Raw genomic sequence first — 60948 nt, forward strand, 5'->3', positions numbered from 1 at the left:
ATTTGTAGTAAAAATATCGAAATATCGATATTTTTTATTCAGTATATATCGATACTTTTTAAAAATATCGATACGATATATATCGATATATTTTTTTCATTTGCCCATCCCTAATTTATGACGTTCTAAGGACCAACCACAGAGACCAACCTTTTTACAAAAGTCCCTAAATTAAAAACAAAACCCCCAAACCTAAAATTTAAATTATATAAAAATCAGTCAGATTATTTTTTATTAGTTTCTATTTTTTATAGAATTTTAAAATCGAAAATAAATTATTTTGTGTACCTTGCTTTAATATATTCATTGAACATGTTCTTTTAAAAATTGATAATTGTGGAATTATTTTTTATTCGTCTTTTATATTAAAATATATTACGTTCTGTTGAATTAAAAATGCCCAAAAAATACCCTTAAAAAATTGTCTCTTAAAACTTTCTCGCTAATTGCAAAATATCCTGAAATTCAGGGGAAAATCCACCAAGCTGGCAACACTGCAGGGACTACGCCAGTTCCTTTTGAATCTCCTGTTCTCAGATTAATAAATAAATTAACCTTTTGTTTATTAATCTGAGCTCCTGTTACTACGGGCAAATAAACTATCACCGGTAAATTTTTAGTTGAGAGAAAATCATTGAAAAAAATTATTTTTATGTTCAAGCAGCCAGCTGACATATAATTCACCATGTTATGGTCCGCTGATATTATTTTTTCTTCAAGATAGTAGGTAAACTATAATCCGACAAATTTTAAGGTGGAGGAAACGACAAAAAAAATTTTTTTTCTCCATGCGTGGGAGGCTGCCACTGCCCACCACGGACACACGGTCGCAGCTGACAGTCACGAATATTCATAATAAAATCCCATAAGCATTTTACGAAGTTTGCATTGGGAGGAATTGATTGACCGAATTTGTACCTGGCTCCCAGACCATTAGGAAAAAAGGAAGGAAACTTAAAAATGGAGAACTTGATTAACCATACTTATATGGCTTCGTTTGCGGTAAAGGGTTTGGGCGGCGTTCTTAACGAAAGCTCCTAGACATATTTATTAACATTTTTAACAACTAATTTCATACCAATTATGTATTAATTCTTAACAAATTATACACCTACAATAAATCTACCTTATGTATTACTCCGTGGCACAAGTCCTGAGTATGAAAAAGTATATAAGTATAAGTGCTGAGTATATAATAATGTAATGTTATAAGCATTTTGTAGTTCTTTCAAAATAATTGCGTGCGTACTCAGTACACATGTCAGAAGTAAAACTTCTTTGGCAAACTAATTAAAAAAAAAAACGAATTGAAAAAAAGCCAACGTCACGCGGAGTTCCCAGGCGGTCACCCATCCAAGTACTGACCGCGCCCCACGTTGCCTAACTTCGATGATTGGACGAAAACCGGTGTATTCAACGTGGTCTGGACTAGTGATGTTCCGGATATCCGCAAGAAAAATGAGATCCGTATCCGTATCCGTCACTATTGTTGCGGATCCTTTATTAATTTTCAAACTCAATTGACAGGATAAAATGTTGCATAATAACTTAGGTTATGTGATTAAGTAGTATAATTAAAAAATATTTGGCACCTTCAATTACTATTATAAATAACTATGGGGAATTAAGAAGTTCTGATAATAATTATTTTAATAAGGTTGATTTTAGCTGAAATTTGTGATTTTTGTTCATCAAGTAGCTTCTTAGGGCCCATTTTTTTAACCGACTTCCAAAAAAGGAGGAGGTTCTCAATTCGACTGTATTTTTTTTATGTATGTTACTTCAGAACTTTTGATTGGGTGGAGCGATTTCAACAAATTTTCTTTTGATCGAAAGGTGGTGTGTGTCATTTGGTCCCATTTAAATTTATTTGAGATCTAACAACTACTTTTTGAGTTATATCTAATAATGCGTTTTTACTTGACGCTTTTTTCGTCGACCTACGTTGTATTATACAGCATAACTTTCTACTGGATGTACCGATTTTGATAATTCTTTTTTTGTTGGAAAGGGGATATCCCTAGTTTGGTACCATGATAAGGAAACCAGGATCTGATGATAGGATCCCAGAGAAATCGAGGGAAACTCTTGAAAATCTGCAATAACTTTTTACTGGGTATACCGATTTTGATAATTTTTAATTTAATCGAAAGCTGATGTTTATCATGTAGTCACATATTAATTTTATCGAGATCTGATAACTACTTTTTGAGTAATCTTTGATAACGCGTAGATACTTGACTATTTTTTCGTCGATCTACGTTGTTTTACTCGTCGATGTAATTGAAGTCGGTTTTTTCGTTTGCTAGCAAACACAATTATTACGTACATATATCAGCTAATTATAATACGTTTATTGTATATACTAATACTATTTTATTGTATATGTTTTCTCCTTCCGTTCCTATACGTCACATAGCCAATGTGCGTCGGAGACAACGCTCTTCGAAGTTCAAATTAGCCGATTGTGTCCGATGTAGTCGGTTTTTTTTTTCGTTTGCGAGTAAACACAATTATTAGAGATATTATGAGAGTTTACACGGAACATAACGTCGCAACTCAAACATACGACTTTATTCACGAAGTCAATAACAACCTGATCGAAAGCATAAGCATAAGGTCGTAACAACAAGATACGACGTTCTGCAATAAGTACAAAGTCGTAAGTAACTAAAATGGGTTATTTTTATTTCATTTAGAGTCTGGCATTATATTTTTAAGCGAATTATTGATCACATAAAGTAAAAACATTGATTATAGATGTATCTCAAACGAACTTTAACAGTAACGGTAATAAAAATGGCTCTCCTGAAAAAACCATTTTTATGTCTTACATTCTTATTCGTAGGACCCGTCGAAATAACTTTTTTATTGAAACAACTTTTTCGGATTTTATCGCGGTTTATTAAGTTTTTTTAGATGCCCGACGTTTTCTGGACCTGGTTGTTAAACAAAAGTAAAACGCGCGCAATGCAAGTCGCAATCTTTCCTGCCTAAGGTTGCCAGATGGTTGGGATTTGGCGCGATTCTCCCAAATTTTTGTATACCTACCCGACTCCCGACAAAGAAAAAAATCTCCCGAAAAACATCTTCAGTTTAGAAAACAATAATTTTAAGTTCCGAATTTTCGTCCACCAATACGTTGCCACTCGACGCTCCGGCAGTATTGGCATGTTGTTATGCAACTGAAGTGGAGCTCAGCACGAAATATCCTGCTCAAAATCTGGGGCAGCCCGACTGGGAAAGTACCTCGACCTTAATAATACTGACCACAGCTAAATAATACTGATTTCAAGCAGTGTTGTTTTATGGTCAATAAGATGTCCTGGAGATTGATTGTAGGGTAGGGAACGCGCTTGCGATGCAAGCATCTATAAGTGACGGTAATTGCTTACCATGAGATGAGCCTTACGCTTGTTTGCTTAGTTGTATAAAAAAAATGCTCGAATGAGAAAGCTATTAGCCAGATCAAAAGCCGAATGCAAAATAAATTCTATGGCAGTAAGAACAGATCCATATCAATTAGAGTATCCGATGCTGAATAGGAAAATTTTTATAAAGAAGCAGAGTCGTTTTTCAACCGAGCTAAGCACTTAAAAGATCGATTTTATATCTGTTTTCTCCTTATATAAAAGACTCCTAATTTTCACAAAAAAGGAGACTTTTTTCTCATGGAATGAGCTCTTGGATCTAGTAGAAAATTTGAACATTTCTAATGACATCAATAATAATGAATTGCATAATGATTATTGTTCTTTAAGAGAAATATTTAATTTGTCACCTCCCAGAATGAAAAAAAGAATATGTTCAATGACAAAATATGGGCCTATTTTATTTGTAGGTGCAATAAGGATAAAAAAAATGGTTTAGTGTTGCCTATTCCATTACGCAATGCTTGTTATGGAAGAGCGTTTAGTTTACTGAACATTCTATGGATTTAATAAAAACAGAGGTAGTAATTTCACTCAACATTGAGGTAAATTGTTTGGATTACAAGTTAAATAGTGAAAAATCACAGAAATGGTAAAATCTGTGAAAAGTTACACAAAATACACGTGGAAAGCTAAAAAATAAATGACATTGTTCAATATCGGTGATTATTGATAATATAATAATGTAAGTAGTGAGAAAGCCATTTTCTATTTTATTTTATTTTAAACATTTGTATCGGCAGCGGATGATGTATAACAATGACGTTAAATGTTGTTTTAAAAATTAATTTTTGTTTCTTCCGACCAAAGACCCAATATCCCGAAAAACTGTTTTATTCTCCCGATAATAGGGTTATTCGATCTGGCAGCGCAAGTCCTGCTCGTTGTTGCGGCGGGCGTGACATTAACTATTGTTACAAGGTCACCTGCCGACACCGATTGAGTGAGTAAATAAAGATCCGTATCCGCGGATCTTGACACAAAATAATCGTATCCGGATCCAGATCCGTATCCTTATCCGCGGATATACACGATTTTGACGATCCGGCACATCACTAGAATGGACGTTTAAAAATTCGTGACGCGTGACGCGTTTGATCTGTAAAATTTTTAACCCTCATGCACCTAAAAAAGTTCCACTTCAAAAATGGTAAATGCTGTTTTATACAACTAGGTACAGTTCACCTGATGGTAAGCGATTACCGTAACTTATAGACGCTTACAACCCAGAAGCATCGCAAGCGCATTGCTAACCCTATCCTCCAATAACCGCAGGAACTCTGGTCACCTTACTCACCAACAGCAACACAACAAGGCTTGAAAGCAGTATTATTTATCTTTAATCTTCTGTAAGGTCGAGGTACTACCCAAGTCGAGCTGCTCTTCAGTTTTATCTGCTATCTCAGTTAAACCTCATCACTCATAATCAATGATCCATAGTATATACCTTATATCAGAGGTTGTGAAACTCTAACCAAAAGCCCATAACAAAAATCTGTGTGGCATTTACAAACATAAGAAAGAATGGAATCCTAGTACTAGAAAAAATACCAGTTGGTGTTGCCAATGCACTTGTTTTATATAACACTTCAACATATCTGATGGCGGGGCTTAAAAGCAAAGCAAGTTTAATAAAACCAACACAAAAAATAGATTCAAAATTAAACCTCTTTTTAAATTTAATGAACATTTAATTGCCATTTTAAAAATGAATTACACAAAGTAAACTGGAATGAAGTGCCAAAAAAAATTTATTTGTTACATTTGTTTAGACTTATCTAGTTGAATTAAGTAAAAAAACTTCACATGTTACTTGTCTCTTACTTTGATAAGATCATTAAGATCTAATGCTACACATATTTCCTTTGAGTCTGTACGTGGATTTCTGTCCAAAATTTCAGTAATTGGGTAATAGTTGTCACGGTTGTCAACATTCCATCCTGAGTACTAAAAAAAATATATGTTTACTATTTAATTTGCTATTTCATACTATTATTCATAGAAGAAATGAGTAAAATTTAATGATACCTACCACACATGTACATTTATGTAATATCTTTCCATTTGATTCCATTGGAATGAATTTTTGTAATAAAGCTTTTCCATCAATTTTCCACAGATTTAATTCATCCAATTTTGAAATAACTGTATCACCGTCCCATTTCACGTCAGATTTTAACAGAACAAAGTTACCAGACTAAAAAAGAAAACAAAGATATTAACACACCAAATCACATATGATTACTATTAAGATAAAATAAATTGTAATAACATTTTAAACATCCTGAAAATTATGACGCGGCGCGGACAACTAAAAAAATTGCGATGTTTCCGATTTTAGTAATTTTCGAATATATTATACCTACCTATATATGCCCTCAATATATGTGTAATATAATTATAGTATATTGTTTAATTAACAATTCTTGCAACTCTTAATGCCTTTTGACAGGACTGCGGTGGCTGCGTGGGTTGTCGCAATACACTCGCATTGGAAGATAGAGCTGTGTTGGCCCAGCGTTAGTGATAATTTGATATTAAGGTCTTGTGAGTACACTCCGGCATCGGTGCCAGACCCCATTTTGGAGCCATCTGTATAAATGCGGACTTCCCGTATTGGCCGGACTGGTCTCTTTCAGTCTCAAATAGTCGTATGTGGTATTTCCTTTCGAAAATATGTTGTTTGGGAATCCTATCACATGGAACAGCAAGTGGTGGTTCATAGCTCACTAGGCTGTTCCAGAGTTTATTATGTGGACCCTCCTGGTTACACCACAGGCCCAAGTGTTTCAGCCTGCTAGCTGACATAACCGCTTCCTGTTGTTTGAACAGATCAAGAGGTGCCAGGTCAAGCGTAACCTCAAGAGCTGCCGTGGGGGCGGTACGCATGCAGCCAGTGATTGCAAAGCATGCTATCGTCTGAAACCGCTGGAGCTTTTTTTAACGGTGGTAAGTTCTGTTCTCTGCCACTAGATTACCGCACCGTAGGCGATTATAGGCCTGACGATGGTTTTGTAAAGCCATAGAGTAATTTTAGGTGATATGCCCCAGCTTTTGCCGAGGAGCCGTTTGCATTGGCAGAGGATTATGCTGGCTTTGTTGATTTTTGAGTCTAAATACCTGCTCCAAAGAAGTTTGCTATCTAGGATTACTCCAAGATATTTAAACCTCCTTGGTTAGGGCAAGACTGGTACCAAATAATTTAGGGAGTTCAAGGTTCCTTAAATTCCGTTTATTTTTGAGCATCACAAGTTCCGTCTTTGCAAGTGCGGCTTTCACTGTTATTTCATGGTCCGTACACCACTGTTCGACGACTTTAAATGCGGCCCTCATTTGGTCGCAAACTGTTCCATCAGAAGGACCACTGATGAGTATAGTTAAGTCGTCTGCATAGCCCACTGTGAGAAATCTGCGGTCGTTGAGCAAGGTGATCAGTTCATCGATCACTATATTACACAGAAGTGGGGATAAACCCCCCTGTGGACATCCTCTCGCTACAACGCCTTTAGTTGTTCCATTCACAGTGAATTGGATGGCCCTGTACTTTAGCATGCTGCCAATCCACCCGGCAATTGTGTTATTGACTCCATGCTTAGGCAGGGCCCGGCTTATGCTGGTAAACTTAGTTTTGTCAAAGTCCCCTTTGTGGCGAGGGCGGCGGAGACGACGGATAAGAAAATACTCGAGCACAGTCTCAAGATGGCGATTCATCATAGAGATGCCGCCGTCATTGAGAGTGTGCTCGATATATTGAAAAGTGTTGGGGTGTGAAGACATCTTTACATTAATTGCATAAATAACTAGTGTGTAAATAAATTTAAATTGTAATGATTAGGGTTTTACATGTGTACTAAATTAATTAGGATTAATTATATATTATAAAAAAATATAATGATAATTATATATTTAAAATACATATAAATATATATACAGGGTTACTTGTAAAACACCAGCATCCTTGCAGGACAAGATATCTAACATCATAAATAACAACTTTTGTTCTACGACTTTTCATAATTTGTTAGATTTTACTTTTATACAAAAAAAAATATATATATATTAATTTAATTTTCCGTTTGAATGTTATAAACTCTACGCGCATCACAAAGATTAGGTAAACAGAGTGCCTAGTGCGAGTTTTATTCACAGAAACATGACAGAAACACGTTTATCGTGAAGATTATTTTGTATGGGATTTTAAACAGTGCAGCCTAGACGATAAAGAATAGTATACGATACAATCGATACGGAGTCATCTAGCGACAAACGCGAGAACTAAGTTGAAATCCCAAATCTCCCATACAAAATGAAGTTAAAATTTACGCCCGTTATTGCGAGACGGATTAAACAAAACTCGCACTAGGCACTCAGTTACTACTTGCGGGTGTGAATGTGAGGGGGAAGGAAGGGCCGGAGCGGCTAGCGCCCTTGAACTTGAACTATTTAGCTAGCCGCGGCCCGCGGCAGTAGGCGCGGCGACTTTGATGCGCCCGCGTTGTACGATTTTGTGTGCCACTCGTATTTATTTTAACTCGTATCGATCGATGTATTGTATCTCTACTAAAGTAATTTTATAACCATGGTGTACCGGTATTCTAATGTCAAGTACACGGAAATGGTGAGGATGCTGGCTAGGTGTGATGACAATGTGTCGGAAGTCTGTCGGCAATATGCAGCTAGGTATCCAAACTTACCTACACCGAGTCGTGAAACTATGTTACCGGTCGATGGATTGGACGCGGGGATCTCGTGCATGGCCCCCAAGGTCACCAACGTCAATGAACTTTTATTTATGGGGACACATTAAAACAATGGTGTACATTGGTCGCGAAATTACAAGCCGTGAAATGCTCATTGATAAAATAATTTGTGCGTTCAATCAAATTAAAACTAATTCGGAAGTGTTAGCACGTGTTAGTGAACAGCTGATTTTTAGGTATGGTCTGTGTGTTGGTTGTGATGGTGATTATTTTGAACGCTATATGCGCGATAGGCACCGACATGCAAGAGACTTTAACCTTAGAGGTAATAGGAATTTAGATTGTAAATATTATTTTATTGTCAATTATTTTTTATTTTTTAATTAAATTAGCTGTAAATACGCTGATTCCACTTTTTAAATACGCCTGCTTATTAAACAATGAAAAGTGAATAATACTTAGTTACCAATATTTGATATTAAATTGGTTTAAGTAATTAAACTTTAGTAAACGTTACAGAATAATAGTTAGCTACGTTAATAATTTTCACATATTTTGGATGTTTAGAATTCAGATAGCTAATCTACATACACATTTACTTAAGTCACTGCGACATACATACTATGATACTGTCTACAAACCCACCAAGCAATTTATATTATTAACTAGAGTTATTAACTAGAATTATCGGGCAGAGTAAGTGTTATTTATTACTATTATTGGCAGTGCAAGCGCGCGCGTCCTTTCGATAATGAATGAAACATACAGTTACAAATGTCACGACAGTACAATAAAAGTTTAAAAAATCATTTTTAATTAATATATTAAGTTATGTCAAAAATCGTAGAACAAATGTTGTTACTTATGATGTTAGCTATCTTGTCCTGCAAGGATGCTGGTGTTTTACAAGTAGGTTAAGTGTATATTATAAGTAGGCCTACTTACTGTGCACTTATGGTCTACTGGCCAGTAGACCATAAGTGCACAGTATGTTCAAAATCTAAAGATATGTATACAGTTTCTACCCCGATCATTGCAAGGTAAAAAAAAATGATAGTAATAAAAAAGAAAAAAAAAAAATATATATATATATATATATATATATATATATATATATATATATATATATATATATATATAAATTTAGTTAGCGTAACTCTTAATTTTTGGTCGGTGGACTCACGTCTGATTTAGAGATACTAAGCTTAGTTTAGTAAGCCAATTAGTTTTCTTAATGTAAAGTTGCAGCTGTAAGTACCAATGTATTGATTAGTAACAAACATAAATAAATGGAATAACAAAAGCACGGGCACTATAAGCCCGTGGATATACATCTTTATAAAAAAAGGCCCCTTCGATATCGATAAAGGCACCTAGGGTTGATGTTTTGTGCTGGAGATTGCCATCTATGTAGGATATAGCCTTATGTAGGGCAGAGTCTGTTAATTTACCCATTAAGTGGGCGGAATGCCCCTATTCTTTGAAACATAATATAATTTCTTACATGAAAATGCTTTGGTATATCTTTAGATTGACTTGAATCGGACTTGTTTCCATCAGAGCCGTTCTTCTCATCGTCAGAGCCTTCATCTTCATCTAATTCTCCTTCATCGTCTTCTCCTTCTTCATCTTCCTCTCCTTCTCCTTCACTCTCCTCAGATGATGAATTTTTACGTTTCTTTTTAGAATTATTTAAAGAACCCCTTGATGTGCGTTTTCTACCTCCCCGAGCAGGCTGTTCATTCTAGAAATAAAATTTATACAGCAAATATAATATTACTATATACATAATACATATGAATTTAGAAGTAATATAAATAAAAACAAAATTTTTTACTTTCATTTCAATTACATGTGTATAATCATGTAGATATTAATGTATGAAGAAAAAAATTTGTACCCCTTTTTATGAAGATTGTACAAACGGAGTATGAAAGAAGATGGGGACTTTTGGGCCAAAATGTAATAATGAGTAGAGATATTGTTTAAAAAATTGGTCATATTTTTTATTTTAAAATATAAAATATCAGCTCAATTCTGAATCTAGAAGCGGAGAAAATTGAGAAAGATAGTTTTCATCAAATTATTTGGGTATCGATTCAACTATAATCGATTACAGAATTCAAAAAGAAAATGTTTGCACTAGTTAATTGACTCAAGATATTTAGATGCACAATAAAACTGTAAACAATAAAGAAGATTTAAATAAAGTTACATTAATATCGAAAATATCAATTAATATCTGATACCCCAAAATGATTATCGATTTCGTATCGATTTAAAATAAATCATATTATTAATGACAGCTGACTAACAGTAATACTGTGTCCGTCACTCGTTTCGTGTTTACTGTTTTCCGATGCATTCTGAGTCCATTCCTGATATTTATTTATGGTTTCAAGTGTATATCAATATTTGTAATGAGTTTTCAAACAGTCTCCACTAAATATAACAAACATTAATGCTACAAGAACTTAGTGATCGGGTTTTTTTATAGACATTGTAACATAACCTTTTACAAAAAGTCTAATAACTCCACTCTCAGATAGCCAAAATATAGATAATTTTCAGCGAGGAATCAATAAGCCTAAATGCATTAATTGATACCATTTTCATTTCATTACATTTTGGCCCAAGAATGTATGGAATCGTATCCATCTCCTTTGGTACACTTATAGTTTATATAGAGAAGGAGTGCAGAATGCTAATATTTTTTTAAAATTATGCATAAAACTATATTAAATCAATAAAAAAAGAAAACATTACACACACTACCATATATTTAACACACACACTTATACTCTTCTGTTGATTGTTAAAGTGTAATCAAATTAACAAATTTGAGAAAAGGGTCCTTATTACCACGCTTTTATTAGCTTGGGTTGTATGTATGTATGTATATGTATGTATGTATGTAATAGAATCTTTGAGCATAATTTTCACCAATTTCCAGAAGTTTGATTGATTTGAAACTTTGCACACGTTTCAAGGATAATAATTCAATTACAGTTTCCCAATATCCTTATTAGGTACGCCAGGATTAATAAATTCTTTCGTGGATCCTCTGTAAGGAAGTAAGAGAGATAAAGCTAGCGCGCGATCTGCGCATGCCTGCAGTTTACTCTTTAGCTCGGGCACTCGGCACAGCACAACAGAGGCAGATACTTTTTCAGGCTAGTTGCATTTTTTACCTTGTTACCTACTAGCTGTTTCCCGCCCGCTTCGCGTGGCGTAAGTTCGTGGCTTCGCTCCGCGCGGAATAGTTATTCTATTCGGATTGAAGAATATGATTGCTCTAAGTTAACAGGAAAAACCCCATGCAACAGCGAAGATTTAGACGAAATGACTAGATTACGAAATAGTTCATAAGGCATTTCAATACTATCACATGTCCGCAAATAATTACAAGCCCCGATGCAAAATAGTTCGTCTAGTGTGAAATTTTCTGTGAGATATTTTTTGTATATCTATATAAAATATTAAGCGGTTCTACTATCGCATGTCGCGTTACTTATACCATTTTTTATTCATGAACCAATAAACTATTTTAGCTTTTTAAATTTATACATATCCTGTTTTAAATTCGAAGAAGTTATAAGCAAAATAGTTCGTCTAATTGTTATTCGATGCAAGAGTCCGTCTATCGGTGATTATTCCTTCTTTGTACAATTATGTTGCATAATTTAAATTTGTAAAAGTAGTTATGTGTCATTCGTCAAGTGAGACAGTACAAATTCTGAAAATTTCAGTTTTTTTCAAATAACAATGGGTCGTGGCAAACCCGTGTGTGAAGAGCTTCGAAAGCGAATAGTTTGTGGGGTCAATGCTAGCAAATCAAGTTACCAAATATCTAAAGACTTGATACTTCCCAGGTCTACAGACCGATCTATCATTCAGCACTATAAAAAGAATAGAATGACTTCTTGTTTGAAAAAAACTGGTCGACAACGCATCACAAGTGCAGCAGAAAACAGAATCCTGAAGAAAATTATCAAAAATAATCGAAATAAAATAATTGAAGTTTGCTCGTGATTATTTAAATTAGACTTCCGATCAGTGGCGTGGTATCATTTGGAGTGACGAGTCCAAATTTGAAGTGACAGTCGGCGATAAAAGGAAAAATGTGATTCGGAACAAAAATGAGGCATTTCATACTGATTGTCTCAAACGTAAAGTGAAGTGTCCGACGTCTCTTATGATATGGGGCTGCATGTCTGCACAAGGTGTAGGTGGTATCCAGTTGGATGGTTCTATCAATTCTGCAAGGTATCAAAACCTTTTGGAAGAGAATTTACTGCCCTCTATTCCGGCACTCAAGCATCAAGATTCGTTCATTTTTCAACAGGATGGTGCTTCCTGCCATAATGCAAGGACAACAAAGACGTGGCTACTGGCGAAAAGCATCCCTATAATCGAATGGTCATCTTAGCATCTTCTAGCCCGGACTTGTTGCCGATCGAAACCATATGGTAAAAAATGAAAAAAATTCTCCGTAAAAATACATCAAGATCGAAGAACGACTTAAAGGCTAAACTCTTGGCTGTCTGGGAGTCAATTAGGCCTGAGGAGTGTGCAGCGTTGGTTGCAAATATGCCTCTTCGCATTAAAGCTGTCATTGAGAGCAAAGGCGACACAACTAAGTGGTAGACGAACTATTTTACGTGAGTGACAAGGGTAGACGAATACTTTTGCGTTATGATTTTTAGAATATTTTTTTAATTTTTTGTGTTATGTAAAGTCGTGAAAAAATTTCAGTTACGTTAAAATAAACTTTAAAATGTTCCTCAAATTGTGGTTTACTTTTTATTAAACGTTCTTAATTATTTTACCAATTTACTTTCTATATTTTACGCTTTGCACTACTTTCCATACTAGACGAACTATTATGCATCGGAGCTCGTATTACAGTAGTAGAAGATCAAACAATCAATCATAATTAATTACTTCAAAATAAAATTATAATAAAATTTAAGTTGTAAAGAGAATATATAATTCAATCCAGAGTGAAAAGCGTGGGGTGCTTGATATATTAAATGTAACAATTATTCTACTTGCAACTATCTATGTGCGGGTGTTATAAAATAGTAAAAAGCTATAGTTTTTTTAAACTATAATTTATTTTTATAATTATTTGGTGCTTTTTAATTTAAATTTTTAATTGTGGTTGAATTTCGACCTCTGGGCGACTACTAGTATATATTAATGCGCTAAGGTTAAGATGTTTGCCTCTCTTTTTAGAAAAAACCTCACAATTACTCCACATACATTATATATCATTTTATAGATAATTGCTTGCTCTACCGGCTTCCACGAGTAAAAAAAATTATTATTGCTTTAGATTTTGTAAATTAATTAATTATTAAAATTTTATATATGACGGCTTTAATTTTGAAACAATATCAACATAATTGACGGTCATCACATTATTCTATTTAGATTTCCATCAATTTAGTGCATTGATCCAATACCATAATCAGTCAAATAGTCTTACATATACAAGTAACTATCACCATGTTTCAATGTTTCAATCAATCAATCAATCATCAAATCATCAAAAAAAGGAAGAGGTTACTCAATTCGACCGTATATATATTATGTATGTTCGGGGTAACTCCGTCGTTTATGAACCGATTTTGATAATTCTTTTTTTGTTGGAAAGGAGATATACCTAGTTTGGTACCATGATAAGGAAACCAGGACCTGATGATGGGATCCCAGAGGAATCGAAGGAAACTCTCGAAAATCCGCATAACTTTTACATTGTTCAATATCGTTGATTATTGATAATATAATAATGTAAGTAGTGAGAAAGCCATTTTCTGTTTTTTTTTGTTGTTTTTTTTTTTATAAAGACATTTGTATCGGCAGCGGATGATGTAACAATGACGTTAAATGTTGTTTTAAAAATTAATTTTTGTTTCTTCCGACCAAAGACCCAATATCCCGAAAAATTGTTTTATTCTCCCGATAATAGGGTTATTCGATCTGGCAGCGCAAGTCCTGTTCGTTGTTGCGGCGGGCGTGACATCAACTATTGTTACAAGGTCCGACACCGGTTGAGTGGGTAAATAAAGATCCGTATCCACGGATCTTGATACAAAATAACCGTACCCGGATCCGTATCCGTGGATATACATTTTTGACGATCCGGCACATCATTAGAATGGACGTTAAAAATTCGTGACGCGTGATAAGTGTGTTGAAAGCTATAAAATAAATTGCTTTATTCAATTTCGTTGATTATTATTGATTATACGATAATATAAGTAATGACAAAACCATTTTCTATATATTTTTTGTTAATGTTTATTTCTATAGACATTTATATCAGCAGCGGACGATATAATAATAATGTTAAATGTTGTTGTTTTAAAAATAAATGTATTAACTTTAATTTGATTTATTTATTTTTTCTCCCGGCCAAAGACACCAATATCCCGAAAAATTGTTTTTTTCTCCCGATAATAGGGTCTTTCGATCTGACAACCTTAGTCATGCCCGTCGTTGTGGCGGACGTGATGTCAACTATCGTTTCAAGGCCACGCACCGACGCCAATTGAGTGAGTAAATAAAGATCCGTATCCGCGGATCTTGGATCTTGTGCTGTGTTGCTACGGCACTAAAGAATTTAGCCACCCCTCTCTCCCCGTGGGTGTCGTAAGAGGCGACTAAGGGATAACAAGGTTCCACAACCGCCTTGGAACTTAAGAAGCCGACCGATGGCGGGATAACCATCCAACTGCTGGCTTTGAAATACACAGGCCGAAGACGGGCAGCAGCGTCTTCGGTGCGACAAAGCCAGTACTGCGGTCACCAACCCACCTGCCCAGCGTGGTGACTATGGGCAAAACACATGAGTTCACGTTATTTTTGGCGTAAACTTGTGGAGGCCTATGTCCAGCAGTGGACTGTATAGACTGTAATGATGATGATGATGATCCGCGGATCTTGACACTAAATATCCGTATCCGCGGATCTTGACACTAAATATCCGTATCCGCGGATCTTGACACTACATATCCGTATCCGTATCCGCGGATATTCATTTTTGACGATACGGCACATCACTAATTTGGTCTGATTCAATCATTTTCATTCAAGTTAATATATCGTTTCATGAGGTTTCTCTATAGATTGCGTATCTGCTTTATATAATTCTCGACAAATAGTCAACTTACCTGCTGATGTACCTGTGTATATATCATTATCATTATTATATAATAAAACTAAGTTGATAAAGTGTGCGCGCTAATATAACTTAAAAAAGAGTCCCGGTACAATACGACGGCCGGGACTTATATAGTGTGATAGCCCTTTATCCCACCTCAAACAAGAAAGTTCCCGTTATAACCTAAAGGGCGTGTTTTTAAAGATATAAGGGCTTTTCTAACCCTTCAACTTGAAAATTAAGTGTAGTGGCGCCATCTGTTGTCGAGTATTTGAACTTTATTCAGAACAACGATTATTTGGGTTGCATTTCGAAAGGCACTGCGAGCAATTGCAGCATGTTTAGTAATAGCGCGAAATTCCAATTTCAACAAAGTCTTAAATTACATTTGTTACTATAATAAAGTTATTAAATTTTATGTATTTATACAGCAGTAGCTAACTTATATTTTGGAGTTAAAGCGACATAATTTTAGTTATTCAAATTAGTTCTGAAAACATTTTAAAATTTAAGTTTTTAAATTTCGCGCCATTACTACGTATGCTACAGCTGCAGAGCCTATTGTTACGGCGGATGATAATGTTGCGAACGTTCTAGAAGGTGTGGGAAAGAATGCAATTATATGAATGTATTTATACCTAGAATACCACTGATCTCTTCTGAATTGCCATTTCAATTTAAAAGATTGCAGTTTCCAATTAAATTAACCTTTAGTTTTACAATTAACAAAGCGCAAGGGCAAACTTTAAAATATTGTGGCATTAACCTCAAAGAATCCTGCTTCTCTCACGGTCAGCTAAAGTCCGGCCGCTGAATACGAAGAATTTCGTACACCGACCCCTCATCTTTTGTCTTATTTGTTCGCGTATAAACATATTGCAGTTGCGCTCACACAGGTGCAGTGACCGCCGTATTCACAGATTGTCAACCTTTTGTTCATAGACATCACAAATTAAAAGTTAAAAAAAAAATTTAAAAAAGGTGAATGCACTAAAAGGAAAAAATTCTTTTTACTTTAAAACTTTTATTTATTTATTTATTTATTTACACTTTTTGCACACCAACACAAAAGTAACAAGTTTAATGAGGTTAAAAAATAATAAATTTGCATTAGTTACAACAGGCGGCCTTATCGCTAAAGCAGCGATTTCTTCCAGGCAACCTTTGGGCAGAGGACTAGAGTTGATTGTTATTGGGGTAAACCTAAGTATATATTATATATATCCATACATACACATATTATACATACATATACATAAACATACATATACACATATGTATATGTATGTCACAAATACACACATATACACGTACACAAATACCTACATAAACACATAACAATTTGATAACAAAAGAAAAATACATACACAGAGAAAAAATTAAATTGATAAACGAATAAATAAGTAAAAAATAAAATAATATTATGATGACAAGTACATTGCCTTAGTTAACCTCTTGAATGATTCCAATGTTTGAGCTCGTCTTATAGTTAGCGGCAACGAATTCCAGAGACGACAGGCTTCGACAGTGAAAGATTTAGAGTATAATTGTGTTTGCTCGCAAACGAAAAAAAAAAAACCGACTTCAATTACATCGACAAGTAATACAACGTAGATCGACGAAAAAATAGTCAAGCAACTACGCGTTATCAAAGATTACTCAAAAAGTAGTTATCAGATCTCGATAAAATTTATATGTGACCACATGATAAACATCAGCTTTCGATTAAATTAAAAATTATCAAAATCGGTAGACCCAGTAAAAAGTTATTACGGATTTTCGAGAGTTTCCCTCGATTTCTCTGGGATCCCATCATCAAATGCTGATTTCTTATCACGGTACCAAACTAGGGATATCCCCTTTCCAACAAAAAAAGAATTATCAAAATCGGTACATCTAGCAGAAAGTTATGCGGTATAATACAACGTAGGTCGACGAAAAAAGCGTCAAGTAAAAACGCATTATTAGATATAACTCGAAAAGTAGTTGTTAGATCTCAAATAAATTTAAATGGAACCAAATGGCACACACCACCTTTCGATTAAAACAAAATTTGTCGAAATCGGTCCACTCGGTCAAAAGTTCTGATGTAACATACATATATATATATAAAAAAAAAAAAAAAAAAAACAGTCGAATTGAGAACCTCCTCCTTTTTTGGAAGTCGGTTAAAAAGGTTGAAGAATGATATTGAATTTTTAGGATGAGGTTATTATCAGAGCGGAGAGATCTTTCGTGAGTATCACTAAGAAATTCGAAACGATTTTTTAGATAGGAAGGTGTTAGAGGATTAAATAGGATTGAGTATAGGAGAGTCGGATAGGTACCGACTTGAGCTGTTTGCGAAATTCTGAAACATGGTCATATTTACGTAAACTATCATTCAGTATATTAATACATTTAGGCAGATCACTAAGAGAAGATTGCGAGTAGATTTGGAGGTCATCCACATACAAATGGTAGAGAGAGTTAATGTGCTTAGTGATAGAGGAAATAAAAAGAGAAAATAATACAGGGGACAACACGCCAAATTGCGGCACGCCAGCTTTAATCGTATAATAATTAGAGGAGTATCCCTCAACATGTATGCGTTGCTGACGACCACGCAAGTAAGATTGGAACCAGTCAGTCACCTCAGCAGACATGTTCAGAGAACGAAGTACGGCAAGTAGTATGTCAAAATCAACAGTATTAAAAGCATTACTAAAGTTTAGTAATGTTAACACCGTGACAAGTTGATTGTCCATACCAGCTCTGATATCGTCCATTATTTTTATTAAAATTTATTTTATTACCTACTTATAAAGTCATTACATGATATATATGATATAAAAGCTTGTCGCGAGATTTGAGTACTCGTATTACCTTAGTCCGAAAATTTTAATAGTCAAAATTCATGTTGGAGTTAGAATGACGTCATAAAGTGACATGGGTTAGACATGGTTACATGCATTGTCATCCATATTGAACTGTTGGGATGCGCTCGTGTTTAGTTTTTGTCGGCGACGAGATCCCGAGTCAAGTCGATGCATGTCTGAACGAGTAAAGGACACGTCAAGAGAATTCAAGCCATGGAAGGAAACTGATTAGCCGCTTTAATAAGTTTTCTCTCTTTCACCTTAGTCCGAAAATTTTAATAGTCAAAATCCATGTTGGAGTTAGAATGACGTCATAAAGTGACATGGGTTAGACATGGTTACATGCATTGTCATCCGTATTGAACTGTTGGGATGCGCTCATGTTTAGTTTTTGTCGGCGACAAGATCCCGAGTCAAGTCGATGCATGTCTGAACGAGTAAAGGACATGTCAAGAGAATTCAAGCCATGGAAGGAAACTGATTAGCCGCTTTAATAAGTTTTCTCTCTTTCATTTTGCAAACGAGTGAGAGACAAAAACATTGTAAGATTCTTGTAAATAATTACGTAACTTGAAAATGTAAATTTTTGTTTATAGGGATATCATTTTGAAATTAGTTTTTAAAGAAAGGTCTTGAGTCATAACTATTTTACAAAAAGATTCTCGTCAATAGGGCTTATAGTTTTTTAGATATTCACAGAAATGTATTAAATTAATGGAATGAGTGTAACACCTATAATTAAGATAATGCTTAGCTATTAAGATCTTTTGTTTATGATTATAACTGTCTATTGTCAGTATAATATCTTGTTGGTGTTAAATAAAAAAATAAATAAATATTAAATGCGAATGTGTGTTTATTGGTTTCTTTATATAAAAAATTTGACAACCACTGGCAGTAGGCAAAAAGGTCATTGTACGAAATTCTTTGTGCTCCGCATCCGTACTATATATGTAGCTTGCTCAAGAGTAGAAAATTCGAAAAATTTATATATATATACCCCGAACAATAAAATGAAAACTGTTGTTTCTAAGCAAGTAGTGTGTAAATAATAAGAAAAAGTTTTCAATAATTTTTTTTTACTTTTTACGTTATAGTTTATTTTTTATTTCAACTACCACATAATCTCATATCAACTCCCGAGCAAAGCTGGGTATCATAGCTAGTTATGTCATAAAAATATTACCACTTCTGAAGCTAAAGAAGTCTCACTAGATCTTAAATTGTTAATAATTTTTGTACTGTCGGCATCAGATATATTTTTGTATCTCCACCAATGTTAGTTGTTATAAAAAATTAAGGAATATATAATAATTTATAGTTAATACGAAATATTAGTTTCTGTGTTCTTATTTGATTGACTAAAAGTTCAATTCTCAACAACTATTCTCAACAATAATATGAAATGTTGATTTTTAACTTTTAAGTAATTCTCTAAATTAATTTCATATGTTTATTAAAATTAGAACTACCAAATGCTGTGATAATGTTTACATAAACTAATCAATACTAAACTATAGTTTTAAGTAATAGTAATTAGTAGTAGACGCCGCATTTGCGCAACAGTCACAGCCATGGACAGGTACACCTGTTGCGCTGGTGGTTGCGGGTTCGATCCCCACACATGACAAACATTTGTATTGGCCATACAGATGTTTGGTGTGGTGTGGATGTTTGTGCAGTCCTTGTAAGTCTCCCCACCGGGCCTCGGAGAGCATGTTAAGCCGTCAGTCCCGGTTGTTATCATGTAAACCTACCTGATACCGATCCTTACTTCTAGTATGGAATATATCCACCAACCCGCATTGGAGAGGTGTAGTGGATTAAGCTCTGATCCTTCTCTTACATGGGGAAAGACGCCTATGCCCAGTAGTGGGATATTACAGGCTGAAGCGTAATTAGTAATTATTGAAAAACTTATACCAAATGTGAATGTATATGAATAGTTTAAAAAATAATGGTAAATTGACTCAGTTTTGCACCTAACAGTACATTCGAGTAACTGTGATAAGAAATTTAAAACCTAATTAAACATTTTACTTTAGATGTTTAGAAGGGTGAATCAGTGTATTATAATTTCCCTTGAGTGGTTAAAAATACTTTGATTTAAAGAAGAATATGTTTATAACTAACTAACAAGAAATTCTTTAAGTAACAAGCTTATGTCAAACGAAGCAACCTAACCTAATGTTAATTGCGTTAGATTTATTTCCAAACCACGCGCCATTATCATTTTGACATCATACTAGAAATGTCTTAGTATTAATTAGAGTAATATGCTTGTATCAATAACAATATCTCTATCATTTTAATCGTACCGAATCGGCATCCGGCGTCCAGTCCTCTCCTGAATCTTGGAACTCTTCTGGTTCAGCCCCAGGCTCTGAGGCGTCGGATTCATCGTCCGCCTTCTTAAGTGACTTTCTTTTACGCATTTTATATTAAAGTATTAAATTACAAGTGAAGATAACAACACAAAAAATTCGAAAACGAGAAAGCGAAAACTACAATAATAAACGAATGAAACGCTTTTAATCGTATCAGTGAGCTAAAATGAAGCCAATCGAATGTTGCCATTTATAAGATAGCTTATAAAATAAAATAATAATTATGTTATCGTATATAATAACAATAATTAATACACTTTATTGTACAAAAAAAAAAAAAAAACAGAAATAATACATAGCAAAGAAAGAAAGATTTTAACAATATATTAATTGGGTACAAAGGGCGGCCTTATCGCAAAAAAAGCGATCTCTTCCAGGCAACCTTAGAGCAAAGGAAATAGTCTAGCGTCAGCATATATTTATAATAAATATTTAAATAATTATACAAAATTATACATACATACATACGTACATGTATAGATACAGACACAGACGTAATTACGTGCATACATTCATACACTCATGCATACATTTAAACTTTTTCATATTTATACTTTTTTTATTTTATTTTCATATTTAATACGCTAAGGTTGTTGTTAATGTTTGTCCCCTTTTTTAAAAAAAACCTCACGATAAATTATATAATTATCATTTTATAGATAACTGCATGCTCTACTGGCATCCACAACTAAAAAAATATTGTTGCTTTAGATTTTGTAAATTAATTATCAAAATAAATGACGGCTTTAATTTTGAAATAATGTCACAGTCGGTAAATTTTTTGTTCAATTTCAAATCAACTCTCGTTTGCAAAGAACAACGTATGAACACTTTTTATAATTTTGGAAAGTGAAAATTATTATACTTATGTAGTGCGAATTATTCGCACGGTTATAGCTAGTACAGCAATAATTGCATCTAATTTATTAATTACTGTATATTGAATAATAATTTTAAGGCTTTTTTCAAAATTTGTTTTATTTTCTATTAAAAAACCAATACTAAAAATCACTCAGAGCGAGTATTTCTGTTAGATAAATTTGTTCATGGGCTTCCAAATTTGTTTATTTAGTAACGAAATAAAATTTGATGTAGTATCCTTAAATTACCACTGTAGTCGATAAAAATCAAACCACTAATGATTTTATAGTTTTAATGACAAAGATTAATCTATGTATCATTCGACAATTGACCAGCTCCTTTTTTTAACCTACCCCACCCCAGCCTGCAAAATAATGATGATTGTAATAAAAAAAAATACTAATCGATAGATTTTCAATAGCTCAATTCAACTACGTTGTCCTTTTAAATTGCTCACCTTAAACTATTTCATTAAAAATCAAAAAAGTCGTTGAAAAATATTCATTTATCAATAATATCAAACTCCCTATATCTTTTGATGTATACAATATTTTAAATTGCTCAAAGTGTTAAAAAACTGCTCAGGTTGCATTCAGGTTGCTTTAACACTTTGAGCAATTTAAAATATTGTATACATCAAAAGATATAGGAGTTTGAAAATATTTGATTTTTTTTAAAAATTTTTGATTTTTAATTATATAATTTGAGGTGAGCAATTTAAAAGGATAACGTAGTTGCATTGAGCTATTGAAAATGTTTCGATTAGTATTTTTTTTACAAATATCATTATTTTATTTGTTCAAACTATTTATATTTATTTAAAAATTAAGGGAAGTGGATCTGTTCCAAACTATACTTGAGCAATTATAAATGCAACTTGAGCAGTTTTTTAACACTTTGAGCAATTTAAAATATTGTATACATCAAAAGATATAGGAGTTTGAAAATATTTGATTTTTAAAAAAAAAAATTTGATTTTTAATTATATAATTTGAGGCGAGCAATTTAAAAGTACAACGTAGTTGAATTGAGCTATTCAAAATCTATCAATTAGTATTTATTTTATTACAAATATCATTATTTTGCAGGCTGGGGTGGGGTAGGTCTTTTTTTAGATCCGATTTTTTTTTTAATAAATCAAAATTGACAGTTCATAGATAATCGCGGTAACGAGCCAGTAACCTCCGTGGTCTCTGGCGAGCTGTCGGTGGCACTCGTGTTGCCCGCATTACATCCTCCTCCTCCAAATCACGATTTCGCCCCGAAAGTGAGTTGGTGTAAGTGTGTTGAGGTGGAGTGAGTGTGGATTGATGAGAGTCTACACGAGGTGTTACGGGGGTGTCGGGTTGAACACGAGGTCGCTCACGTAATCGACGAGGCTGTACAGGAAGGTCTTGCCCCATCACGCATATAAGCGGAGTAAGGTCAGAGCTGTGGAAATGGCCTAAGGTGCTGCCCTGCACATCGGCTATTTCGTATCTGCATGGAGTAACCACACGTTGTACCTTATATGGTCCATCGCGCAGAGGCATGAACTTTTTTGTCTTGCCCTTCTGCACGTTGCTATGGGCATGCGTCGTCAGTAATACGAGGTACCACCCCAGTCGACCAGCACCCTCTTGAAAATCAGGCGCTGGTCGACGGGAGTTATCTGCATACACCTTGCGAGCGTCTTGTTGTGTTTCCACCTGCTCGCGGACCTCGCGCATCGTGGATACGAACTTTTCAAGATACGGGGTCACCTGTGGATAAAATTGTCGTTTTCGAGTACCGTCCACAAATCATGTTGCACGTCGAATGGGGTTCTCATTTCACGCGCAAACATTATGTAGGGAGCATAGATCAAGTAAAAAAAGGTAGATAACGCACCTAGAACAGAAAACTGAAGCCACTTTTTTAAAGATGTGTGAGTGAGTGAAGTGTTGACACCTTTTAAAAAAAGTCCCTAAAATTTTTATTAAACAAATAATTTAATATAGGTAAAATGGGTATGTGAAAATAAAAACCTGTTTATAGTTTTAAATAAATTCAATAAAAATAAAGCAAAAAATCGGTAGAATAATAAAAAAATATATTCGTAAGATAATCGTATGAATGGACACTTCCTATCCCCTCTGTTTATCTCTTTTCAGTTTGCAGTCGGTTTTTTTTTTAACTATTTTTCTTAAACCTAGAATCCTTTATGTTGTATAAGTTTTTTAAATTTTTGTCGCTTAGAACTCAGAGTCATCGTCATTGTTTGCATTTTACTAATATGATGTAGTCTTATGCTCAAATATTTTTCAATCACTAATCGTATTAAATTGACTTTATGCGCATGGCCAGCATAATCGTGGTCATTTTCTCAGTCTTACAGCCGCTACCCATTCACCTCTTATTAAAATATTCGTTGGAAACCTAAAACCATGAAATTTGATAGTAAAATATGGGTACCTAGTTTACTCAAAAATTGTAAAAAGTTAAAACATAAAACAAACGAGTAAATAATTCATAAATATATTTTGATTTTTTTATTTTCAATTTATGTAACATAAAATAACACGAGAAAAAAAACAATAACTATGTCTACTTTTTACTTAATTATTTTTCTGATTGCGTACAATTTACTTACCCACATTTTGGGGTATTGAAAAAAAGAACTACTGGCAGCACTCCCGTAGTACGTCATTTCGTGACATTGAAATTATAAGTTCCGAATAACCTCAATATTATTTTGGAATAACAATAAATTTAATGTTTTATATGTACTTACGTGTGAAACGATATTCCTTCAGATTTTTTGTTTACTTTGGTATTGTTTTTGCACCATTTAATCACACAAGACGGCATTTTATAAGCAAAGTTACTGTATGAAGCCTCGTGACATACTAACGAAAATGAGCGTAGTTTGATGCATATGTGTGCGTGAGCGCGTGTATTTACTTGAAGGAGCCGAGTTTTGTGGCTTCACTAACAACAAAGGCCGAGCATTATCTACTTTTTTTTACTATATCTATGGTAGGGAGGTGTCATGTCCGTTGTCTTGCAGTTGGCAGTGTTCAAGGCGAACCGCACCTGAGGTAAGTACTTTGGGTGAGAACGATGTTCGTTCTTGACTAGCATGGCCAACTGGATCTTAATGTCCCTGTTCTTTCTTTCGGCGGGGTTGGCTCCTGGATGATACAGCGGAATTAGGTTTTGTTTTATCCCTAGTAAAAACATTGTCTGCTGCATAACGGCGGATACGAATTGAGGTCCATTATCAGAGGTTATTCGCCGTGGGAACCCGTAGAGTAGAAAGTATTCCTCGACCATCAGAGGTGCGCATGCTTCAGCAGTAGCTTCCTTCATAGCAAAGAGTTCAATCCAACGAGAGAGGTGTCCTCCATAAGAAACAGCCACTTCTCTCCGTTCTCACCCTATGGTAGGGGTCCGAAAAAATCTATGGCAAGCACTTCACCTCTGCGAGCTAGGATAGGCGTCTGTAAGAGGTCGGGCGGCTTCTGGTTTGTGTACTTGTACCATTGACAGTCAGCACATCCTTTTAGGTAGTTGGTCACGCAGTTACGCATTCCGGTAAAATAGTGACAATGTCGGATGCGGTCTAAGGTTCGCTCTACGCCCTGATGGCCAGCGGTATGTGCGTCGTGAAACTCCTTCAACGTCACCTCTATCATGGACTCCGGGACCACCAGTTGCGGTTCTTCCGAATCAGAATCGGGGCTGAGACAGTAGAGAACGCCCTGATTCATCAAATATCCCCGTTCTAACCAACATCATTGCTTTCGACCTCCTTGATGACTTTGCTGACATCTGGATCTTCCATCTGAGCAGCTCTCAGCTCCTCTGCTTTTATTCGTGGGAGGTCGATAGTGACAGCACATACCGCAATCCGTCTGAGAGCTCTTTTCGCAAATCGGTCAACTGAGGGTGTCGGTGACATTGGCCTTTCCAGGCGTATACTCGTATTTGATGTCGTGAGCCTGAAGTTTGAGCAACCAACGCATGAGTCTACCACTTGGCGACTTAAGAGACAGCAGTCATTTCAGAGGCTGGTGATCGCTCCTGACTGTCACGGGGTGACCATCAATGTAGGTGCGATATTTTTCCACCACCGACACGACAGCCAACGCCTCGCGCTCGGTGGTGCTGTATCTTCTTTCTGGGTCAGTGAGTAAACGGCTTGAGTATTCGATTGGGTGCTCTTCGTTGCCTTCACCCTGTAAAAGCACGGCGCCGAATGCGTAACTGCTGGCGTCCGTAAGTGTGACAAACGGCTTGCTGTGGTTGAACTAAAACCAATGCAGTAGTAAGTCTTCTCTTCAACTCATTAAACGCGTTGCATTGTTCCTCATTCCAGGTCCAGGTCACGTCCTTCTTGGTGAGTCTGGTGAGCGGCTAGGCGATTTCCGAGAAGCCGGGCACGAACTCCCTGAAACAGGAACAGGTTTGGAGAAATGTGCGTAAATGTCTTGCGTATCTTGAGTATCGCCTGAACCTTTGAACCGTCCGGTTTTATCCCTTCTGACGTGATAAGGTGTCCTAAGTACTTGACTTCCTTAGAAGCGAAGACACACTTATCTCGGTTGGCGCGTAAACCAAAATCGCGCAGGCGGTCAAAGACACGATCCAGATCCTGATGGTGCTGTTCGTACCCATCCGACAGCACTAGTAGGTCGTCTAGATAGGCAAGTAGTGTGATATCCTTTACGGTACTTCCAGAGCGAAACCGGTCAATAAGCCTCTGAAAGGTCGCGGGAGCGTTCTCAAGTCCGAAAGGCATGCGGACGAACCGGTAAGTCCCAAATGGTGTCACGAACACCGTCTTGTCCCTATCGGTCTCCGCGACACTAACTTGCCAGTAGCTGGAGCGCAGGTCTATGGTACTTATGTATCCTTCTCTTTTAGTGGCGTGGAGCAGATCTTCGATCACCGGTAGAGGGTAAGTATCTGTTTTAGTTACAGCATTCAGGCGACGGTAATCGGCACAAAATCGGTAAGTACCATCTTATTTAGGGACCAACAGTGCTGGTGCGGCCCATGCAGCTTCACACTCCTCTATGATCCCGTCTTCTAACATCTTTTTCAGCTCCACTTCCATAATTGTCTTCTTCGCTGGCGTAAGACGGTAAGGTGGTACGGCAATTGGTGCGTGATCGCCCGTATCTATCCGGTGTTTGGCAAATGGAGTAGCTTCTCCTCCTGGCCGAAAGGTATCTTCATATCGCTGCAGCAGCTCTTCTAGACGTTGGCGTTGTTCGCAGGTAAGCATGATTCCTTCGTCTTCCCTCAGTACAATCGAAGAAGTCATAACAGAAGTTCTCGGTATCTCCTCATCCCCCTCATATTCCAGAGGATGAAACTGCTGGTTACCTGAGAAATGCCACGTAGAAGCTGCGAAGTCTATTACCATACCAGCGGCGCTTATGAAGTCTATCCTTAAGAGGGTCTCGTTGTTGTCGGCCTCTGGAAAAATCACGAAGTCTGTGGGAACTGTTCTATTAACAGAAATAGTCACATATACACGTGCTACCAAAACACCCCGTGGGTGTACTATGCCATCAGCCAATTTCACATTTACCTGTCGTGTCATAAACGTTTGCCCCATATATTTAAGCAATTTGTAAATTTTATGACCTGCTATACAACTTTTGGCAGCGGCATCAATAAGTGCAATGCCTCTCTTACCACTAATAGTAATACTTAGCGTGGGCCTCCGACTTGGCATCGAAAGAGAAAATGGGGCAAGAATAGTGCTCTCCACCTCATCAAAATCGGGGTCAATTATTGTCGAATTTGCATTGTCAAAATTGGAGTCAACCATTGTTGCGTTTGCCCCATCAGACGAGTCGTCATAATTAAAATACTCTAAGTCGGAATAGTGGTGATCACTATCTACCCTTGCGTCGTAGTAGGCATCACAGTATGTCGAACTAGAAAAATCATCTACGGGTAACGGGTGACTATACTCCTCACTGGATATCGGGCTGTAAGTAAACATGTTAATGTTACTGGAAAGTGCTAAACTTTCCTCGGCATTAGTTACTGGAACGTGTAAACGCCCCTCCACTACCTCGTCAGTTGTGGCGAGTTCGTTTAAACGAGGCACAGTCACAAGCGAGTTTCGAGGTTTTGTGTTGCAAGTGTCAATAGTGTCATTGAGATAAGTGTATGTGTGCGTGAATGTTTGCATACCTGTAGGGACAATATCGTGATTTGAATGATAAGAGAAAACACAATCATTGCCATCAAAAGAGCTTTGAAAAGGATATAAGAAGTCGGTGCCAACTGTGGAGAATGTCAGCTAATTGTTCTTGCACGTTGTACATTGCGATCTGACGACTCCTTGCGCCCCACAACCATAGCAGCTTATTTGAGACACATTTACAATATTTTCGTTAGGCCGGTTAGTACAATTTTCACGAGTATGTCCATGCATTTTACAGTAAACACAAAAGCGAGATTCAGTAACATTCAGCGGTGTTGATGAATCCAGTGGCGGCGGCACGGTGGTACACCGGTACCCAGGAGCGGCGCTGGCGCGGCGAGTAGTCAACGTAGACGGCGTGGTCGTCCTCCGGCTCGACGTGGTGTTAGCTCGGCGCGGTGGTGGTGGTTTCGGGGTCGCAATGGCAGCAATCGCGTGCCCTGCGGTCAGCTTGGCTGCGACTACGGGCCGCGATTCAGGCACCTCGAGCTCCTCCTCGATGTTACGTGACAGCTGAAGTAACTGCTTGAAGGTGGTGATTTCGTCACGGCGTACTGTTTTCCTTATTCGCTTGTCTAGTAGTCCGTACACCATATCTAGTTGTACTTTCTCTGAGACATCACCATTGGGCAATCTTGCTAGCAGCGCTCTCGCTCTTGCGACAAAAAGATCTGTATTTTCTTTACCTTGACATAATGAAAACAGTTGTAGGTATATCTTGTGAGGAGGTTTGCGGTCGCCGAAGGCGCTTCGCAGACAATCTAGCGCATCGGGCCAGGTGATCACTTCAATTTCAGCACTCTGCCACCAGACTGCGGCCTTGCCTGTTAGGATCATTGACAGGCCGCGTTTCGCGTTCTCTTCCGATATATTTGTGCAATCTTTGTAACATTCGATGTTGTAGATGAATCTTTCGATGTGTTTGTCGGCAGCGGTGGCGAAGCGAGCGGTACACATCGAGAAATTGCCCGAAGGCTGGGCGGCCACTGCAGGAGTCGGCGTTCGCTGCTCCAACAGCCGTTCGAACATCCGTTCGAACGCTTCGGTTTGCGAGCGTTGCGCGGCGGCCATAATGCCAGCCACGCCAGACGCCGTCATTTTATCATCTTCATGGTCGTCCACGTTTTCTCCCGCGTCGCCGTACACACTTTGTCGGTGAGATTGTCGCCGTGTTCGCGTCATGATTATTCTTCCGATGTAGCAATGTAGAACACCGTCGGTTCAGGCCCCTATTTTGGGCGCCATTTTGTAGTCGATAAAAATCAATGATTTTATAGTTTTAACTAGCTGCTGCCCGCGACGTCGTCTGCGTGAACGCTATACAGCACCAAAAATACCTACGATTATACCTTTTAAAATAACATTCATTTACCCGTTTCTTCTTTACATTTCATATCTACGGAAAAATCACATAGATGGCGATGCTTTAAAATTGTCTTGCCTACTTATATTCATTTAATTATGTTTATCGGCTTAGTTACCTACTTATAATGCGTGATTTTTATAGTGTGAAGCTAGCTTATATAGCATGGTTAATAACATAATAACAACAACATTCAAATTTGCGTCGTTAGATTACACGTTGTTACAGAATGCGTTGACGACGTACTGTGTGGCTACGGTACTAAAGAATATAGCCACCCCCTCTCTTCCCGTGGGTGTCGTAAGAGGCGACTAAGGGATAACATAGTTCCGCTAACACCTCGAAACTTAAAAAGCCGACCGGTGGCGGGATAACCATCCAACTGCTGGCTTTGAAATACACAGGCTGAAGACGGGCAGCAGCGTCTTCGGTGTGACAAAGCCAGCCCTGCGGTCACCAACCCGCCTGCCCAGCGTGGTGACTATGGGCAAAACATATAAGTTCACGCTATTTTTAGCGTAAGCTTGTGGAGGTCTATGTCCAGCAGTGGACTGTATAGGTTGTAATGATGACAGAATACGTTGAGGAAATAAAGGTTCACTGCTCGTTCCCGGTATGTGATAGCATGATAATATGTAGCCTATATGTTGACCCGACTTCTTAATAATATTCGTACCTTTGAAGTAAATCCATGCGGTACTTTTTGAGTTTATCCCGGACATACATACAGACAAACAGACAAAGAGACAAAAATTCTAAAAACTATATTTTTGGCTTCGGTATCGATTGTAGATCACACCCCAAGTATTCTTTTAAAAAAATATTCAATGTACAGTTTTGACTTTCCTACCATTTTATTATGTGTATAGAAGATGACAAAGATTAATCTATGTATCATTCGACAATCGACCAGCTCCTTTTTTAGATCCAATTTTTTTAAATCAAAATTGACAGTTCATAGATAATCGCGGTAACGAGCACGTAACGAGCCGGTAACCTCCGTGGTCTCTGGTGAGCTGTCGGTTGCGCTCGTGTTGTCCGCGTTATACCACTACATTAGAAGGTACATACTGGTAAGTAAGGTAGATTATTGAATAAAAATGTAATACCTACGAAGTTATTTTTCAAAAAAAAATCATAAGGCTGATTTCAAGTCGATAAAAATTAGGTAAGATTGTATTGAAAAAATGTTAGGTTCAGTGGCCTCTGTGGTATTATTTGAATAACATCATAAAAAAATTCAATGTCACTTAGATTCAGCTTTCGCTTGAGAGTAGTGTAGTATTTATTCTGGTGTAATTCTCATTTACTTTTTCCGATGTAGTGTTATCACTACTCACTACATAGTATAAAACATAGTCGCTTTCTCTGTCATTATATCCCTATGTCCCTATGTATACTTAAATCTTTATCTGCGATTACACTTTGAATGGTCAAACACTTCAGAGAGTGAGTTCTATTAAGGACCTTGGAGTAATGCTAGATTCTAAACTTCTGTATGATACTCACATCAACAGTATCATAACCAAAGCATCTAAGGCTTTAGGATTCGTGATGCGAACTTCTGTGGATTTCAATGAAATCAAAACTATAAAAATATTATACTGCTCACTAGTCCGGAGTCATTTGGAGTATGCCTCCGAGGTCTGGAACCCCAAGTACGGTACATACATCGCGCGTCTTGAGAACATACAAAGAAAATTTATTAAATTCATATGTTTCAAATCCAATCAACCATATAACTCGAAGAACTATCTGCAACTTTGCAAAAAATTTCATATTCTCCCGCTTGAACTAAGACGTGAACTTAGTGACTTAATCTATCTTTTCAAAATTACAAGTAACTTAATTGATTGCCCTGATCTTTTAGCCAAAGTCTCTTTAGGAGTTCCTACTAAACTTTTTCGTAATAATCCGTTAGTGCACACACCACTAGTTTCCACAAACTATATGCAAAATTCATTTGTCTGGCGGGCGGGTAGTAAGTTTAATGCATATTCTAAAAAATTTGACTTAGACTTATTTAACACTAGCTGTGCGGCTGCAAGGAACCTAATTAGTAATTCTTTCTTTAATAAGTAACTGTGTAGTTTTAGAATTTTTCATATGCATAGTTTTAATGTGATTGTTTCTACTAGTTTGACTGCACCTAACTCTGTTTACTTACATTATTTTACTAACCACATTTTGTAATCTATACGTGTTATTGTTACTACGGCTTATATGTAGCGTAAGTTTTCTTTTTAATATTCTGTGACTACCAGTGGGGAACTATTGGTAGCTTTTTATTTCTATAATTTTGTACATTGTATTTCTCAGCTGTTGTTCCTCCCAAAAAAAAAAATAAAAAAAAAAAATAAAAAAAAAAAAAAACTACGCAACGAATTTTGATGCGGTTTTTTTAATAGATAGAGTGATTAAAGAGGAAGGTTTATATGTATAATAACATCCATTAAATAGTGGAGAAATACTGTTATTTTTGAAGTTTCTAATGTGATGTCGTAAATAATTACATTTTTCCGCTTACATTGCAAAGGCAGCCTGAACCCTACGAGATTTATCAAAATAATGTACTAAGTATAGTACAAATTGAAAAGGTCTACAGAAAACTCCGCTAGGGTATATGTCTATTTCTTATGGATATCCCACAATAACATTTTTTTTGTCATTTACTTTTGACGACAAATAATGGCTAATTTTCAAAGCGATTTTAACGAATACAGCATTAATCCTTATCTTATTTAATACCTTAAATACATTGTTGATTTAATGTAGATCTATATGGCCCTTTACAGCATATGATTTAAATGAATATTTTCGAAGATATTACAGATTTAAAAATTGCGGTACGTAGCGTTTGCGGCGGTTCCGGCCGGCTTTTACTCTAAAGTTAACGCGTGCGGGCCACGGGCAGTAATGAATAAATCAAAACTACCGGATCGATTTTAATCATTTTTTCAGTGAATGACATAGGCTATAATTATATTTTATACCCGTGCGAAGCCGGAGCGGGTCGCTAGTAAGTAATAATAGGTAAGGAATTGATTACTCGCATCTTTTAAGCAACCCAATTTGTATCTTATTTCATATAATTTGAAAGTAAATCATTTAATAACACAATTTTGTAATGTATTTAAATACGCACTTATACATTTAATATATTTATTTTAAAACATTTTTTGACTTACAGTTTGATTCTATATTTTATTATTCGTGTCGAGAAGTTGGTCTTGTTAAAATGTCTGGTTAGTTATCTGCCTAGTAAAAATGCGGATTAATATAATCTTATTAATATTTTTTATTAATACCTTTTTGCATACCAATACCATATTACCGAAACATAAAATTTTAATATATATAAATTACGTGTCACGTTGTTTATCCGCTATGGACTCCTAAACTACTTAACCGATTTTAATCAAATTTGCACACCGTATGAGTTTGAAGTATATAATTATTACATTCAAGAAAAATAAGGCGTTATAAAGTTCGCCAGGTCGGCCAGTTAAATATAAAAATAACTAATTTGTATTAGTTAAGAGGTGAACTTATCGCTTACACAGCGTTCTAGGTTCCAGATGCACATTAGGGTTACTGGGACGGACATAAAATGTGAGTAGGGACGGACATAAAATGTGAGTAGGGCCGTAAAATATTAAAAATAAAATAAAATTGTTAAGTATAATATCTCGGGACCGGGCGACCCAGAATTAGGCCAGCCCTTCTTACCCTGGCATGCGGGACTCTGCTGGGGTGGACAAACCTTTCCCTTGCTATTCGTGGGGGCGCAATGGTCAAAAACAATTTAAGTAACCAAATTGGTGGCAATGTGGTTCGCCACCCATCACGTCTCGATTCTCGCGGAGGCGAAAGGTGGCCCATGGAGAGCCGCTTCGCTACGTTGAATGTAAGAAGAGGAATGGATGGTAAGGTAGATGAAGTATGTCAGATGATAAATTTTACTAATGGGATTTCAAAAATTTAATTAATAAAACAAAAACTTTCGCATATTAACAAAAAAAAAAAAAATACCACGTAAATCATTAAAAGTTATAAAAAAATACATAATATTTAAGTTAAAATATATATTTTTAGATAAAATAATTGATATTTATATTAAATCGATATTGCAAATCATAATTATCAATTTGGTTATTGTCGATAATCTAAATTGCCTAAACGATATAGAGCCAGAGAGATTCATAATTATTACTCAAAGGTAATAATTTTAATTTCCCTAGCTTTTATTCTAATAAGTTTGTAAAAGAATATCTTTATGGTTACTCTGTTGAAAAAAAAATTGATGGTTAATATAGGCAAGTTTTCTTTAGTTTAGCGAATATATTTTTTCGACGCAGATTAATTTATCTTTATTACAAACGCACAACACTTTGCTGAAGACATAATTAAAGTAACACGGAGGGGAGTAGCCACGCACACGCGTTCCCCTCTGTCAAGGTATAAGTCCAAATTGTCCTACGCGTACAATAAAACTAGTTGCCGCCGCACTGATCACTAGACTAAATCTAGTTGCGCGATTGAATCAACGTCCTTCAAAAAAAGGCCGAATTGTTCTGTTTTTTGCTGCAAAAAGAAATCTGCCACGTTAAATTTACTAAAAGATGGCGTTGCCTTTCATATGTAAGTATTTTTAATCACATTATTACTGCATACTTCCTTTAAACCTTTTTTAAACTAAAAAATTACAAATGTAATTGGTCGTGTTGTTTCAGATTTATGTACCAACACAAGTCACTCAGCCCATACAATATGCGGATCGCAAGAGCGACTGATCCGAGTCTATTTCCGAGAAGTTGCTGTCACAGAGCGATAGTGTTGTTACCGGTTTGTTTGTAGATAGTTATCGATAAAAACGGCAAAGGCAAAGGAGGAGACAGACATATTTGGGGGTGTGAAGAAATCACGTCGGGGTCGCCAGTTTGGGGGTGGAGGATCCTCCCTTTTCGATGCCGGACGTGATTTGAAATTCTGATTTATTTATAATATAATATTGCGAGCTTAATTTTAACAGTCATAGTTTTATAATAAAATTGCATAAAATTTAAACAAATTTTAAATGTGTTACTTACGAGTATTAACACATTTTACTAGAATTACTTAGTGTGAACTTCGATCACGATGTTTTATTTTAATTTTTGTAGGTTTCCTGGGAGGACTAGCCTGGACGCCCACAAGAAATAGTGTCGTTTGCTCAAATCATTTCAATACCTTTGACTTTCAAGTATGGAACTAGCAAGATTAATATTGGAAAAATATACCGGCACAAGCATTTATTTCTTAATGAAAAAAGAAAACTCACAAAGATGTATTCGTCATATTTATAGAAAACTAATCCATTATATCTTTGTATCACTTCACTGTATCACTTTAAGAACCTAATTTCCCTGACCGAGTACTTGAATTTATCGGTAATGCGTATCGACAGTTGTTACAACCACGGCTGTAAGCAACTTATCAGTGTAGTTGCGGCATGTCATTATACTGTAATGACACAGAATGTATCTATGTGTGTGTGTGTGAAAAACGTAAGTGTGTTTTTAATTTAGTATGTGAATTTCGTAGTGACAGACGATTATTTTTGTGTGGGAATTCAATAAAGTATGCGTGTTGATGATTCCCTCCGCAAAAATTGACAGACAGTTTTGTATCGGTAAAAAACGCTATGGCTACTCCCCTCCGCGTTGCTCTTTGGCTGAAGGTCATAACATGATCAAATGCATAGTTTACGATTGTATATAGGACATTCCGACAAACATTCAGTTTTAGATATATAGAAGATGGATAAACATATGTTGAGATAAAATCTTAGTTTTTATCTAAAACCATAAATTCAGTTAATAAGGATTTTTTTTTCTGTGTATAACTTGATAGCTTTTATCTTTATAAAATAATGATTCAGTAAGCAGTCAAGTCTGTATTTGAGTATTATCTGTTGTTGTCACATCAGCTGATTGCGTCACTGCATTTAAAACAATAACGCAAAAACAAAAAACAAGTCGTAATTACTAAATTTGTTATATCGTTTCACAAATTACAGTGAGCATATACCGATAAAATGAAGTTTCAATATAAAGAAGAACATTCTTTTGAAAAAAGAAAGACCGAGGGTGAAAAAATACGCAGAAAATATCCGGATCGCGTTCCAGTTATAGTGGAGAAAGCACCTAAAGCGAGGCTTGGAGATTTGGACAAAAAGAAGTATTTGGTGCCATCTGATTTAACCGTGGGCCAATTTTACTTTTTGATCAGAAAAAGAATCCATCTACGCCCCGAAGATGCATTATTCTTCTTTGTTAACAACGTAATACCTCCCACTTCGGCAACAATGGGCTCGCTTTACCAAGAACATCATGATGAAGATTTTTTCCTTTACATTGCATTTTCCGATGAAAATGTCTATGGCTAATTATCTTTAATAAAAATTCACTTTTGCAGCCATATGTAACTTGTTCTATCCATATGGTTGTTTTAATTATAAGCCTTAGCATTATTGATGTATTATGTTTTAAAAAGGTGATAATTGATTTTAATTTGCAATTTAATCTCGTCTTTGTAAAATGCTACTTTATTATATATTTAGTAAAATTCACTTACATGGGCGAAAGTATTCTACCATTCAATTCCTTTGTTTGGTTAAGAGTGTAACATTTATGTAATAAACAATAAATCTATTGAAAAACCATTTTGTCTTTTGTAATAAGCACGTATCCTGCCACAAAAATATTGTTTTTGAAAGTATCTAAGTAAAAAGCCATTGTTTTAATTTATTAAGACACAAAAGTTCCTGTTATGATCTAGTGTCCATATTTTGTAAATAAAATACGTAAATTTATTTAAAAAGTAATAATTAGTTTTTGGAAACATTAATATTATAGACATGTACATGTTATTGAATTTTTAAAATCTACATCACTGATTTGTATTTTTTTTTTATTCAAATGTAATAGTCTTACACATCAAGGACACACCGTTACTATATTTACATTGTGATATTTAAATGGCTTTAATGGGAAATTATATTTTATAATGGGAATAAATGAAACATAGGTTTCCTATTGTTAAATTCAAGTATGACCTTGAAACAATTTAAGCGGTTTAATTGCGAGCCTGTTGACATACCCATATAAATATATCATTATTCTTATACAAATAAGCTGTCTTTGGAAGAAATTTAGAATTAAAATTTAAAAATTTTTATTTTACTTTACACTATACTTAATGTATCATACGCGAATAAACTTATTATCGTTATTTTTTAATATATCTAAAACCTTTTGTTATTTTTTATTCGAACCAATGATAAAAAAAATATAAGTACTAAAAAAAGTTCTTGGCGTGAATTCATGTATACGCATGCGAAACATTTAACAATGAATCGATTTGTGACTTTAAAAGGTTTGAAGTCTGTAATTTTACTTGCTATTGATAAATGAGTTTTAATCTAATTATGGAATACAAAATATCACAACTAAATAAAGTTGCTCTTAAGTAGTGTGTTCCTCAGACGAAGAAGGTGGCCAATGCTCCTGGTGATGCACTATGTTGGCAACAGGTGTAGAGTCCGCAACTTACAGATGCTCCTGGTGTTGTATAGACGACTACGATGACGGCTTACCGAAGGTGCTTATGAAGCAGACTACGTGTTCTTGCCACACGGCAGCCTAAATTCTTCTCAAAATCTAGCAGGTCTGGCAAAGTACCTTAATCTAACAGAAGACAAATGCTCTCAAGTAATGTTGTATTCCTGTGATGAGTAAGGTGGTTCGAGCTTCTGGGGAGGGTCGGCAAAGAGCTTGCGAGGCTTCTGATTTTACAGGTGTTTATAGGTTGGCCGTACGATTGTTTGCAGACATAGATGTATTTGAAATAAAAAACAGATTCGTTGTTTGTAAAGAAAGAGAAACAAATATAAATTATGTTAATAATTGTACATTAATTTTATTTTTTGAGCGTAAAAGGCTTCAGGGATCGATTTACTTACAATATATTATTAAAACCATCCTGAAAGCTTTAAACATTGTTTATTAAAGTAATTTTAATTACTATCTTCAATGGATTAGCTCGATAAAATAAAGTGAAAATTAATTTCAAAATATAATTTTTTGTTTATTAAAGCGTCTTCTTAGCTAACAATGTCACATTAATTGTAATATAATTAAGTAGGTAGCTATTAGAATATATGAGACATTATGACAAAAAAAAAATACAACTAGAGGTCGTATGTTCAAATGTTAAAAATTATTGAGCAATACTGATAAATAACAAATAAATAATAATAGTTTATCCATTTACATAACATTTTTGTCATTTATACAAAGGTGAGCGTCTGTTTAATATCTGTATACATGCGCCACACCAAAGATAAGATAAATCCCAGGCTCTTGAAGACATACTCTTGTTTTAAATAAAATTTTCAGATGATTAAAAATGTAATGTTGTGTAATAAATAGTTTGTAATTTATTTATTTACGACTTACTTATTTATTACGATATTCTAAGAACAAACGTGTTATTATACACGTATGTTTATATGTTTATAGGTACACAAATACAAGAAATAAGTATTTCTATATTTAGTAAAACATAGGTTTCTTAGAATATTTGAGGAAAAGAATAAAAGTCAGTCATAGATTCCATTTCACTTTTATTAAATAATCTGCATTAAAGACAATAAAATTGTATCCATATTAAAGTTTGGAATTGTTGTCCTAGTAACTAAACACGTAAAAAAATGTATTCTTTTTATCTCTCTCCACTTTACATTAATAATAATAATAGTGTTAGTCATAAGACAAAGGTTTATTTAAGTTAAATGTTTGAAAGAAATTTTATTTACGAATACTATTAAAAGTTATATGGAAACATACATTAAACCTACGTCATATTATATTCGTCATACTCAGACGTTAAATAGATGGAAGATATTTCGTTTACAATTATAACATGAAAAACATTTCAAATAAATGTGACATTATAATACCGAGTACGCTAAATTAACATACAAAATTAGAACAGTCTGTAAAAAAAATAATTATATACAAGTCACGTCGTGGACGTCCAATGCCTTGGCTTAATACCTCGAGTAGTGCGATCTTCGTGATGGCCGTCCTCGGGAGCGCATACCTCGTCCGCGCGGCCCGCTTTCACTGTCTGATAAATATTAATAACATGAAATCGTTTTACATGCAAGTATTAATTGTTAGTATTGTTTATCGAGGTCATTACATTATTTAATTATTATACCTTATATTTTATTACCAACATATTTTAAAATGTTCTTATATTTTGTCTTTATATTGTTCTTATATTTATTTGCTAAATTATAATTGCCTTTTTAACTATAGTTTTATTTGCTCGTTCTTTAGTTATTTACCTAACTAACTTTAAATTCATAGACATATATTTGCCATTACAGATAGATTTACATATTTTTTTAACCTGTGATTCTATTATTTCAAAAAGCAATATGCGGGAATCTTATTTTTTAACATATAAGGGATTCTCATAAGTAAACTCGTTAATATACTATTACAAACAACTACTAGCTTTGGGTGTGAAAAGAGAAGGATGTCGCCTACTTTTGATGCTAAGCAATAGAACTGCACAAAATCGCAAATTGGTTAAAACAGACAAGTCATTTTTGGCATTGATGCATGCAGTTACGAATATAGCTGTAACTTGGCAAGCATTAATATTAATTGCATTCTAGTGGTTATTATTTTAACTATGGTAATTAATGAACCATTATGTCTTGTCAGTTATTTATTTGTTTACCTAGTGCCTTAAGGAGAACTTACCCCTAAAAGACAGTTCTCTCACTTCGAAGGTTCTTTCTCCTCTGAAGTCCGATATAAAGTGCAAACACATATTGTAATTACAAACAAAATCAAGTTTATCCTGACTGAATGTTTTAATTATGAGTCTATTACATTTTATGCTACGTGGCTTTATTCCGAATAAGATTTACATTAAGCTTAGTAATATCTAAGAGCGAATAGTAGATGAGATCAAAATCTCAATCGATGTTTGACATGTTTTAATGAAAATACTAGGGTATTCGTTGTTATTTAATTATGATTCCGAGCTACGGCGTTATATCGAGGGCCCACTCTGTCGTGCTTAGGTGAAAGGCAGTAAACACATTCAATTTTTAATTTTTAATGGCACTACTGTGGCGACGTCTATCGAGCGAACTACGAACTACGTAACTAAGAACTGACGTATCCTACATCGCGATATCAAAGTAATCAGAGCGATTGAGACAACAACAATCGGGGCGGTCGACACAATACCCGTCTGGTCGAAGGATCCTCCCTTTGCGATGACGGACGAGGAACTCAACACCCCGTTCCTCACACTCCCAAACTACATTTATTTATGATAACAATTGTCCAATATATCATCAACCCATATTATTACTTGTGACATTCGTTTCGTTAAGTGTGTATACAGCGAAATAAATATTTTCATTTAATTTAATTATATTTATATATTCTATACCGAGTTCATAATATTTTCGATTTTTAAAATTTACTGCCATTTTAGCTAAGCACGGCAGCACTGTCAGAGAGAGCGAGGTAGAGAGGTAGCGGGTGTTGTACCGGCGGCGCGCATCCAGCGCTGGTGCGGCGAGTGCGCGGGCGGCGCGGGCGCAGCGCGGCGCGGCGCCGCGCTTGCCTCTGCCTCCCGCCCCTCCTCCGCCACCTGCCACAACACACATAACAAGTACACTACACGTTCATATTTCAATATAATCGTTTTTTACAGTTACGAAAAATAACTATATGTATACACAGATATTTACATGGTCATATAAGCACGTGCATGCTAAATCTCAAAAAAAAAAAGAATATTATATTTTAATAAAATCTTTAAAAAAGATCTGAAAACACTGGATAATTTTTCACGATGCTACGGTTGCTTTAGCACAAAATAATTTTTGTGAACGCAGTGCTGTAAGTATGCTGGAAACACGAGGTTTCTCAATAGTCAATCAAAGCGCGAGGAACTCGAGCTCGGGCAGCTGCCGGCATGCCTCGATTCTTTGTCGTACTTACGACTGCGCGTAAGACTTTTTTTGTCGCACTTATTTGTAACTTTATTAACGTCTGGGATTGTTTATAATCGGTAAAATCGTCTAGTGATTTACAGGTATTATTGAAATTACTCAATTAATAAGGATTAAAAAAAATATTTTCGGAGTCGTCTTTCAATACTTTATAACCGACAAAAACATCTTTTTTAATTCTATAAATAATAAATTAAAAGATAAAAAAGTTGTTTTTTTTTTTTGCATCTGTTGCTGCGCAGTAGCGAAATAACCACTAACTCGATTAAACACTCTCAGGACTGGATCCGCCAATTGAAGAAATTTTAAATTTTCGCAATTTCAGCTTGCCTAAAGAACCTTGCCAAAATTCGTCATCAGCTCTTGGACTATAAGCAATTTTTATCTTTAGATTTTATGATAAGTCGAAAGTGAAAATTACCTGATGTGGTGAAGATGGCTCGCTTCCCTGAGAGCTCACAGCCGTTGCTTCTTCATCAGCGCGCGACTCTTCCCATTCACGTGACTCTCCTTCACTTCCTATGTGTAATAGCTGTACATTAATTGTATGTCGGTCTTCTTTAACTCACAAACTATTGCTAAAATCATTAGAAAGAGTTCGTTTGGTCCAGTCAAATTTTTGGTGGAATCCCGGATGATCCGACCCATTACGACTACATTCAAATTCTAGATGAAATATTTTACAGAGAATCCTTTGCCAATGAAAAACTCTTTTAAATGGACACACATTTTTAATCCGCTGCATTTCATTACAATTTATTCCTTAGGACTCTGCTTAGTTGTAGATCCGTGTTTAACATGAGGAAAATGGGTAAATATCGTCAGGTCTCATCGCTCATACATTTATTTAACCGGTTCAGTATTAAGAAAAGCACAAAGTTAAGGGAGCGAGTGCGTCGCGGCAGGGTACTCACGGGCGTGCGCGGCGTGCGGCGGCGGCAGCGCGGCGGCGAGGTCGGCGTGCGTGTCGTGGTGCGAGGCGGCGCCGCCCGCCTCCGCGAACGTGAAGCGCGCGCCCGCCGCCCCCGCCGCGCCCGCGCTCTCGGCACCCGCGCCGCCCACCGGCGACACTACCGCCTCACCGAATCTGCGAAACGAAGAGCTTTCATTTTTCGAATCCCGGCTTTAATGCTACGAGTAAATGTACTAAAGCTGGGTTCCAACATTAAAAATAAAAGATTCGTTATGCTCATGATAATGATAACTGTTTGATTATTTACATTGTTGAGGTCTAAATAACAATAGACATTTCCTTAGTAAGCGAGTTAAATTAAACACGTTTTAATACCTTTAGTAAATAGAATATCTCTTTGTTGAGTACTTACTCGGGCCCTATATATTCTTAACTATATTAAATTATAAAATAATTTATAAACCAAGCATTCTGCTGTTCATTTTTCTTTCAATCGTTGATTCAATAGATTTATCCCATACTGTTGATATTTATGATCACTACCCATTTTGTCAAGTTATGGCTTTATGTTTTTGCCTTTCTTAATATATATATTTTTTAATTAACATTTAAAAATAAGTCATATATATAATGAATGTCGCTTTTCAACATCTCAAGTGTTTAAAAATTCACTAGAAGTAATAGCATATAATTCTTCATTCATACCCGTCATTTCGTCTAGGAACATAAAGTGTAGGAGTGGAAGGAACGATGCTATCGTCGCCATCGTCGGCACCGCTCCCACCTAATGATAAAGCTCCGCTGGCTGCAAACAAAATTAAACTTTAACTAGTAGAACATTGAGTGTTTCAGACGGCAGGGACACATCCAAAGCCCGCACTGTCGTCCAGGGATAATCTCCCACTTTAATTACTTTTACGCAACGTATTATAGCAACTTGTCTGGTTATGTACGCCACCACGCACCTCTGAATGCTTATGAACTTAACTACGAAACACTTAACTACGAAACCAAGGACCTCGAATAGAAACAAAATTATTTTTAATTTTTCGATGCGCAAGTTTCGGCTCTTGACTAACTCTTGTTTCTTCCTAAACCTTCGACGGCTGTGTTACGATTAACTGACTGAGCTTTTTTTTCGGATGGTCTAGTACTGTTGGTCCTACTGACCTTTACAGCGGCACCGGCTGGGGTGGCCGGGTACCCAGCCGTGAAAGAAAAAGGGGAACCCTTTATTAAGGTTCGGGATGTCCATTTGTCCTAACGGTTTCTCCAAGCGAGATTACACCTCGGCCTAGGACGAAGTCGGTTTGGAAGAACAGCTGTGCGAAGCGCTGGGTCGGGTTACGGGCGGTCCACTACATGCCTAGCCTTAATTATAATTTTTACGTAAAAACCCTTATAATTTATACATATTTCGATACCTTAAATCTTATTATACAACATAAAGGATAAATTAGATCCATTACCTTACAGAATAAAAAAATTCTATAAAAACTTCCAAGCCTTTCATTAAAAGAACTTTCACCATATACATTTCCGTGAATGTCTTGAAACATATCAGCCCTATTGACTTGAATCTTTTTGTGAAACTAGTTTAGAGTCAAGATCTTTCTTTTAAGGTTAATTTGTTAATGATATCCCTATAAAAAAAATTACATTTTCATGTTATGTAATTATTTATCTCCTCCCTTTCCTAACTCTTCTCCCACTCTCCTTGATTTAATACTTGTCTCCTCCCCTGACCATGTTGAAAAGTATGGTTAGTGCTCAGCGGTATAGTTTTCTTACCATGATCTCATATTTATTTCCTATTAAGTCAGACCCCCAAAAGTTAAATCAAGAATTATTCCTTCCTACGCCCAACGACGCCACATTCACAAGTCAGTGTTGGAGGAATCTGACCCTGCGAAAGTTTGGATATTCCGCAAGTCACTCGGAGTTGGCAAAATCAAACAGCAAATTCTAAACATTTTTGAATATCATATCAAAAATTGACCGCTCCAGCGGGGATCGAACCGGCGTCTCCGACTGACCGTGTCGACGCTCTAGCCAATTAAGCTATGGAACGATGTACCCGTTAGATCGAAATTTATGATATGATGATTTTTATATTCGGTTTAAGCGAACCGTGGCGCCGTCTATAGTGAGTTCTTTACAGAAACCCGTAACTATTCAAAGTTTCATATTACAATGAAAATCTTTGACAGGAGACGACACCATGCTATTTTTAATATGTACGATTTTATTTTTGTGTTACCCACACATTAGGAATTCTAAACATTTTTGAATATCATATCAAAAATTGACCGCTCCAGCGGGGATCGAACCCGCATTTCCGATTGACCGTGTCGGCGCTCTAGCCAATTAAGCTATGGAACGATGTACTTGCTAGATCGAAATTTTTGATATGATGATTTTATATTCGGTCTAAGCGATTTTAATTTTAATTTATATAATATTTTAATATCTAGTTTTATTAGGACCTGTTACTTGTTCTGTTATACACAAATTACTGATATAACTTATAAGCAAGAGGTAAAGACCTCAGAACCTGTTTAACTTCAACTAATAAATAACAAACTTTTCGAATCATACTTTTCAAACGGAAATACCTGACATATTAGGTGCGGTTCAATGGTCCAAAAGGACTTCAACGGGTGAACCTAGTCCTCAGTAGCCCACGCGTCTTTCTGATGCACCCGAAACGCTTCTCCGTCGCAGATGATCCGATACAAGCTACAAGGCGAGGACTCACGCTCGGGCCCGCTGCTGATGGCGTCGACCTGGCGGTGCGCGGGCGGCTCGCTGTCGGGCTCGGCGGCGGCGCGCGCGCCACTGTCGCCGAGCTCGCTCTCCTCGCCCTCGTCGCCCACTCCGCCCGCCTCGGGGCTCTGCGCCGGCGACTCCTGTGCAGTGGATCAATTATTAGACATTACGTTGCAATTGATAGATTAATTAACTTACTACTAGGTTTACTAGCCCATTGGCGCAGTTTGCAGTGTTTACCCTGCTTTCTTCTCAGGGGGTCGTGGATTCGTTTTCCGCCTCGAGCCTATATAACTTATAGGCATTTATCGAAAATAAAAATATAGGTTGCTTATTTTAGGAAGACGACCGCGTGTGTATGTAACATAAAAAAAATGTTGGATAATAGTTAAGTGGCTAATAAATTACAATAATCAAACGTTATTGTATTATGCTCCTAGAGAGGGTCGGGAGTAAAGTTGGCAAAGCACTTAAGAACCATCCATGAATAATGTCACACATTAAAGGGGTCGACGAAGTGTGACATTGTATGACAAAATGTAGGGACGAGTCCAAAATTTTGTTACATCACATTTCGAAATATATGTAATTGTTAGTTAAATGGAAATAAAAATAATGTCACAACTGATATTTTAATAAATAATAATTTATAGGGGGTTTTGGGGTTTAATGCAATATATGTGACGTAATTAATTGCAAAATATGTGACGTCACAAAGTATGGTCTCATAAATGTGACCATCTGTGAAAGGACAGGGTAAAGGTCCAAAAGTTCTAAAATTCATGTATGAGAATTTCAGTGGGAGGTAGAAAAATATCTAACTTGAGGTATGCCGATGATACTACTCTTCTCACTCAAACAAAAGAGGACATGGAACACCTGCTGACACTTCTAGAGACAACAAGCCTCTCCTTTGGACTTACGATCAACAGAGATAAGACCAAAATGATGATAGTGGATCGAGCCGAACTAAACCATCCTGACATCTCTATGATTGGCAACTGTGAGGTTGTCCAATCTTATGTGTACCTCGGTTCCAATATTGCAAACACCGGAGGATGCGAAGACGAGATTCGAAGGAGATGTGCTATTACAAGATCTGCCGTTGGCAAGTTAAAAAGCGTCTGGTGCAACCGTAATATCACTTAATCTTCCCGATATTTCTTTATGGCGCAGAAACGTGGACGGTTAGACTCAAAGACCGACGCAAAATCGACGCACTCGAGATGTGGTGCTGGCGGCGACTGCTGCGGATCCCTTGGACAGCGTTTAGGACCAATATTTCCATCCTAGAGGAATTAAAAATCAAGCAGAGATTGTCGTCGACTGTGCAAACTCGAATCCTGAAATATTTCGGACACGTTGTTCGAAATGAACAATCCATAGAGCGACTCGTTGTCCAAGGGCAGGTAGAGGGCAAGCGGTCACGCGGTGGATCACCTACGCGTTGGACAGACCTCATCAAAGCTGCGACACAGATCTCCATAGTCCAGAGTTCTCGAGACGCTGAAAACCGCATCAAGTGGAGACGTATAGCGGGGGCTGCTTTAGCTAATGAATCGTCGTCAACCACGACCACTCTGTCAAGAGTGAACGACTGAGAAGAGAAGAGAATTTATGGATAGCCCCTTAATATGCTTCTGGTGTTGCAGGCGTCTATAGGCTACGGTAACCACTTATCATCAAGAGAGAATATGCTTATTAGACCCCCTAGTAGTGTAAAGAAAAAAATGTGTCATATAAATAAGTTTAAATATTATGTAAGCAAGTGTCTTAATACCGGGCGAGTGATAGTTTCCCCATCTTCGCCTTCGACCTCTTCTTCCTCCTCGCCGCCTTCTACGTCCTGCTCCTCCTCCATGTCTTCTTCATCTTCCTCTCCTTCCTCCTACGCGAAAAGAGACTTATTGTAAACTTTCATAATTATTAAGATACGAGTTGCATAGAGCCATTACGCAAGAAACTAAAACAAATCTAAAACCTGAAAACTAATAGGAAGGCATTCATGTTATTTAAAAAGAAAAAAAGCGAGGTGTAAAAATATTCTTCATTAATTAATTCCATGAAAAACAAATAAATTTATGGGCGATTTTAACTTGTTTATTTTTAGCAAAGATAAAAATGAGTAATCTTGAAAAATATTTTTAACTTACCCTATACATAGTGCCAGTACAGCGCTCATCATCTTCCTCGGAATCTACTACGATGACACCTTCATCGTCTTGATCACAACGCGATGAAGTTGGCACTTGGTATTCCACTTCTACTGAACGTTCAAAACCCTAAAAGCAAGCATTAAATGAATAAGGTTTTAAAAAAGACCTTTAATTGCATATTTGAGTTTAAAAGTACTCAAAAATTGTAGGTAGTATTTTAAATATTCATGATATAATATAATATTTGTAGAACACCATTAAATATATATTTTTTTTCTTTATTAAAGAGCTTTGCCGCTACTGCGACGATGTCGCTCTGTTATTATACATTTATATTAATACAATTACATGATTGATTGAACTTCATCTAACAATTTATACAATTTCTTTGCCAGAATAGATTCTGGTTTTGTCAAAATACTATTACATTCTCCAACATTCGTATAAAACAGTTTATTGGGGAAAAATTGGTGTCATCTGGTTTCGTTCTTAACACATTCCATTAATATATGATAGGCATCCTCTACTACTCCACAAACTGAACAATTAGGGTTTGAAGTTATACCCATCAAATGGCCAAATTTATTGAATGGAACATGTCCCAGACCGCAACCGTAAAGCAGTGACAACGTCTTTTCTGTTCAATAACACTGTGTCTGTCCAAGGTACATTGGGCGGGTGAGGTTGTATGGTCCGATACCAGATGTCTTTGTCTTTCGACCTTTTATCAAAATATTCTCTCCCCAAATCAATGCTTTTATTTTTAACTATGTGTAAACACTCGCGAAAAATAGGCCTAATAATCATTTCTATACCATCGCAAGCTCCATACTTTGCTAGAATATCCGCCATATCGTTACCTCATAGGTCAATATGAGATGGAATCCACTGCAAAAAAATACTGTTTTGGATTGTTCTCTCAAACTACATATTTGTTTTAAAATTCTGTATTCTACGGGAGTACTTCTACCGTTAGATGTACATCGGGCTACATGTTGAAGAGCGCACTTAGAGTCTTAGAAAATAACGAATTTGTCGTAATCAATGGAGGATACGTATGATAAAGCTTCAGAAACAGCCAATAGCTCAGCGTGCATGATAGAAATATTACTACTAATTTTAAAGTAAATTGAAGCTAAAGATTCGGCATCAAAAAATGCTGCACCTATGTGTGTAGGCCATCCTTAGAACCATCAGTAATTTTTTTGTAAAATCCGTTATACTGTTCGTTAATAAAGTTCTTACAGTGGTTATTTAAATATGATGTACTATAGTTTCTTTTAGGTTTATTAATATTCATTATATCTATTTTAATTAAATTTGCTATTTGAATATTGTTCAGCCACGTATCATGTGAGAAGAAATCCAAAGATTTACTTTTATTGACCTCAACATTTTTTAAAATATCGTAGACCTCTATTAATAATGGCTTGCGCTTTCTTTTCCACGAAGTAACTAAATTTGAAGGTATAAATTTGTCTAATATTTGTATGAGTGAAGCTATTGGTCATAGACATCGATTTCAATAAAAATTTACCCGCTAAATAAAATCTTCTGAAACAAAGAGGTTGTATACACAAATCTGATTCCATTACGTGAGACGGTGTACTCCTAATGTACCCACCAATTATTCGCAAAGCTCTGTTTTGCGTCTTATCTAATTTAATCAAATGAGCTACACTGCTATCATTATTAACAAAACAGGCATAATCTATTCTGCTTCTTATAACAGACAAATATAAGCGTCTTAAATGTTTTGGATGAACACCCCATCCATAGCCAGCCAAAACTTTAAAAATGTTAAGAAAATTCGAAATCTTGTTACATAAATCATTAATATGTTTGCCCCACCTTAGCGATCTATCTAACCATATTCCCAAATACTTTGCATGATGTACTACGGACAGTGTGGAACCGTTGACGATAATGTTAACTGGATATCTATTAAGTCCCTTTTTGAACACACAAACTTTACTTTTTGACGACGAAATGTTCAACCCTAAATTACCTACCATGATGACAAATTCATCAACTGCCGCTTGAAGTTCTCTCTCAGCCTCACCAACACTGACTAGTAACATATAAAACAAAATCGTCAGCATATTGAGAGATATGAACATAGTTATTCATTACTTCACATATATTTCTTATTGCAATATTGAAAAGTAAATGGGGATAATGAATCTCATTGAGCTATACCCTGGCTAGTCAAGATATCGTTACATTGTTAGTTCTTATTTTAAGGAATCTTTTAGACAAAAAGCTCCATAAATAACGACAAAACATTGTGCCTACACCTAAATTATCTAAAATGTGCAGCAATGAATAAATATCAATATTATTATAGGCATTGTCAATATCCATGAAGTAGGCAACAGTTACATAATAATTACAAAAACCGTTTTGAATTCTAGACACAAGTACACTAAGGCTATCAACTGTAGACCGCGATTTCCTAAATCCTACGGTGTCTGGAGAGAAAAGGCCGTTTCTTTCAACAAACCATTCTAACCTTTAATAATTGAATGAAGAATTTTACATAAACACGAAATTAGAGAAATTGGTCGAAAAGTATACGCCAATGATACACGTACCCTGGTGCAGTATCATTAGGTTTAATGAATGCTTCTAATTCATGTAACGAAATTTTACGTTCCAAATCGTATTTATATAAAGTAAAGTTTGGTGAATTTCGGCAAGTAAAATCAGGACATAAGCTATGTAATAATTTATTAACATTCTCTTCACTGATCATGGATCTGTGAATTTTATATCCTTTAATCCACTTCGTACAGTTCCACACTTCCGAAGTTGTTGACAATCCGTGTAAAGATGAACAGAATTTTCTCCATGCCGCACATTGGGCCATTCTAATAAGCTCCAAGGAATGTTTTATTTTATCGTTTAAAATATCTAAATTACGTGGAGTAGGGTTATGACGAAAATTTCTCAATGCCAACCGACGAATAAATACGGCTTTAGAAAGCTCTGGAGTCCAGTATGGTTTTGGAATGAATTTACTGTGTGGGGTAAGACAAACTTTAATGTAGGGAATATATTTGTCTGCAGCCTCGTTCACATAGCCAATAAATAAATCGTAATCTTTTTGAATATCATGAGTAAAATTAAATCCAATAAAAAAAGATTCTAAATATGTTCGATAACCAACCCAGTCAGCGCGTTTGAAATTACGTTTCTTTAAATGATTTAACTCACAATGTATTGTAGTATTTAATTTAATAATAAGATGATCCCTGCCCAGTGCCTAGTCGAAACTAACCAAGAAAAATCCATAGAGAATATCTGATGTTATTAAAGTTAAGTCGGGTGATGACTTACGTAAAATATTTTCATTTAGTTGAAGTCGAGAAGGGCCACCGTCATTGAGAAGGACAAGACTAGTTTCAAGTAATGAATCATGAATTTGCGTACCTCTAGTATCCGTTTTAACAGACCAGCATGAATGGTGTTCATTAAAATCACCCATCAATATTGATTTCATGTTAACTAAAGAAAACAAATATTCCCAATCTCTCTGTGTTGTCCGAATGTCACTAGGGCAATAAACAGAGTAAATAGTTTCAATTTGGCACAATTAAATATTTTGACACCTATTATTTCAATATCACTATTACTGACTTCTACATTATGTATGTGACCTTGGACAGATTTATGTGTAAAAATTGCAACACCCCCATAAGAATTATTTCTATCCTTTGTAAAGATAATGTAGTTATTAATTTTGACAAAGGCATCAGGTTTGAACCAGGTTTCACTCACAGCAGCAATATGAAGCTTTTCTCGAATTAGCAGGTCTTCAAAAAGCTTTAATTTTGGTTTTAGACTTCTACCATTCCACTGAATAATGTTCAATCTAATTAGTTTTTTAACAATACTATCCATTACTTTTTATATAATTAAAAAAGGTTTTAATCAACGGAAATTTGGAAAATCATATTTTTAAATTTAGTCGACATACTTATATTATTTTCAAATATTACACTTTTAAGTTTATCAATCAAACATTTTTGAATATCATATCAAAAATTAACCGCTCCAGCGGGGATCGAACCCGCGTCGCGTTTATCAATCAATTCACGGTGCAAATTTATGCTTTCCTTCGTTACATTCTCCTCAATATCATTATTAATACAGTAAGCACTTTTAACACTGTTATCAGAATCAGAGGCTACTTCTATGTCCGCATATACATTTTCAGCACATTTAATACGTTTTTTCTTCTTTTTCTTCTTGTTCATTGTGTTTTGTGTTCCAGAAGTTTGAGAGATTTTCTGATCAACAGATTCAATTTCAGGATAAATTACCGGTACTGTGCTTGTTGGAGCGTAAACATGCTTTGTCGTAGGTTTTGATTCACTGCAAGCTAAGTTGGTGGTTGGCAAAATAGGGGACAGACACACTAAAAGTTTTCAAATATGAACAGTTAAATTCTGTCATTATCTCTCGAATTCTTTTCTCTTTTTTAAATATAGGACAAATTTTATCCAAGGGCATATGATTACCCTACTACTACAATTAATGCATATAAAATTATTATTCTCACAATTTGGATGATTTTTGTACACTTAGGGCAAATTATTTTATTGGATGGACACATTTTTGCTGTATGTCCAAACCTCCAGCAACGAGAACATTGAGTGACTGGAAATATATATTGTTCTACTTTAATTCTTAGATCTAGAAGATATACATACTTCGGTATATTCGGCCCTTTAAATGTTAGTTTAATGGTTTCACTAGGTACCCAACCATCTGCTCGACGTTTCAAACGTTGTATGGCTAAAACTTCAATATCACAAAGTAAACTACGAATTAATTCTTCTTCTGACAGTTTTTTGTCTATATTTTTAATAATTCCATATGATATTCCTACTTCCCATGATTTTTGACATTGCCATCCTAAATCTTTAAATACTTGACATGTTAAAAAATTTTCTGCACTAAATTCTTTATCTAATGTTATTCGAATTTTATACGGATTTATGTATTTAACTTTACTGACATTCACGATTTGGTTCTCTCGCAATATTTTTCCTAATGCAAATTGTTTAGGTAAGACTTTATTACTCGTAATTCCGATTTGAATAAGATTTTCTTCTAAATTGTTATCGAAAATCCTCACCTTTTTCTTAGCATGTTTAGTAACTTCTTGCCACTCTTCTGTATTTTCGTCCACCTCATGTAACATACGTTTTCTATTCGTCTCAATCATTTCCATATCTTGCTCCAAATGTGTTTGTTCATCGTAAGTTTTTTCTATGCACATAACGTTACCATCGTTCTCCGTCAAATGAATTGTATAATCGTCTTCATGCAAAATTGTATCCTTAGCCATTGTCAATAAGGATCATTACGGATTGTTTATATGATACAAAGCAGCGATATCGCAGTATTACGGGGAATCGGTCGTGCTGTCGTAAACAACGAAAAAATATTTGTTTACGAGCCTCGCACACGTCGCACTCTAACCGGTTGTGCATTAGCACTGAACACCTTTAAATTGTACAAGTAAATGTTTTAATAGACATTCTTTTTTTTTTTCATTACAATATTCCTTTAGGATCAATGGCCCCCTAAAATACCCTACACAGTCACGATTTGGAATGGTCTTCTGTACTGGTCAGGCTGTATATAAAAAGCGTACCTGAACTCTAGTTCGCTTAGCGGTCACCGGTCGCTGTTGCAACCGCCGCTTAGGTGGACGAGCGTCGGGCGGCGCGTGCGACGTGCTCACGCCGGGAGCCGCGTGCGACGTGCTCACGCCGGGAGCCGCGTGCGACGTGCTCACGCCGGGAGCCGCGTGCGACGTGCTGACACCAGGAGTGGTGTGGGTGGTTGTGACGCCAGGAGCTGTCTGCGACGTGCTGACGCCCGGGGCCGCGTGCGACGTGCTCACCAGCGGCGCGGCGTGCGACGTACTCACGCCGGACTGCCCGCCAGCCGCGGACGCCGACGTGGGGCTCGCGCTGACACCTCCTTGTTGTAACACGATTTCAAATGACGATACTATTACGTCTAACTTTTGAAAAGCTCGGAGAAAACGCAACCCGACTTATCAAAATATTTATAATGTTAAGGTTTTTGGATTTGATAATAAAATTAAAAGATACTAAACATAAGTTACTACTAACTAATGCTAATAAATGAAACGACAAAAATGGACACAAGCGATACAAAAATCTACTACTAACTATAATATCTAACTGTACCCTGCTCGCGTTGCTACGCTTTTTTTTTTTTTGTCGTGCCAACTCAGAAAACTTTGTGGTCTTATGCACAACACTTTGCTGAATGAAGATCATGACATGCTCAAATACATAGTTTACGATTCTATAAAGGACATACAGAAAAACATTCATTTACTCTGTTCTCGCAGGACGCGTCGTTAAAGTGATACTAACCGGCGAGGGGTGGCGCTACAGCGGGCGGTGCGCCGGGCGCCGAGCTGGCGGCCGGCGCGAGCGCGCCCGAGTTGGCGCCGCTCGGCTGCTCTATGCGCGGCATCACCAGCGCCACGGCCTGGAAACATTAACATTACATCTCTGAAAATACTAAATTTGTCGTTGTCAGTGATCATTACAAGTTATCTTATTCAGAAAATACACACCAAGGCTACACGAGCGAAGGAAGAAGTAACTTGAATAATAATCTATAAGATATCAAACTAAGCGCGTTTGAAACCACGAAAGCCGTTAAACTATACAGAGATAGGAAGGGAGTGGTCCAGAAAAAAAATTTGTAAGATCACAAAGAATGTGTAATAACATATCACGTGTATTTATTTTTCGTATAACGCGCGAATTCTTAATCAAAATATACCCTACAACCTTGATGTCTATCTAAGAGCTTGTATCGCGGTGCCTAATTTACCAAAATTTAATCAGATTATACCTGTATTAAAATATAATATTCCGAAAATATCAATATACTTTGCAAAGAAATATACTCGTGATTTTTGGGTATTTAGTCTAAAACCTCATCGTGTATCACCATGGGGGAGTGGCAGGTTAAAAAGGTGCCAAAAAACATCACATGATTAATGGACGACCCCATACGAATATTATAAGATTAAACCTGCTGAGCGGAATATCCTATGCTTAATGAAGCTGTAAACATACATGTGAGTAAATCTATATGTAGTGTTAATTTTATTGTTTCCTTTTTTTTACAATATGAAGTAAGTTTTAACTGCTAAATTGTGCTCATACCTACTATGATATAAAGGATTTAATAGAATAAAATTCCAATGTTTTTATTGTATATAGATCCAGATAAACAAACCTGTTGTGGCGCTTGGGAATGAGAAGAAGACTGAGCTGTACTATCACTGGAACCAGAGCTGCCCATTCCAGCTTCACTTGTATCCATATCCTGTGAAATATATACTTTTATTATAAATAAAGTTCTTCCAAAATTAAAATTGTTTAATAAAAATCATTACGAAGAGGAATATGGATTATGACTTTCTGAATGAAAACCTGTCACTAATGATAGAAACAAATTTTCAAGTTTCAAACAATTCTTTGTCAATTTATCTCAACGAAATCAGTGTCCTGTGTTTATTCACCGTAATCGGTAAGGCATATGGTATATTTTTGTTTGTAATTAATACCAATTTTACCTACAAGACATAATTCTACAATGAATGTGATGATTAATTTATTAGCTGAATTATTAATAACACATACAGCACTAGTATGGTGGGTGGATAGATAAGATAATCTAAGTATTTACGTAGCATTTTACCTGTGTTGATTCGGGAGGTGCAGCAGTGGCAGTAGAGGCAGCAGATGCTATCGCAGATCTAGGTAACGGTCTTGAAGAGGACGCAGGCATATACTCCGTGCTATGTGCATCATGTGGAGCAGTAGGACCCACTTGTGCCATGGGGCGGATTGACGCTAGAGGTGTCTCCCCACCGCGCCGACTAGCCGAAACACTTTGCTGTGCTACACCTGACAATGTCGATTGAATAAAAGATATGAAAGTAATAATATAAAATTAAAATTACAATAAATAATTGATTAAAAACATACCAGCCATCGGTTTGATATTTGCAGTTGGAGGATCTGTAGTAGTTTTCTCAGTTGTGGCTTGTTGTTTAGATGCCGATGTCTGGTTAGCTAATTGTCTTTGAAGTATGTTAACTTTTTGCATTAGTGATTCGACCTCTCTATTCCTAGCATCAACTTCTCTATTTTTCTCTGCTTGTGCCTCTCCTCGTTCTTTCTCTAAACGGGTTAATCGTCCTTCATATTGCGACTTTATAAGTTCTAACCTAGCGTCTTGTTCGTCACGGGTACTTTGTTCGATGGTCCCAATTTTATTACGTAATTCGTCTAACTCACGGCTAAGAGAATTTTTCAGTTCCGTTAATTGAACTATTTTACTTTTAGCTTGCTTTAAAACTTGTTTAGCTTTTTCTTCTTTATCCATATTAGCAGTTTTGAGTGCCTCAAGTTCTTGTTTTAGTCTTTCGTTATTAGCCTTTTCTAAATCTAGTTGCAATTGTAATTCAGTTAACTGTTCTTCTATTTTTTTGGTATTTTCCACTAATACTGCACCAGCAGCAGCTGCTTCACCTTCCTGCTTTTTCTTTTCTTCTTCAACTGTTTTTACAAGTTCCTCATACTGTGCTTTATATTTTTTTGCGATTTTTCTAATTTGCATCTCTTTATTTCTTATATCATTAAGGGCAGCTTCTTTGTTAGAAACCTCTTCTGTAAGCTTAGCATTACCATCGGTGGCTGATGTAAATTCCGATTTAACTTTTGTTAATTCCTCCGTCAAACGTGCCATATCATCTTTAAGAACTTGTAATTCTTCATTAAGTTTTTTGTTTTCTTCCATTACGTTGTTTTGTTGGCGTGAAAGTAGACTGTATTGTTCTTCTAATTTCGCTTTTTCTACTTTAAGAGCCCCCAATTCCTCATTAACTTTTTTAAGATTTTCTTTCTCATTTGTTAACATTTTAGCTAAAGTTTCCCGTTCGTTTTGCAATCTCTTCCAATCTTCTGGACTAGTTTTATTAGCACGTTCAACTAAAGCATTGACTCTTGCCCTCCACCTTGCACAGTCGGCTTTTAATGAAGTATTTTCAGATTGCAATGTTTCATTTTTGGATGTAAAATCAGCTATCATGTCCTGTAGTGGTGATAATTGATCTTCCAAAGATTTAATTGTTACCGTTAATTCTTCGACACGCTTTGTTAATGCGTCTCGTTCTTCTCGCAATATCTTATTACTGTCGATCAACGCATTCAATGTCTCAATTTTTCTTAAAATATCAGATTGCTTATTTACTGTTACCATACTTACCTCAGACTTTTCTCTTTCAGCAGCAAGGGTTAACTTACAATCATCTAATTGTTTTTCAGTAATTTCTAATTGTGATCGTAATCTCATTGTTTCGGCTTGTAAAATGTCAAACTTAGCAATTGTTATATCTTTTTCTTTCCTTAGGAATTTTACTATTTGGAATAGTTGTTCAGAAGATTTTGCTTCATCATCACTAACTGAAATATTCATATTTGAGTCGTTTGCAGATTCATTCATACTTTCGGAACGAGATCTAGATGCATGAGTTATTGACAATTGTGTACCTAAAGCCTGAATTTGGTCATGTAATAACGAATTTTGATCATTCAAATCCTTTAAGCGCTGAACTAATTGCTCGTTCTCGCTTGTAAGGATCTTTTCTCTTTCCATCCACGATGACTTTTCCGCCTCCATTTTTTCTATTGTACTATTTTTTAAAGCTACAATTTCATTTAGTTGATTTTGTGCTTTTGACAACTCATCTTTAACCTGAGATAACGTTTGAATGTCAGTAGAATGTAGTATCATTTCATGGGTGTATTTCTCTTCTGCTTTTTGTACAGCTTCTGATAACTTAGTAATTTCAGTTCGAGCAGCATCCAATTCACATTTGCAATTGTCAAAGTCAGTCAATGAGTTATTTAATTCTTCTTTAACAGCTTGTAATTCATTTTTCAAAGCACTGTTTGCATTGGAATAGTCTCCATTAGCATGCAGTAATAATTCTGCTTCTAATTCGGAACATTTTCCTTCCAGTAGTTGTATTTTTTTTATATTCTCAGAAAGCTTTGTTCCTGTTTCTAATTTGTATTTTTCATACTCATCATTTAAAATTTTAAGTTCTTTCTCAGAACTTTCTGAGATATCACAATATTGTTTAATATGTTCTTTAGATGTATTAAGTTGCTCACTAAGTGATTTTATCAGATCATCCTTCTCGGTCAGTTTGTTTTCTAAGTCTTTCATTTTTTTAACAATATCAAGCGAACCATCTGTGTTTGGCGATAGAGCGATTTTAAGCTTTCTTGCTAACTCTTCATTATTTTTATTTTTTTCAACAAATTGCTCTCTTAATTGTTGAATTTCTTTCCGCAACAAATCGGCAGCGTCTTTTTCTTCTTGCATACGCGACTTAGCGGTTTCTGTTTGACGTTCAAGATGGTCTGACAACTCTCTAAATCTATCCTGCTCTTCTTGTAATCTTCTTCTTAGAGCTGCACACTCCCGAGTTGCTTCATCTAATCTAGTTTCAATTCTAGCACGATTTTCTGCTTCAACCCGCTCTAAGCTTGCTTTTATTAGTTCTAAGTTTTTCAAAAGTAAAGATTGGCCATGCCTCTCTCGATTCACTATTTCTTTCTCTGTTTGTAATCGCAGTTCAGCATCTTTTAATAGTTTGTTTTCGAGCTTTAGATTCTCGAGCTGAATCTCTGCAGCGGCTAATTTTCCTTGAGCATTTAATACTTCATCTCTTAAATGTTGCAAAGAAACTTCATGTTTGGCAATTGTAGCATTATAAGCCTTATTTTTTTCTTCTAATGAAGAAATTTGCTTTTTATATGTTGTTAGATTAGTTTGTAATATTTTAAGGCGTTCGTTATTGTACTCTGATGTTGAAGCACATTTACTATTGGCAGCCGTTAATTTAGCAATTTCCTGCCGCATGTTATCAATTTGTTCAAACAACATTTTTTCAGTGGCTAGTTTCTCTTCTTTATAAGTTTTATGTTCCTCTTTAAGAAGTTCTAGTTGTTTCTCAGACTCTCTATATTTTGCTTCAAATGACGAAATATCATTATTGACACGCTTTGGAGAATTATCAGTTGCAGTATCCATTGCAAATGAATCCCCTTTTTCTAAATCAGAAGTATCAAAAATAGATGACATTTCTTGGCGTTTACCCCTCATATGATCATGATATAATTTTTTAAACATGTCACGTTGCCTTATCAGACCATTTACCATTTTTGTTTGCCTTTCTTGAGCTTCTGTTAGTTCGGTAACCCTTTGTTGTAAAGTTTCAATCCTATTTTCCATTTCCCCACTTTCATATTGTTCTTTATTCTTTTCCAATTCTTCTTGTTTGTCCGTTAATTCTCGAATCATTCTTAACAGCTTTTGATTATTAGCTTGCAACTCTTGAATGTCACTAAATGTTACTAATGTCTTTGATATAACTCGAGATGAATTTAAATCAGATGAATTACCAGCATTTGATGGTGTATTTGATGAATCATGATCGCCATTGAGTAGTCCTCCTCGATTGTGTTCTATTTCTTTTAACAAAAAGCAAACTTGCCTTCCTAAGTCAGCTAGTTCACCTTTAAGTCTAGCATTTTCTCTGTTATAATGGTTTGATATTTTAGCACATTCTTCATAAGAATCTCTTAGCCTACTGCATTCAGACAACAAATCATCAATCTGCTGAGTCAAAGCAGTGTTAGTTTCTAACACTTCATCATAATCTGCTTTTTGTTTATGTAGCAAAGGAACTTTATCTTCTAATTCTTGAACAATTTTATTTATTGTCATATCAAGACGTTTATTTTCTTCTTTTTGTTGAGCTAACTCATCTGTTACCTTCACCAGTTGTGAATAGATTTGAGTTAATGACATTCCTGACTTCAATAGTTTACTTGCAATAGCTGCAGATGGTGCTAAATCACTAAGAGCCATTTCTAATTTTTGAGCTGTGGCAGCTTTTAATAGATCATTAGCATGCTCCAATTCATTTTTTAATGAAGAAATAATTTCATTCTTTTTCTCCAACACTTCCTCATGGTCAATTTCAGCCTGTTTATATTTTGTTTCTAGCTCGCCATATTTTTCAGAGGCTTCATTTAACAACTTCTGTAATTCTGATATACCTTCAGTCAATTCTGTAGTTTTTGCCTCTGAGTCGTCATTCATAGTTTTAAACAGATCAGCTAGTTTAGATTTAGCATCTAATTCTTTTTTGTAGTTTTCTGACATTTTATTTTCAATTTCACGCTGCTCCATTAAACGTTGAGTAAGACTTTCAACACGACTATTAAGGTTCTTTTTTATTTCATTTAATTGCTCTATTGTTTCATTTGCTATATTTAATTCTTCAATTTTTTCAGTTAGTTGGGTTTCTAAGCTAACCAATCTGCTGGTGTTGTTTAATCTTACTGTTTGTAATTCTGAAGTAAGCCTATTGACTTCTTCGCTTAATGCAGTTATTTGAGAATTAAGAAGAACTCTTTCTTGATCCAATCGCTTTTCTCTGTATTGTAAAGATAGTTCTTTGTTCTGTATTTCATCATTTAAAGCTAATGCCTCACACTTAGAATCAATAGCAGCACGAAGTTGTTGTGATAATGAGGTTTCAGCAGCAGTGAGCCTTTCGATTTCGGCATCACGCCTTTGCAAAATCCTTGTCAGATCATTTCGTTCATCAACTGCAGCATCCCTAGAACTTTTATATGTTATAACTTCATTTTCCAATCGACAAATTTTTTCTCTGGCTTTTTCTAACTCATTATTTAGTGACCCAACTTGCTTTTCAAGTTGTTCAATTGTTTCCTCAGCCACTAATAGTTTCTGAGCAGTATCCTCATATTTGGTTTTGTATTCAAGTATTGTGGTTTCAGCAGTTGTTATTTTGTCATCTAAAACAATTATAATTTTTTAAATTTTGTTGTAGATCTATTTTACAATTTGTAAGATTTATTAATTAACAAATAATAACAATAATAAATGGTACCACGTCTACATTACAGTGAAGTGTGAAACTAGCCACCATCGAGCGAGTACCTGCTATGCTACCTTTTATCAAGGGAGTCACTGACAAGATTAGCTTCATTCTAAAGCGAGGTTCTATAAAACTTTTTTTCAAGCCGGCAAAAACTATAAGTCAATTTTTACCAACTGTCAAGCATCTCATTACTGTACACGATGCAGGAGTATACAAGCTTGACTGATGATTTTGCCAATGACAAGTACTGAAAGTGTATAAGTGCGGAAACGGTCCGTTTTTGACAGTACAATAGTGGGATAAGCTGCTTAAGCTGCAGTTAGTTGAAAATATTTGACATGATTATTTAATTTTAATTTATTGGTAAATTATAATTTTATATCATTGATTCTAATAAACTTAGCTAAGACAGCACAAAAAGAAGATGGCACAAAAGTTAGAAGAAAACAAACATTAACCGGCCACAGAATGTTTTTGGGAAGCATATCATATAAGTGATACAGTTAATATCAGACAATTAAAAAACAAATGATCGAGAGATCCTTCCTCCAAGCCACATTCACATAAGGAACTGTCACAAATGCGTAACTTAGCCAAGAACACAGATGTGCAGGAGAAACCCAATCGTAGTTATTTTACCTAGGTCGGAGAATTTAAAAAACCATGGCTTAGGAATACACGGCTGGATATTGCCGAAAGCAGAATCATAAAGTAAGTTTAAATTATATTTTTTAAATGCATTAAGATAAGCAGTGACATTTGTAACATATAAATGAGAAAAAGAAAATATTTAGGTTACTCAATGAAGCTAGAAACAGTATGCACATTGTAATTGACAGTCATTAACAACTAAAGAAATAGTAATTTAGTATTCTGCATAATTAATAAATGTAACTGTTTTGTCTCAGTCGTGCATGTCTCCTTTATATATTTTATTGATATAATTACTTAATTAGATAATAAAAATAGTTGCAATTTGTTTGCGCTTTTTTGAAAATGAGGTAGTTAAAAAAAATTAACATTCACGTGCATTAAATAAATATATCATCAATTAAATAAACTATGGAATTTAATTTAAACTTTAATACTTCTCAAATGTAAATGTTTAATACACATTTAAGTTGTTGTACTACTGTAGTAAAATGAAAACATGTAAGGTTGGTTTTTAATATTTTTTAAATCTAAAATAAACCATTTTATTTTTGTTTATCGTTGTTTTTAAAAAATAACATGTGACTAAATTTTACCACAGAAAAGTTAATAAAGTTTTGAAAAGACTTCCCAGACCGGTACTTACCTATTTGTGATTTACTAGTTTCACACAATGCTTTAGAGGTCAGGTATTCTTCAAATTTTTTCTCAATAAATGCATTAATTTTATCGGTAACAGTATTTGGTATGTCTGCAATTTCTGTTTCAGATAAAACATTTTGTAAGTGATTTGTTCCACCGGCTTCCACACTCTCGGCTTCCATTTTTCTCACGATACCAAAGAGTCTATAAAGGTACAATAAACGACGCAAAGAGTATGAATTGGTGCTGCCAGAAATAAACTTTCAACCGTCTCGATCAATAAACGACCTACCCCACCCAGCCTGCAAAATAATGATATTTGTAATAAAAAAAATACTAATTGATAGATTTTGAATTGCTCAATTCAACTACGTTGTCCTTTTAAATTGCTCACCTCAAATTATATAATTAAAAATCAAAATTAAAAAAAAAAAAAACAAATATTTTCAAACTCCTATATCTTTCGATGTATACAATATTTTAAATTGCTCAAAGTGTTAAAAAACTGCTCAAGTTGCATTTATAATTGCTCAAGTATAGTTTGGAACAGATCCACTTCCCTTAATTTTTAAATAAATATAAATAGTTTGAACAAATAAAATATTGATATTTGTAAAAAAAAATACTAATCAATACATTTTCAATAGCTCAATTCGACTACGTTGTCCTTTTAAATTGCTCGCCTCAAATTATTTAATTATAAATCAAAAAAGTCG

General features: G+C 35.5%; 3 protein-coding genes and 1 pseudogene across 3 annotated transcripts; 1 reads left to right on the forward strand and 3 right to left on the reverse strand.

Annotated features, from left to right (window-relative positions):
• Nucleotides 1-1316: 1316 nt before the first annotated feature.
• Nucleotides 1317-1436, reverse strand: LOC123660043 (annotated as a pseudogene).
• A 3665-nt stretch (nucleotides 1437-5101) lies between these two features.
• On the reverse strand, nucleotides 5102-20746 carry LOC123659749 (HIV Tat-specific factor 1 homolog). Its single transcript, XM_045594929.1, has 4 exons — nucleotides 20476-20746; nucleotides 9636-9875; nucleotides 5464-5628; nucleotides 5102-5378 (listed from the first exon to the last, which is right to left on the reverse strand). Exons 1-4 carry the CDS (start codon nucleotides 20590-20592, stop codon nucleotides 5241-5243), a joined length of 660 nt encoding a protein of 219 aa, XP_045450885.1. The 5' UTR covers nucleotides 20593-20746; the 3' UTR covers nucleotides 5102-5240.
• A 14116-nt stretch (nucleotides 20747-34862) lies between these two features.
• LOC123659750 (gamma-aminobutyric acid receptor-associated protein) lies at nucleotides 34863-35658 on the forward strand. Its single transcript, XM_045594931.1, has one exon. The coding sequence runs from the start codon at nucleotides 35032-35034 to the stop codon at nucleotides 35380-35382; it is 351 nt and encodes a 116-aa protein (XP_045450887.1). The 5' UTR covers nucleotides 34863-35031; the 3' UTR covers nucleotides 35383-35658.
• A 1945-nt stretch (nucleotides 35659-37603) lies between these two features.
• On the reverse strand, nucleotides 37604-60548 carry LOC123659375 (nucleoprotein TPR). The gene is made up of 15 exons (XM_045594591.1): nucleotides 60237-60548; nucleotides 53940-58853; nucleotides 53650-53858; nucleotides 53185-53274; nucleotides 52305-52422; nucleotides 51548-51879; nucleotides 45880-46008; nucleotides 45507-45611; nucleotides 45171-45323; nucleotides 43716-43866; nucleotides 41663-41762; nucleotides 40955-41131; nucleotides 40466-40559; nucleotides 39578-39680; nucleotides 37604-38126 (listed from the first exon to the last, which is right to left on the reverse strand). Exons 1-15 carry the CDS (start codon nucleotides 60412-60414, stop codon nucleotides 38047-38049), a joined length of 6933 nt encoding a protein of 2310 aa, XP_045450547.1. The 5' UTR covers nucleotides 60415-60548; the 3' UTR covers nucleotides 37604-38046.
• Nucleotides 60549-60948: the final 400 nt, after the last annotated feature.

Source organism: Melitaea cinxia, chromosome 14 (assembly GCF_905220565.1).
Source record: "Melitaea cinxia chromosome 14, ilMelCinx1.1, whole genome shotgun sequence".
Classification (NCBI taxonomy): domain Eukaryota; kingdom Metazoa; phylum Arthropoda; class Insecta; order Lepidoptera; family Nymphalidae; genus Melitaea; species Melitaea cinxia.

Excerpts from the sequence above, each read along its gene's own strand:
- LOC123659749 (XM_045594929.1), bottom strand. The coding sequence starts at position 20,592 with ATGCGTAAAAGAAAGTCACTTAAGAAGGCGGACGATGAATCCGACGCC. Across the intron at positions 9,876-20,475 it reads GGACGCCGGATGCCGATTCG|AATGAACAGCCTGCTCGGGG; the intron begins GTACGATTAAAA and ends TTTTATTTCTAG. Across the intron at positions 5,379-5,463 it reads TACATAAATGTACATGTGTG|TACTCAGGATGGAATGTTGA; the intron begins GTAGGTATCATT and ends TATTTTTTTTAG.
- LOC123659750 (XM_045594931.1), top strand. The coding sequence starts at position 35,032 with ATGAAGTTTCAATATAAAGAAGAACATTCTTTTGAAAAAAGAAAGACC.
- LOC123659375 (XM_045594591.1), bottom strand. The coding sequence starts at position 60,414 with ATGGAAGCCGAGAGTGTGGAAGCCGGTGGAACAAATCACTTACAAAAT. Across the intron at positions 52,423-53,184 it reads ATTCCCAAGCGCCACAACAG|GCCGTGGCGCTGGTGATGCC; the intron begins GTTTGTTTATCT and ends TAATGTTTCCAG. Across the intron at positions 51,880-52,304 it reads TGTAGCGCCACCCCTCGCCG|GAGGTGTCAGCGCGAGCCCC; the intron begins GTTAGTATCACT and ends TGTTACAACAAG.